Below are 62,304 nucleotides of genomic sequence, written 5' to 3'. Positions count from 1 at the left end.
CAATGGAAAGATAATTTAATCAAGAATGTAATGTAATGAAGTTTGTTCAATTATCTGTACTGTATTTTATGAAAAGTTATACCCAAAGAACCAGAAGAAGAAAGCACAACTTGCTTAGGTTGATATCATGCAGCTTTCCTTCATCTGATTGTAGCCAATGAGCATGAGTGTTTAGAGAGCCAATCAGGTGTCATCTTGTTTTGGCAATGAGCCAATAAAATCACAATAGGCTGTGCGGCCCCCCAAAGAAATACCACCCCACACCATTACTGACCCACTGCCAAACTGGTCATGCTGGAGGATGTTGCAGGCAGCAGAACGTTCTCCACGGCGTCTCCAGACCCTGTCACGTCTGTCACATGTGCTCAGTGTGAACCTGCTTTCATCTGTGAACAGCACAGGGCGCCAGTGGCGAATTTGCCAATCTTGGTGTTCTCTGGCAAATGCCAAACGTCCTGCAGGGTGTTGGGCTGTAAGCACAACCCCCACCTGTGGATGTCAGGCCCTCATACCACCCTCATGGAGTCTGTTTGTGACCATTTGAGCAGACACATGCACATTTGTGGCCCGCTGGAGGTCATTTTGCAGGGCTCTGGCAGTGCTCCTCCTTGCACAAAGGCGGAGGTAGCGGCCCTGATGCTGGGTTGTTGCCCTCCTACGGCCTCCTCCACGTCTCCTGATATGCTGGCCTGTCTCCTGGTAGTGCCTCCATGTTCTGGACACTACGCTGACAGACACAGCAAACCTTCTTGCCACATCCTGGATGTGCCATCCTGGATGAGCTGCAATACCTGAGCCACTTGTGTGGGTTATAGACTCCGTCTCATGCTACCACTAGAGTGAAAGCACCACCAGCATTCAAAAGTGACCAAACCATCAGCCAGAAAGCATAGGAACTGAGAAGTGGTCTGTGGTCACCACCTGCAGAACCACTCCTTTATTGGGGATGTCTTGCTCATTGCCTATAATTTCCACCTGTTGTCTCTTCTATTTGCACAACAGCATATGACATTGATTGTCAGTGTTGCTACCTAAGTGGACAGTTTGATTCCACAGAAATATGATTGATGTGGAGCTACATTGTGTTGTTTAAGTGTTCCCTTTATTTTTTTTGAGCAGTATAGTTCCCCATGTGATTTATTTTAAATTTACTGGGGTGCGGGAGCTTAAATCAACCTCGATCCCCCTAAACATTTCGTGCTTACGATGTGCCGGCATACAGACCCGTATCTTGAACCCATTCCAAGGCCGATTCCCAGAAATGAGAAATGGGCATAATTTACATGTTCTTTTTAAAAATCCAATTGGGTTCCTTAAGAACTATTATACTCTAGTGCAGACATGTCAAACACAAGGCCCGGGGGACCGGATCCAACCCACGAAGTGGTTTCATGCGGCCTGCGAAGCCATCCTGGAAACAGGGAGGGAACGGCCCCCACTGCCTTGGCCCTGGCCCAGAGACCCTCCTCCTGCCAGAGACCCCCAGATCTGTCCCACTCCTGCCCAGGCCCCCATAGGCAGCCTTGATGCCAACGATGTAGAGCTTGCCACACCCACCCAGTAGGCCATACGTACTCTAGCCACGCCTACCCAGTAGGCCACACCCACCCAGGCCACACCCACCCGGCCCCCTTGAGGGCAACCGCAATGCTGATGCGGCCCTCAATGAAATTTGAGTTCGACGCCCCCTGCTCTACTGGCAAAGTACCATTTCAACACGAGGGAGAAGCTGGCGACCCAACGGCAGGCTAAACATCGAAGCAGGGTTGCCTTTTCCTTTGTCTTCCCGCAAACCACACCGGGAGACCGCGATCGAATTGCACACGATCGCAGGGGAGACTCGGGTCCTCTTCCCCCTAGTGCCCGGGAAGCCAGGAGCGTCCGCCTCGCCGCTCTTCTCCGTAGGGCCGCCAGGGGTCTCCGGCTGCTGCGCTAGCCCGGCGAAGGCCGCCTCTTGCGCCGGAGAAGTCTTTCCGTGGCGCAGCTTCCTGGGCTTGACTCAGCTCTCCACCAGGCGAGGATTGGCTGAGCCGGCCGGGAGCTCAGCCTTGCCTTGGGAAGCCCAGCCTCGGCGGCCAGGCGGTAACCTCTTGTACGGCCGCCGCCACTGCCGCCTCCGCCTCCTCCTCCCCCCGATTGTGCCCGATCTGGTGCTGCAGCGTCCAGGTTTGCTCTGGCGCCGGTGCTTCCCTTTCGCCGGGCGCGCGGGTTTTCCGGGCGGCGCTCTCTGCTGGCGATCCGTCCTGCAAGCAGCCCGACCCTGGTGAGTAACCGGAACGTGGGAAACTGAGCTGGGCCTCTCTCGCGCGCGGTGATCGGGCTGAAAGGCTGCTCGGCAGTCGGTCTCTGTCCCACTTGATTCCTTCCTGGGATCGCCGGAGGGAAAGCGGGACAAGAGTGTCGCAAGATCCTCCGCTCCGCGCTTTCCCCTATGCTCCCGACTGGGCTGGTGGCTGCTGTCTGCTGATCGTAGGCCGCTATTGTTTTCTTGTGGGCTGATTTGTTGCCCGCGGGATTAAAACATCTCGGCACAAAGGAGATCCTGCTGTTTCTCTTCCGGATCAGTGGATTTCTCTCCCTCCCCGACAGGTCAGTGCAAAGCGTTTTATCTTGACCGATGCAAGGAAAAAAATAACTTTTGCGCTTTCCTTGTTAGCAACAGCCCCATAAGGTAGGCCTGCCCTCCCCATCCGGGCTGTAAAAATCCTGATGTCTACTATATGGTAGCAAAGAACTTGTTTTTCTTTCTGCAGCCCTTTTATTGCCGATCTAGGTAACGTTGTAGCTATAAACGATTTAAGAACCAAACAAAATTTTTTAAAAAGGAGAGAACAAATCTGGAGCACATTCTTCCTTATTGCAATCAGAATCTAGAGAAGTGAGAACCAGCACAATAGGGAGGAATCATTTTAATCATTTTTGATCATTTGTCAAACGTGGCAACTTGAAAATGTGTGGGCTTCAGCTCCCAGAATTCCCCTGCCAGTATATTGAAAAACACTGTTTTAGATGGAAAAAATGCAGCCAACCAGGCCAGGCAGTTAGGAAACTCCACTCCACTCCACTCACTTGTGTCAATTTTCAAAGATAGGTAATGAAACATTTGTAGAAAGAAAACAAAGCTCAGCAAACGCTGACCCCCAATATTTTAACCCTGAGTTACCCTTTGCAGCTAAAAGTCACTTCTTGTATATTCTCTATTATCTATCATTTGCAGCTTTCCAGAGATAGATATATACGTAGATAGGTAGATATAGGAAGGCAGATGGGTAGGTAGATAGATAAGGTGATAGACGCACAAACATATACATATGCACGCTCTGTGTATCTATATCTTTATTCATGTATCTATTTACGCACACGCACACACTGTATATATATTTATATCTATCTATTAAATTTCAGTAATGAGCCTCGAAAACTCCTGCTTACCACAAAGTAGCCAAACACCTTTAGCCTGATGCAGTGCTTCTTAAACATTTTTTTCTTTCTGGACACCTTCCCCCTTTTAAAAATTATGGAGGACCCCTAAAGAGTTTTGCGTGTCTTGTGTTATATGTATCAGTATAAAAGAGCACGGTGGCTTGCATGGTTAGGACACTGGGTTAGAGGTTAGCAAACCACGTTCAAGAACCACATGGGGCAGAGTGAGCTCCCATCCTTCATTCCAGCTCCTGCTGGGAACATGAAAGGAGCCCCCAATTGAACGTCTCCTGGGCAACGGTGATGTCATCAGCTAATCCTTTCACCCGGAAGTGCCTCTGGGCTTCTGACACAAGTGCAATGCGATGTATCAATATTTATCATATTAAAAATTGATGCATTCGCTGCCACTATCATTTCTGATAATTGTTGGATGGAATTTTAATATAGTATTATTTTTTTGTAATTATGATTTTGTATTGGGGACACCCCAGGGACCCTACTTTAAGAAACACTTGGCCTATTATTTTTGCAAGCCCAGCCCAGCTTTGGTGATTATTTTATAATTCAGCATATCACACAAATTTACAAATTTGGACAACTTGAATAAACCATAGTTATGCCAGTGGGTTTCTTAAGGCCCACACCCAAACTCTAAACTTTAAATCATGGCTTAAGTAGGAGCTACAGTAGTTCCTAAGGAGCATGAGAAGGATATTGACACACTCCTGTAATTAAAGATAATATTTTTTAAATAAAAAGTTCCCAATCTGCATAGTGGGTGAGGAAAAATACCAGTTTCCAACAAGTCAACGAGGGAAGCCAGATTTGCTTAGTGATTGCATGATTCACTTAACTGCAGTGATCCACTTAGCAAACATAAGAAAAAAGGATAAAATTGGCCATGACTTATTTAACAACCACCTTGCTTAGCAACAGAAATTCTGGTCCCAGTTGTGTCATAGGTTGAGGATAACTTGTATCACCATATCTCCAGTTTATCTCTGCTGCTAAGCCTGTGAAAAATTAGCCCCATTTGCTTGAAAGGGGGGTTTGCCTCTATGTGAAGCTAGTCAGACGTCTCCTAAACTGGTCACTGGTGGCCCTTAGAGCCACTTTCTCCTTCTTCATGTTTTCCCCAGTCTCTTTGATATGAAACCTAGTAAAGCATGGTAATCTTCAAAGCCACATAGTGCCAATAATGTTTTTCCAACAACTGGCTGGTTAGGAATGTTATTAAAGCTGCCTCTACAAATATTGATAATTCCCCGCCCCCCCCCCCAATATTCTAACCAGTTTTTGTATAGCGCAACCTCCAAGAGGCCAAGTGGAAGTCAAGAAGTTCCTGGTTTGAATTTCTTCTTGTGCCATTCAAATGCCTTTTAGCAATCTACAAGTTTCCCCTCGCCCCGGCGCCATTAGCAAAATAAAAATCTTTCCCTGTCATATCAGAAAGGGTTAGGGTTGGCTCACCAGTGATATGCAGATGAGTACAGTGAAGAATCTTACTGCAGATAGTCCTTGACTTATGACCATAAAAGTAGCCCAGAATTACAGTTGTGTGTTGTGACGGCCATTGAATGGGGTCATTATGTGACCATGCTCAATTTCATGACCTTTTTACGGTGATGAACGTCACAGCCATTAAATGAACAAAGCAGTTGTTAAATGAACCCATCATATGCAAAAGGCATTTCTGGCTGGAAACCAGAAGTAAACATCAGTTTCTGGCAAAATCCACTGGAAATGACATATGAACCTGCAAGCGGCCGTTAAGTGTGGGCCAGTTGCCAAGTGCTCAAAATGCGATCATGTGACCTGGGGGTAGGTTTTGGGGCTTCAAAACTGGGTTGTAAGTAGGTCTGGGGTGATCTGTCATAAGTTCAAAAAGTCGCGAAGCAACTGGTGGTAAGGTGGGGACTCCCTGTAGTATTGCTAATTTTAATGTGGATTCTATTTCCGTCCAGTCTTTGAAAAGATGGTGAATGAGGAAGAGGAGAATACCCCCAAGCAGGTTGGCCCTAAGCCAGCAGAGCCACATGGGATACTGTCTGAAAGTTTCCAGAGTCATGTGTCTCCAGAGGTTGAGTCGGAAGGAGGCGAAAGCCACGAGATGGAACCGAGAAGCTTGAAGCGTGACCTGGAGAGCAATTCTCTTGCCATCAATGGCGATGTTTCTGACGCCGAGAGGGTTTGTCCGTCACAGACACAGTATATTTGCCCTGTTTGCGGGGAATGTTTTAATGGGAGTTCCTGCCTTGTGGAGCATCAGAGGCTTCACAAAGAGGAGAAGCCGTACCCCTGCCCGGTCTGTGGAAAAGGTTACAACCAGGAAGCTGACTTGGTGGCTCACATGCAGAGTCACACTGATGAGAAGCCATTTTCTTGCCTTGAGTGTGGGAGGAGCTTCCTTTTCAGCTCAGACCTGGTGGCCCATCAAAAGGTCCATACTGGGGAGAAACCTTACATCTGCCTGGAGTGTGGGAAAGGTTTCTCCCAGAGTTCCCAGCTGATGTCCCACCGCAGAGTCCATACCGGGGAGAAGCCCTATGAGTGCATTATCTGCGAGAAGAGCTTCCGGTCCAACTACGACCTGGTCAACCATCAGAGGAGTCACACCGGAGAGAAACCTTACATATGCTCTGATTGCGGGAAAAGCTTTACCCGCAGCTCCCACCTCATTTCCCATCAGAGAGTCCACACTGGCGAAAGACCCTACCCTTGCGGGATCTGCGGGAAGCGTTTCCGGGACTGCTCCCATCTCATTCGGCACCAGAGGGTCCACACGGGTGAGAAACCATACGAGTGCTCCATTTGTGGGAAGAGCTTCCGGGTCAATTATGACTTAGTCACCCATCAGAGGAACCACACTGGAGAAAAACCTTACGAGTGCCCTGATTGTGGGAAAGGCTTTAAGCGGAGCTCGCACCTGATCTGCCACCAGAGAGTCCACACTGGAGAAAGGCCGTATCCCTGCGGCATCTGCGGAAAAAGCTTCAGCTACAGCTCAGATCTTATTAAGCACCAGAGAATCCACACAGGGGAGAAGCCTTACGAATGTCACATCTGCGGGAAGAGCTTTCGGATCAATGCTGACTTGGTCACTCACCAGAGGATTCACACTGGAGAGAAACCTTACACCTGCTCTGATTGTGGAAAATGTTTTGCCCGGAGCTCGCGTCTTGTGTCCCATCAGAGAGTCCATGTGAAGGATGGGACTCTGGGAATGTCTCTTTCTGAAACTGAGTCATCTCAGCCAGGAGTAGCTACCGTGTCCCCAGCTTCTGAGCATCCTTGGGCCAAAGAAGAAAAGCTGGGCCCAAGTGAGCCTCTGGCTCTGACCAGCCTGGGAACTTCTACTCAGTTTGTCCTTGGTGATACTCCTCAGGCTGCCCACGTGAGTGAAATAAAGATGGAGTGCAGGAGCTGAGAGGCAAGCAGAGTAGAAGGGAAATACTTTCCAATAACAAAGTAGTGTAGAGAATCCGGAGTCTCTACATTTTAATTAGCCTTCATGGAAAGTTTGCTTGATCAAACAAATCAACACTGTCCATGATCTTTCTCTCTCCCCCCACCCCCCAGTGTGCATCTTGAAGGATGAATGGGTTGATCCAAGGAAGAACGAAGTGTCTGCACCCGGAGCATGATCTCACCAGCCATATTTAAATTAAAAGCCATTTTGACATGGGCTGGCTTTGCTTCCCCAAAGAAATTCTTGGAAATACACTTTGTTGTGAATTCTTGATTAAAAATATACAGCGTAGAGGTGGGAGGGGAACTATATAAAAATGGATGTAATGTGGGAACCCCTTCAAAAACATATTTATTGGTGTAAGTTAAAACAAGCAAAAGTGGCACTGCTACGTATGGGTTGCCTTGAAAGGACAAATGGAGCAGGAAAAATATAACTGAAATTAGTGTTTATTGTAGGAAAGTGTTTTCTTTAAAATAACGCAAAGTAATCATCTTTTATCCATCATGCTTGTTTCTAAAAAAAAAAAATTCCATACAACTTGGGGTTTATTTCCTCTGTTCCTCGCTGGAAAGCCATGACTTTTTAAGAATATAATGAATATAAATACACACACAGATTTTTTGTTCGTTTGTTTTAAACACGGTCTTCTGCTTGACAGAAACAATGTTCTGTTGTTTATTGTCTTTTAACAATTTCTCTCCTACATTTGTGTGTGCAAACGTTTAATAAAAATGCTATCGCTATAATAAAAATACTTTAGTTGGGTAGAATAAAGCTTTAAGTCATTAATAACATTATTTAATTTAATTTATAAGCCATGATCTTTTTGTACAGGTTGACCACTCATACAAAAAGAGGGATGCCCATAGGATATAAGGACAGTTTCGCTTATTTCTCCTTCTTATTTCTCATGACGTTCCCCCTCAGTTTTTCAACTAGACATATCGCTGTATCCAGTGCTTTTTTTGTAAAAGAAAAAGGTGCCGGAACTCACACATGTCATACAATCCGCCTTGCCTACCCTACAAGGTTCCATCCAAAAAAGGTGCCGGAACTCCGTTCTGAGCGTTCTATGACAAAAAAAAACCTGGCTGTATCTGTCAAGGGGAGGGAATTCTGGCGGGTTTTCTGTAGTAGAGCAGTGAAGGCACCTCTTTGGTTCTTATCTCTAGGTGCATTTAAATAAAAGTTGAGGAATTTCAATCTAGCTAACCAAAACATAAAGTATGACGCAAGAGTTTTGTTGCGTCTGTATGTCCAAAATGTTTATGCTCTTCCCTGGTGGTTCACTGATCACTCCTTGTTTACTGTACTCCTGTTATGCATTAATCATCTTTTTTTTTTGCCTGAAATCTCACAACATTCACTGACAGTTCTTCTTGAAGGGAAGATGGGGTGCTAGTAACAGATTTAGTCAACTTTGGTGCAGTCATATCTGGGCTTGATTGTGAGTAAATGTGCTTGGGACTATACTTATAAATTATGCATATATTTTGATAGCAGTTAACAAATTGATTGTGCAAACTGTCAGGTGTTCCAGCCGTAGGTCCCACCCCATAGCCATAGGCCGTGAGAAATTGCACGCAGATCAGCAAGCAAGGCTGATAAATGGAGTTCTTTATTTATGCCTACAAGTTTTTTTTTTAAGTCAGAAAAAGAGACTCTGAACATTGTCCTTGTCTATGGTGCACACTTCTCTCTAAATTATTAAACTGTATTTAAATTTTATTTAATTGTTGATTAAGCCATAGCACACAGGGTTCACACATTGTGCAGTATTAAGCTGTGGTTCACAAACCACAATAAAATAAGTGGTTAGAATACAGTGTTGCAGGCTACTTCTGCTGACTCCCGACTGGTTGACTCAGCCTTCTATCCTTCCAAGGTCAGTAAAATGAAGACCCAGATTGTTGGGGGCAATAGGCTAACTCTGTAAATCACTTAGAGAGGGCTGTAAAGCACTGTGCAGCGGTATATAAGTTTAAGCGCTATTGCTAATAGACGGTTTCACACAACTTACTAAAATAACACCATCTCTATTACCGGTTAAATAAAAACTCAGCAAGTCAGGGCTCTTCTTTGTTGTGCAAATACCCAATTTCATAGCTAGTGGTTTTTGTAGTCTTGCTTATAGAGGGACGCGGTGGCTCAGTGGGTTAGGACGCTGAGCTTGTTGATCAGAAGGTTGGCAGTTTGACGGGTTGAATCCCGAGTGCCGCGTAACAGAGTGAGCGCCTGTTACTCGTCCCAGCTTCTGCCCACCTAGCAGTTCGAAAGCACATAAAAATGCAAGTAGAAAAATAGGGACCACTACGGTGGGAAGGTAACAGCATTCCGTGCGCCTTTGGCGTCTAGTCATGCTGGCCACATGACCACGGAGACGTCCTCGGACAAGCGCTGGCTCTTCGGCTTTGAAACGGAGATGAGCACCGGCCCCTAGAGTCGGAAACGACTAGCACGCATGTGCGGGGGAACCTTTACCGTTACCTTTATAGAGGGAGCCCTCAACGTATGACCATAATGAAGCCTGGAATTTCTGTTGTATGTCATGACAGTTATAAGTTGAGGCAACCATGTGGCTGACACGATTTTACAACTTTTTTTAACGGCAGTCATTAAGTGAACACCTTAGTTGCTAAGTGAACCCACTGTCCACTGTGGACATTTTTTTCCAAAAATCTGAAGTAAATGTCAGTTTCCACCCCAAAAATATTCTAAATTACTATCCTATAAGCAAGGGATGCTGCAAATGACCATAAATGCAGCCGGTTGCAGAGTGCCAAAATGTGATCGCATGACTGGAGGTCATGTGGCCATTGGAACTTTGAATCCGATCTTAAACATGCTTTGGAGGGTCCATGATAACTTTGAATGGTTGCTAAGCAACTACAGTAGTCATGTCAAGGACTACCTGAATGTAACAAAAAAAAACCCCCACTAACGATCAAGGGCAGAGTTGAGGATTTGAAATATACATTTTGCCAATGTATACATCTTGGCAAAATCTGAGAAAGCTGGTGATAATAAGTTTGTTTTTTATATTTGATGAATTGCATCTTCCAGAATTTCCTGCCAGTAAAGATAATTGTGACTGGGGATTCTGAGAGGCAATTCAAAGCATCTGAAGAGAACCTTGTTGGAGAATGCTGCCCCATTGCACTAGAACAGCACCAACTTAGTCTCAATGTTTTCAGCTGCTGCTGCCCAAAGTACTAGACTGCCAATGATGGATTTGCCCATATCAGATTGAAGAAACAACTAATTTGAAAATGTGTAAGTCTCTTTCAGCGAATATAAAAAATTTGATCTTAACCACTGTAATAGAAGATATTCTGGGTTAAAGTTTGGCCATGTTATACAGAAAACGTACAGTTGATAAAAATGTTTTCCTTTTGCTGGATGATACATCTTTCATATAGCTTTAAATCTTGGATTTAGATGACCATCTGCACAGTTGACTACATATCCCAAAGGTGCTTTTTCCAAAAGGCAACTGGACTTTCTTGGTTTTTCCTTGAAGATGTTTCACTTCTCATCAGGAAATTTCTTCAGTTCTAACAGAAGCACCTTTGGAAGCACTTAACATAAGCTGGCTTGTGTTCCCCATATTTTTCTTTAAAAATAAAGATTAAGTTCAATTGGCAATAGCTAAATTTAAAAGTGCAACATGAGAATCATGTGTAGCTTAAAATAATGGACAATCTACTGTTTATTTGTATTGATTTATATGTAGGAATGGAGTAGAACTGATTTTTGCTAACATTACAGACACTGGCTGGATTTACACATTAATGTTTACCTAAAAATGGGGAATTTGAAGCCTTCCAATTAATGATGGTTTCCACATAGTCAGTCCCAACCAGCAGGACCAGTGGTAAGTAATGCTGGGATTATACTTCAGCAACATCTGAAAGTCAAGTTTCTTCACTCCTGCACTGAGACATCATACAATTTTGCTTGGGCTTGGAATTAGATGCAAACTAGGCAACTACAGAATATTGACAGAGCTTAGTTAAAACTGTGGTTCAGCACAATGTATGAACCCAACCTTTACTAGTTTAAATATAAAAAATAGGCTTGCTGCTAGCCATAACAATGAAACTGTCTTCACAAAGAGTAGAGATTTTCCCTCTGAAAATGTACTATTGTATAGAAGAATCTGAGCTTAATCAGAATTTTCTGTAATTTGGCCAGCTGTACTGAATGGAAGAAGCATTGGGATGGGTAGGGAAAATCTTAACTTTTGTCTACATAAGCTTTTTCTTAAGCTTTCTTTTTAATATGTTTTATTGATCAGGTTTGTTTATATCTCATGTTTACTGTTCTTTTGTCTGTATTCCTATAGACTTGTTTTTTTTCACTTTAAATTTACTATATTCCAGTTTCTTATGGTAGCCAATAAAGTTTGTTTGAAATTTATTTTGAGTGCTTGTCTTTTATCTGGAAACTACAAGCTAAATGGGAAAAGGTTTTCCCAACATAGATTAAACTGGTTTACAGTGGCATTCCTCAAGACTCTCTTTCTATAGAAGACTGTTCCTTCATTGGTTGAGTGCTCATGAATGGGTCCACATCAACCTGGATGGAAATATTGAACCGATGGACACACACTTCTGTCCTGGGGCTTGTGCTATTCGACATTTTTATTAATATGAATGAGGACATTGGGGAGAGATTAACAAAGTTTGCACATGATACACAGTATCATTTTTAGATCAGAGTTGTCTAACCCTGGCAACTTTAAGACTTGTGGAATTGAAGAATTGAAGTCCACAGGTCGTAAAGTTGCCAAGATTGGACAACCCTGATTTAGATGAAAGAAGATTCAAAAAGCTAGATAGACATGAACAATGGACTGAAATAGATACTTGAGAATTCAGGAGGGGAATTCTGCAAACTGAACAGGAGAAATGCAAGGCCCATGTATAGGATGGGAGATAGGTGGCTTGGAAAGAGTCCATGTGAAAGGAATCCAGGTGACCTTAATGGCCACAAATTCAACATGAACCTGCAATGCAACTCTTAAAATGGGCAGATGTTTTTCTGGGATGCGTTAACAGGAACACAGGTCCAGATCACAGTCATTCTACCCGGCCCCACCCAGACTCCATTTTGTATATAATGTCTAGTTCTGGGCACTACACGAGAGAGAGAAATTAGAGGAAGTTCAGAAAAGATTTACCTAGGTGACATATAGTCTGGCTATGTGGAACTCTAAAGCAGTGTTTCTTAACCTTGGCGGCTTAAAGAAGTCCACAGTTCTTTAAGTTGCCAAGGTTGAGAAACACTGCTCTACAGCACAGGTCTTCAAACTTAGCCCTTTTATGACTTGTGGACTTCATATCCCAGAAATCCTCAGCCAGCATGCCTAGCTGAGGAATTCTGGGAGTTGAAGTCCACAAGTCATAAAAGAGCCAAATTTTAAGGGCCCTGCCCTACAGTATCTCAGTATGTTTAGCTGCAGAAATAGTGACTGTGGTGGGAGGAGTCTGTGCCTACTACAGATACAGGTACTCCTGAACTTACAACTATTTGTTTAGCAATTGTTCACAGTTACAATGTCACGTAATCAAAACTTGGGTGCTTGGTAACTGGCAAGTATTTATGACAGTTGGAGCATCCTGGGGTCATGTGATCAGCATTTCCGATCTTCCCAGCTGGCTTCCAACAAGCAAACTCAAGGAAAGCTGGATTTCACAACATGAGTCATTTAACAACCATGGCAAAAAAAGACTGTAAAATCAGGCACAACTCATTTAACCACCACCTTAATTAGCAACAGAAATCCTGGTCCCACCTGTGGTTTAAGTTGAGGAGTACCTGCACATCAAAGTTCAGAATAAATTTTTAAGCATATTTTGTCAGTGGAGACTGAGAGATGATTGATAGATTATGTGCCATCAACTTCATGTCTTCTCTTAAGGACTACTTTGATAGATTTTATATGGGCAATCTGTCTCCAGTCTGGGCCTTCAGATTGTCTAAATATGCACACATTGCCATTGTAAGAGAAAAAAAACCTCTCCCTTTTTTATAACTCTGCAATCCTTTAATTAAGGGTAGAGTTGGCACGACTGGATGGAGCTGAGCATTTAGCAGCCAGACCCCCTGCCTGATGCTTATATGCAGATATTTTTCCCTTTGTGTCCAAAGAGAGAGAAACATCTGCCGCTATCTAGGATTGAACTCTCAACCTTCTGAGTAGGAGATGAATGTCTTCACCACTAGGCCACCACACTGGTCTGCTACATTAGCAAATCTATTTGGAGTAATATTACTGATAATTATGTCCACACAGCGCACAGGTAGCAATTCATTCTCAGATTAGGATTAATTAGAGTTTACAGCTCTGTCCTGAAAATGAAAATGCACTATGCCTATAATCTTGAGTTGGAGTAGGAGAAGTAGATTAACTTTGCCTCTCCTCCAAGTAACTTGCCCCCTTGTGTGTTCTGTGGACGACCTGATCTTGATTCAAAGCCAGGATCATCTTCTAACACTGGAATTTGGAAATAATATAAGTCTAAACTGTTGAATGGGGGAAAGAAGTAGACAATTTACAAGGTCACTATATACAAAAGTTTGAACGACTGTTGTTGTGAAAACAGTAAAAAGAAACTCATGAAAAGTCTTGAAAATATTTGACTTTAAGGCTAAGCGTGGATGAAGGACACGAGGAGGAGGAGGAGAAGGAGATGTCCTTTTGCCAGACCTCTGGTAACCCTAGGCCTGGTTCATTCTTTGGTGCAAAAGGATGTTGTTACATTTTTCAGAAATCTGGTAACACCTTTTCTGATTACCAAATGTTATTAAAAGAAAACAGCTTTCACGATTCACATCTGTTGAAGTGTCACCTCAAAAAAGCTTCTGCCTTTTAGAAAAAGTTGTTGCTTGGAAAAGGGTTTACCAGGCTCCTGGCTTTTTACCATTGCACAAAAACACAGCTGTCCTCCTATACTGCAACAGAAGATCTTTCAGCAGTACTAGGAGCAAAGAGTCTTCATGGAACAGAGATTATGTTTACTAAAGTTTCCCACACTTATTGTCTGTACAAGAAATAAAAAAGGGAGAAAACTCCAAGTACAAGTAGCCCCTGACTTATGACTAAAATTGAACCCAAAAGGTGTTGCTAAATGAGACAGTTGTTAAGTGGGTTTTGCTCCATTTTACAACCTTTCTTGCCACAGTTGTTAAGTGAATCACTTGCAGTTGTTAATAAAACAGTGAATCTGTTATGTGATTCTGGCTTCCCCATTGACTTTGCTTGTCAGAGGTTCGCAAAAGGTGATCACATCATCTCAGGATACTGCCACCGTCATAAATATGAGTCAGTTCCAAGCAACTGAATTTTGATCATGTGACTATGGAAATGCTGCAACAGTTGTGTGAACAACGGTCATAAGTCGCTTTTTTCAGTGCTGTTGTAACTTCAAATGGTTATTAAATGAACTGTTGTAAGTTGAGGATCACCTGTACTGTGCTAATGTAGGTTCTTTGGTTATACACAGGGCTTTTTTTCTCATAGAACGCTCAGAACGGAGTTCCGGCACCTTTTTTGGATGGAACCTTGTAGGGTAGGCAAGGCGGGTTGTATGACATGTGTGAGTTCCGGCACCTTTTTCTTTTACAAAAAAAGCACTGGTTATACAATACAATCGTTAAAATTTGTATGGCTCAATGCAATTTGTGTCTATACTGCTTAGCCACAAATGTAGTGCTTTTTTCAGGTATTGACATACTTTCCTGTAGGTTTAACAAGAAACAAATCCTCTTTTAATTTTTCCATTTATTGCTGCAGGAAAATGAAAAGAAGAAAGAAAAAAGCAACGAATCCCCTTTTAAACAAGGCAGAGTATAATCCTAACATACAGATTAAATATGTTTGGCAAACATGCAACTTTTTGTAGACGTTCTTAGAAGTATCAAAGCTTCCTTTCATGGAGTTGCGCTAGGCTTCCCCACCAGTTCTTCTGAGGGTAACTTTAGTCAGTTTGACACACAACTTCAACATTTCCTTAATAATTACACTGATTATGGCTACAGTCTGGATTTCCTTAATGCTTTTTGCCATGGGAATAACATGCAAGCTTTTCTGAACATTCAAATATGCATTATCTTGATGGGGCATTTTAGTTTTATACCTAACAAAAACAAAACATTTCTGAACATGTGTCTTCCACATACATTTTATAAAAGAAAAAAGATTGCTGTAGTGTGTGTGTGTGTGTGTGGGTGTGGGTGTGGAAAGTCACCCTAACTGATCGTATCATTCTAAGCCACCACATTATTTAAAGAGTTTAACAATGCTCAGGGTTAAAGAGGGCATTGAAAGATAATTTCAGCAGACCAATGCAAGCCACGATTTGTTTTCTTTTGGGAAGCCCTTTTTCTTTCTTTCGCACTGCAGGCAAGAACTTGAGAAGCTGCTTCTGAAAAGGGAGATTGCTGTAAATTAGATTCATTTGCAATAGCCGCCCAAATGTCCAAATGTTCTGATCAAATTCCTGCCTGGAGGCATGTATTCATTTTACAGTTGGGAGGAACAGACTCCCAAACCTGCAGAATCCAGCACATCTTCACAAGTTATTTCCTCACACTTCTGTTTGGCTCCTCTGCTGAAAAAGACGTAAAGAGTTTCAGAATTATATAGTGCTGTCATATCTTTTTAAAAAAGTTTTTATTGAACTCTTTATTTATTTATTTATTTTATTTATTTAATTAGGTTTCTATACCGCCCTATTCCCGAAGGACTCGGGGCGGTTTACAGGGCAATATTTAAAAGACAATATAAATTAAGATACAAATAGAATTAAAAAGAATTAAATTAATAATAGCCCAACAATAAAACAATGTTAAAACTTAAAACTAAAAACCCCCTCAGTCCAGGCCAGATAGATCGAAAAGCCAGGTTTTCAGGTCCCACCTTCATTGTTTTTAGAAATGACTCGAGGTGCTGAACATATCTAACACACCTTCCCCCTCCTATTTTCCCCCACAACGGTTCTGTGAGGTGGGCTGGGCTGAGAGTATACGGCTCGCCCAAAGTTACCCGTCTGGCTTTCATGGCAAAGGTGGGACGAACTCACAGTCTCCGGCTTTCTAGCACGGAGCCTTAACCATTAGACCAAATTTGCTGTGTCTCTAAGACAGGAAACTAGATGGTGGGGGTTTACCTATCTGAAAGCCACATTGGGCTCTACCACTTGAGCCTTTTCTTAGATTCTTTTAATTTTTTAAAAAAATAAAAATAAAATAAAATTTCAGAAATTCTGTTCCTGTTTATTCAAGGAATCATCTGGGTGCACAGGATAAAAACAGCAGCTGGATATTGCCTCTGTTCTAACTTTCCCACTCCATCTTTTTAGATGTAGACATTTTAAGGACAGCTCACTTCGTGTTTTCAGTATGTACCATTCAGATATGTACCATTTTAATAGGACTTGATGAGTCCTACAGTTATGCCTAAATAATATACTGCATGAGAATAACACGTAAAAGAGCATTGTAAGTAGTCAAGTCACCATTTAACTATTCAAAAGGAGGCTTCTAAGATAGGACAATTTCTTCCCAGGCAGCCCCATTCTGCTTTAACCTTGTATTTGCCAACATAGGTCACTTTTGAAGGCAATTAGGCAAATTTTCTAGAGAATAATGCTATTAGCAGCTCTGTGTATATTGCCTTTAATATTATAGGCAGTATGTCCCTATATATGAGATCTTGTAAAATACAAGCAAAAGAATGCATCTGTTGGTATATCAAACTGATATTTTGGAAATAAAAACTGGTTAGGTGAGTCTTCAGCTTGAGCTAGCATACTATTTATTGTAATAACACAGCAGAGATAAATCACTGCATCCCTAAGTGTAACCTAAGACTTTCCTTCTCTTTTCCCCTGTGCATAATTTAAAGGGACTTATCTAACTATTCTGGATTCTGCAAAATGGCCCCACATTTGCGTTTGAAGTATATTGGTGTGAAAGTGTGTAAACACTTCCTATTTCCCGTTATTGGTGACAACATCGTTAGAAAATTCTATACCAAGCAACATTGCCACACAGGAGAGCATCCAAAGAAGGAAGGACAAGAAATACACAGGTGTCTCCAGCCAGTCAGAATCCCCAAATTATTAATCTGCATATGCATGCAGGAAAAAGAGTTTGGTTAGCTAATGAAAATTAGCAACAAGGATAGGACAACATTTTTTAAAGCAGAGCTGGTTTTTGTTAAAGACTGCTAGTGAGGATATATTCTGTGTTTAATACTTAACATTCTTAGCATCTCAGTTGCCACTCAAGTCAAAATTACAAGAAGATATAGATTTGACACCAATTTTTCTTTAGTAATGTCCAAAGAGTCCTGGGGAATATAGTGCGTGTTGGAAATTCTCTTTAAAATTCCTTACCATATTCCTTGAGTTGCATTTCTCAAGGTAAGTTCCTCCCCCCCCCAGGTTAAGATATAAAGTTACCTGATAGAACAGTTAGGGTATGGAGCTCAGTCTAGCAAAGCCGGTTTGTTCCTTTGTCTCCCTTTTTTCTCAAGTGAGATCTCCAAGCTTTGTGAAGTTGCTGGTGTCTAAGGAGACTTGGATAGTGGCAAAAGCTTTTCCCACACGTAGTGCAAATGTGGGATGCCTGCTTGGCGTGGGACCTCAGATGCTGAGCGAGCTTAGAACTGGAAATGAACATCTTCCCACACTCAGCACAGCCAAAGGGCTTTTCGCCTGTGTGAATTCTCTCGTGCATATTCCGGCTGGACAAATGGCTGAAGCATTCACCACACTGGCGGCAAGCATGGGGTTTTTCCCCCGTGTGGGTTCGTTTGTGCCGGTTGAGATTGGAGACGTAACGAAAGGCCTTCCCGCAGTAGAGGCAAGTGTAGGGCATCTCCCCCGTGTGGACTCTCAGATGTTTCACCAGGTCCGAATTCTGTGTGAAGTTTTTCCCACACTCGGGGCAATTATACCCACTGGACCCGTTCCCTTTGTGACATCTCTGGTGGCTAAGGAGACTGCGGTGCTGCCGGAAAGTTTGCCCACATTCGGAACACAGGAAGGGCTTCTCCCCTGTATGAATCCGTTGGTGGGTGAGCAGGTTGGAACGCTGAGCGAAGCATTTACCACATTCTGAGCACAAGTGAGGCCTCACCCCTTCGTGGAGCTGCTTGTGTTTAAGGAGGTTTGAGCTCTGGCGGAAACACCTTCCACACTGAGGACAGGGGTAAGGAGTCTCCCCCGTGTGGATCCTCAGGTGGATGGTCAGGCTGGACTGTTGAGCAAAGCTCCTCCCACACTTGGGGCACTGGAAAGGTCTCTCGCCCGTGTGGATCCTCTGGTGGGTTAACAAGTTTGGGCTCCGTCGGAAGTTTTTACCACATTCGGGGCACTGGTAGTTGCTGGGGGCTGGCTGAACCATGGGAAGAACACCAGCTTTAGTCACAGCATCACACTTTCCTGGTTCCCTTGCTTCGTTGCTTGGGGCCTCCATGTTGGGCTGAAAATCAATAAAAGACAAAGTGTAGAAGCAGTTCAGGTACCAACCTGCAGCAAAAAAAAGTTATCTAGAGCTAGTTTCTGTAGGTTTTTTTATTTTTTTAGGAATGTTCTTAAATTGGATTGAAGATTTGTAATGTTATTGTCTAGTCATGCCGGCCACATGACCACGGAGACGTCCTCGGACAAGCGCTGGCTCTTCGGCTTTGAAATGGAGATGAGTACCAGCCCCTAGAGTTGGAAACGACTAGCACACATGTGCGGGGGAACCTTTACCTTTACCTTTAATGTTATTGTTCCTCTCTACATGGCATCGTGAGACTACATATGACTACTGTGTACAATTCTGGGCACGTTTGCAGAATGCTGACAAGTTAAATGGTGTTCAGAGGGGGGTAAAATGAAGATAGTACAGAATCTCGAGGACATTATATAGAACTTAAGAGTGTTCAGTCTGAAAATAAACACTGAGCAGAGATGTGATAACCATGTTCCCATGCATAAAAGGAAGCTATAGCAACAGTGGTCAAGAATCATTTTCCATGGCCACAGAAACTGGGGCTAGAAATAAGGGCTATAAGTTGCACCTCCCTAGACTTATTTTAAATATAAGGGGAAAAAATTATCTGCCTAAGGCAGTTGTGTGTTCTGCATCTCTATAGGCTTTCAAGAAGAGCCACCTCTAAAAGATTATTTAGTTGGCTTCTTGCATATTGCAGATATTGGTCTAGAAATGATCCTTGGTGTACCCTTCCAATTCTTCAATTGTGTGATTTTATGAAAATGCAAAATTAATTTTATCCACTAATGTAGGTGGCTGGTATAGGCACACTTTTCTATAAACTGTCTTCAACCTGCACTGAAGAGAAAAAAAATCTAGACCGTGTGATTGCATTACAAAATACTGCAAAAATTAATTCTGATTAAAAGTGCTACACTCATATCTGAAAGCTAGAAATTCCACAGTGTAACCATCTACTGCAGACATGTCAAACACAAGGCCCGGGGGCCGGATCCGGCCCGCAAAGTGGTTTCATGCGGCCCGCGAAGCCATCCTGGGAACGGTGAGGGAACAGCCCCCACTGCCTTGGCCCTGGCCCAGAGACCCTCCTTCTGCCAGAGACCCCCAGATCTGTCCCACTCCTGCCCAGGCCCCCATAGGCACCCTTGATGCCAACGATGTAGAGCTGGCCATGCCCACCCAGTAGGCCATAGGCACTCTAGCCACGCCCACCCAGTAGGCCACGCCCACCCTGGCCACACCCCCCCCCAAGGGCAACCACAATGCTGATGCGGCCCTCAATGAAATTGAGTTTGACACCCCTGATCTACTGTTTTGAGTCTTCAGCTTTTACTTTCAGTAAGCGATCCCAAGTTCTAACATTCTGAGAGAAATTCTGCATCCAAATTGGCTATAGCCTACAATAATTTACATAATGTAAATATTGACTGATCCGTCAAGTGCCTATGACTGCCTGTCCATCCAAAGTCTATTCCCTTGGATCAGGGGTCTTCAGCCTTGGCCCTTTTATGACTTGTGGACTTCAACTGCCAGAATTCCTTAGCCAGGCACAAGTCCACAAGTCATAAAAGGGCCAAGTTTGAAGACCCCTGCCTTGGATTGTTTCAAGCTTCAAAGCCTCAATTGCTGCTGTCTTCTTTTACAGAGGAGCCTAGTCCCATCTTCATTTTGGTTTCTTTGGTTTGCCTTCTTTCCAGCTCTGCAATATGTTTCTAAGATAGAAACCAGAACTGTACACAGAATTGACAGAAGCACATAGGTCAGGGGTCTTCAAACCTGGCCCTTTTTTGACTTGTGGACTTCAACCCCCAGAATTCCTCAGCTAGCGTGCCTGGCTGAGGAATTCTGGGAGTTGAAGTCCACAAGTCATAAAAGGCCCAAGCTTGAAGACCCCTGACATAGGTGATCATATAATGTGAAAGTACTTTTTACTAGGGAAAGGAACTCTCTTTACAGATATCAGAGAACTAGGGCCAGCTGCCTCCTTTCACTAAATTTATTTTCTACTCTAGTTTCAAGTCAAAAAATTCCAGACTATCTACTAAGACTATCTACTCCTGGCAAAGCACCTGTTCCCTTCCCCAGCTCAGTATAGAATCTGCAGCTTGGGCGTCGCCAGCATACCAATAATTAAGATGAAATTGCACCTGCTTTGGGTTGCAAGCACAAAGCCCTCTTAAAATAGCATTTCCCCATAGTGTGATAGTCCCCAGATGTTTAGGCTACAGTCCCATTTACCTGTGGGCTAACGAAGATACAAACTGTTCCACCAACACATTCTCAGGTCCATAGAAAACATTCCTTAAAAGAGAAGTGAACAACAAGAGATGGTGCCTTCCTGAAGAAGAGGGAGACTCAGAGTCGTTGCAACAAACCTCAATTCATCAGGAATGCTAATTGATTAAACCTAGTTACGCAGGAAAACAGACAAAGCCAGACAGCCCCCCCCCCAACACACACATATAGCTCTTCTAAAAAAGCCACCATCCCTAATTCCCAGTTTCACATCACTGTCATATACTAGCTCAGGCACCTCACAAAACACCTGAACTGCTTTAATCCAGCATGGCTGCTTCTTGCTTGGAGTGTCCACCTAGGGCTCTTCTGAATGAGGCCCCTCCCTTTGGAGAGGTCAGTTATATAGGTGTCCTGCTTTGGGTGGGTCTCATTGGCTGTGGGGAATTTCTTGAGAAACCTTTTCTAGGAACTCTATTACTTAAAGGAAAAACTCTTAAAGAAAAGTTACAGAAATGTAAGATTCTAAAGCATGGGTCTTCAAACTTGGCCCTTTTATAACTTGTGGACTTCAACTCTCAGAATTCCTCAGCCAGCGTGCCTGGCTGAGGAATTCTGGGAGTTGAAGTCCACAAGTCATAAAAGGGCCAAGTTTGAAGACCCCTGTTCTAAAAGAAATATCCTGAATAATCTGTTGTTGTTGTTGTTGTTGTTTTTTAAAGTCTTGGTTCTCTCTGGAGGCTTTAAGCAGTGCAGTATTGTGGGAGGATGATTAGAATGGGGAATGCAATTTAATTTGGCAAATTGTCTAGGTGTGAGCACCATGAAGCTTGCTAAGAGGTACAAGTTCTTCTACTCAGGAGGAAGCATTTTGTATTATTTCATTGCTGGTGCTTTATAACCAGCAGGGTAAAAAAACATAATAAAGGGGCAGATCAGTCATAGCAGGCAATCAACACAGAAGCTGCAGATACTAAGGCTAGTAATTTATTAGTAGCTCCAAAAAGTTTCTGGTTTTCTTAATAGGCCTTGGGATTAGAAGGCCAAAAGGGACTTCAGAACATTGAGGTGGGACTGGAAAGAGGTGTCTGCAACTTCTTTAAGCAGCTGTGCCTTTTCCTGGCGTTGGGTCCTAATCTTTGATTTCTTTGGAGCTTCTTTAATGGGAGATAATGAGGCATAGGCCACAATGGGTAAAAAGTGACAAATGATCTGATTAACCTTCCAGTTCAGACACAGAACTTTTTTTTTTACAGCTCTGCCTGCACTTCTTTCCTTTCCTGAATTTCCTGAATTGTTTTTGTTTTTAGATTTTTAGCCTGCCTTTTTTTCACATGCAACTCAAGGAGGCAAACATGCCAATATTCCTCCCTCCTATTTTCCCCACAACATCAAAGTCTGTGAGGCAACTTGGGCTGAGAAAGAACAACTGGCAAAGTCACCCAGCCAGTTTTTCATGCCTAAGGCATGAAAACTAGAACTCCCTGTCTCCTGATTTCTAGACCAACACCTGAACAACTATACCAAACTTGTTCTCCAAAAAAAAAAAGTCTTGTCACTCAATGAAGTCTGGCTGAAGCTTTCTCTATGTTCCTGGCACTTGTGAAGTATCTTGCTTGTTTATACCTTTGTGGAAGCTTTTTCTCTGGTCTTGACAGGTATAATTTTTCACCTAGGTGAATTTCTTGAATGTCAAAGGCAGACCTTCCACAGTTGGTTTTTCCCATGGACAATGCAGAAGGGAAGCTTCAGTCCAACCAGGTTGGAATTCAAAGAGAAGCATTATTACACTCATGAAAAATAGATGGTTTCTCCACCATATGGATAGTGCAACCCCATTTAGGACCAAAGATGATAAACTCCTGGATACAGAGGGGCCCAGACACAGCCACTCTTTCTTACCATGGTTCAGTTGAAGTCTATTGTTCCCCCATTCAGACACCCACAGCCTCCAGGCACTGTGAAAGGATGTCCACTGCATCCCTCACTTCATCTCAGACACAGATATATAGTTGGGTATCATCAGCATGTTGTTGATACCTTGACCCGTAATGATGGATGATCTTGTCCAATGGTTTCATGTAGATCAGAGGCGTCAAACTGGCGGGCCATTGGCCGGATGTGTCACGCTCAGGCCATGCCCACCCCAGCTCTGCAAAGGCAAAAAACGTTACGATACATCACATGATGCGATCAGGTTTGACAAATGTGATGTAGATGTTAAAAAGTTTCAAAGAGAGCACTGTGACACCTCGTGCAGAAGAGCTGGGCCTCTCACTTCTCAATTCTTAGCCAACATACCCAACAGGACAAGGTTGAGGAAAACTTCTTTCAAACCACTCAATGGGTGAACATAATACACTGCTTGTGTTTTTTTAAGAGTGGCTTAGAAGTATTTGCATTACTATTTTAGCTCCTCTCCTGGAACTCAGTTAAAAGTCCATTAAGGAAATTGATTTCCCCCTACAATTTATCTTCCTGCAAAAGGAAGTTTCATCTTTATTTGCATGGAAACCCTCAGGCCTATGGAAGTTAAATAATTGTAAATAGGAGCCAAACTCTGTATTTGTCCCACCTTGAAAGAGATGGCAAGAGCCAGTTTGGTTTAGCAATTAAGGCACCACACTAGAAACTAGGAACTTGTGACTTCTAGTAGACACAAAGGCAGCTGGGTGACCTTGCGCCAATCCAATATTTTAGAAGAATTTGATTAGCCTACTTGGATTCATCCATGTTTTAAGTTGAACCATAGTCAGGGCATACAGATGAATCTGCATATTTTTAAAAATAATGATTAATAATAATAATAATAATAATAATAATAATAATAATAATAATAATAATAATAATAATAATAATATGGAAGGGACCTTGGAGGTCATCTAGTCCAACCCCCTGCTCAGGCAGGCAACCCTATACCATTTCAGGCAAATGGCTGTCCAGTCTCTTCTTAAAAACTTCCAGTGTTGGAGCATTCACCCCTTCTGGAGGAAGGTTGTTCCACTGGTTAATTGTTCTAACTGTCAGGAAGTTTCTCCTTAGTTCTAGGTTGCTTCTCTCCTTGACTATCCTGCTTTCAGGTGCTTTGGAGAATAGCTTGACTCCCTCTTCTTTGTGGCAGCCCCTGAGATATTGGAACACTGCTATCATGTCACCCCTCACCCTTCTCTTTAACTGCACATACCCAATTCCAGCAACCGTTCCCTATATGTCTTAGCCTCCAGTCCCCCAATCATCTTTGTTGCTCTTCTCTGTATCCTTTCGAGTGTCTCAACATCTTTTTCACATCGTGGTGACCAAAACTGGATGCAGTATTCCAGGTGTGGCCTTTTCAAACTTTCCTTCATTTGCCAAGAGACTGTAAGAGGTTAAGGAAAGTGACAAAATTTTTGAAAAAAGATTTTCCCCATGTCTTCCATTGTCAAGTAATCAAATACAATGCATCTGATAGCCTGAACCTGATTTTCTTGATATCCATGTTTGACTCCTGAGTGGGCATACATGGGCTTAAAAATAATTTTAGTTCCTTTATAGCCACAAATGAAAATGACAACCCCCCCCAACTGGTGGATATAATTCAAATAAAGCAAGATTTAAATATCTAAACAAAACAATTGTGCTAGGAAAAGGGAGAAAAGACCAAATGGAGTAGCTTCCAGAGTTGTTGAATATGCTACTTGTGTTCCCATAAGGCATATTTCTCCCACTGATGTTACAAAATGTAGACAAAACCTTAGGCTCTTGAATTTGGGTCATTATGGAAAACCTATTAAACACTTGTTCATTACATAGCTGTATTGTCAGTAGTTATTCTATTAGTGATTAAGTAATGCAAGACCTCCCCTATAAATTAAATTACCAATCATGCCACTGCTGATTTCACCCCTAATTCTCCAGTCTGTTATAAATAAAGTTAGATACTGTATCACCATCCCCTCAAGCAGGCCGTAGGCATGACTCTGATATGGAAGATATTTGTGGGTTGTTTGTCTCAAGTCAATCTTGACTCCTGGAGACTGTCTCGACCAGGGGTAGGCAACCTTGGCTCTTTTATGACTCGTGGACTTCAACTCCCAGAATTCTGTAACTTGAAGTCCACGAGTCATAAAACAGCCAAGGTTGCCTATCCATGGTCTTGACTATTCCCTGTGGTTTTCTTGGCAAGATTTTTGCAAGTGCTTTGCTATTATCTCCTCCTTCTTTAGCTGAGAAAGGGAGGGACTAGCCCAAGGTCATCCGGATGGCTTTGTGCCTAAAGTAGGACTAGAACTCACAGTCCCCCAGTTTGTAATCTGGTACCTTAACCACTACACTGAAATGGCTCTCTGAAATGGAGGGGTGGAGTAAAATTAAGGTGATTTGTAACCGGCCCTTAAGGAATTGGGTTCAGATGTCACATCACCATAATCTGAAATGCTTAGTTTTTGAGAAATTATCCTTCTGTGAAATTAGCTATTATGACTGATAAGCCATTGTTTATGGCTGAATTTAAGGGACGCGGTGGCTCAGTGGGTTAGGATGCTGAGCTTGTCAATCGGAAGGTCGGCAGTTTGGGGGGTCGAATCCTGAGTGCCGCATAACAGAGTGAGCGCCTGTTACTCGTCCCAGCTTCTGCCAACCTAGCAGTTCGAAAGCACGTAAAAATGCAAGTAGAAAAATAGGGACCACTACGGTGGGAAGGTAACAGCGTTCCGTGAGCCTTTGGTGTCTAGTCATGCCGGGCACATGACCACGGAGACGTCCTCGGACAAGCGCTGGCTCTTCGACTTTGAAATGGAGATGAGCACCGGCCCCTAGAGTCGGAAATGACTAGCACGCATGTGCAGGGGAACCTTTACCTTTACCTATGGCTGAATTTGTGTAAACCTGACCTTTATTGCTGATCCAATAAACAGTATTCAAATGAGCCATAGCTTAATGTGATAAGTGAAACCAGATTGCATTTGATCTGATCCCCAAAGTAGAATTCCAAAACCTTTTGAACTAGCTATGCTGACTCAGGAATTCTGGGAGTTGAAGTCCATGAGTCATAAAAGAGCTGAGGTTGCCTACCCCTGAACTAGATCCTCTCCAAGAATCAGGACTCTCAATGTCCCACGAAATGCAGTGTATGCTCTCAAGCACAGGCAATAAACCAGAGGGAGAATGACAGAGCTGATTACATGTTTTTCCTCTGAGGCTCTCCTTGACAAAAACAATAGCTCAGAGGAAGGGCAAGAATGTAGTAGGGTAACTTGGCAGGCAAACGCTGTCCAAGGTTCTGAAAAACTTGTTTCTTCTTCAAGAATCTTCCATTTGGATCATACACTGTTCTCATATACTAAGATTATGATCAGAGATAGATGGTCACGCTGCCAAGGATGGTGTGGACAATTCAACAACATCAAATATTCAATCAATCAATAGTATTGTGGAAGTATATAAAACTTCTGATTTTGTGAGTCAGTGTGCTCACAGTAAAAAATGACAATAAATGTTATCTCTCATTTGATAGAATATTAGGTTATAATTATTCATAGAAAAACATTCTGCTTATTGGAAATGAGTATGTCAAGTTGCATAGCACAAATGGAGACAGTAAGAAATAGCTGAAGATATGATAAATTAACAACAGAAATTAAATTTTAAAAAAGGATGATTAAAGTAAATAATTATAATGAAATATGGGATGATTTTATAAAAACAGTTTTGGTGGAAGGCAAAGGAATAAACCTGCTCAAGAATATATGCTGTTTTGGAGGGGATAAGGACACAATTGAAATATATTGTATATTGTTAGTTGTTATATGACAAGAAATATAGGTAATAAAAATGGTCTCCAGGGGTGTGGGTGGACTGTAGTATTTGTATTTTTTATATTGTTTTTTATTTAGATTTATATGTGTTATGTTTGTATTATTTGTATTTGAATAAAATAAAATGAAAAAAAGAGAAATAGCTGAAGATATCTATGACCGTGTGAGGAAGTGAATATGAATAGTAAAAAGGACCCAGAGAACATTGTCAATGAGAAAGCCATGCCATAGGCATCCACATATGGGCAAATTATGAAATGTGCATCACAAGTCATATGACATCTATTTATGAGCAATGCTGGAACTCAAATATAAAAGGCAGTTTGCTTGGGACCTGATACCTGTGGGATAACTTGCTCCAAGTAGGATCTGCCTATCCAAAGTCATACTAGAAGAGAAGCCATGATCAAAGTCTCTGTCCCTGTGAGGTATGATAGCAAGGGACTCCATAGCCAGCATTGTCTTCTGGAACTCTCCTGTAATGGAACAAATTCTCCCTAGAAATAAGATCAGCAACTGTTTCAAAAATTAGTGAAAACATCTTTATTCAAGGAGGCATTTAGATATAGAGAAACTGGATGTGACTAATATAAATCTGAGTGCTGATTACTATGTTCTTTTTATTGGGATGTAGATTAATATTATATATATTTGCATGTTTCTTACTGCATAGTGCTTTTGCAGACTTTTAATTTTTAATTACCGGTAATTAATTTTGCACAAAGTGACCTAAAAACACTTGCAAATAAATAAGTAAATAGCTACTCTGTTCCTCTTCTCAAATGTATAACTTAATTCAGTTCATCAGAGTAGAACAAAAATCTGTCATTTCCAACATTGTATCTACTACTATATTATTTTTTGAATGCACAATTATTACAGGAAAACACACTGAAATTAGATATTATCTAGATCAGGGTTTCCCAATCTTGACAACTTTAATTAATTCTGGGAACTGAAACCCACACATCTTAAAAGTTGCCAAGGTTGAGAAACACTGATCTAGATTGTCGATGAGCAAAGATATAAGAAAGCAATTGATATTATTATCCAAGGATTGAAGGCTTAGTTATCATCACAGAAAAGATACACATGCTGATATGCACATCATGAGTTAGCATGTACTTATAAGAATGAAGATTTTAAAAATATAGATCAAAATAATCCACTGTGTTTTTTAAAAAGTAAATCCTGCTAAGTTAGGACTGTCCCCGACCTTCGATCATTTCGCCGAGACCTGAAGACCTGGCTCTTCGAGCTTTCCGGCCCAGGCTGAGTTTTAATTGGGGTTTTAACTGGGGTTTTATATGTTTTATATTTTTTCAGGGATTTAGTTTAATCTTTTTAATTGTTCTTAATTTTTGTATTGATGTTTTTTATGCCCTGTAAACCGCCCTGAGTCTTACGGGAAAGGGCGGTATATAAATTCAATAAAATAAATAAATAAATAAATAAATAAATAAATAAATAAATAAATAAATAAATAAATATGAAGCTTACTTCCAAAACCACTGCAAAGTTCTGCAGCTTACATTATTTAGCCAACATTAGGTACTGGAAAACCTGTTTAGCAAGTTTTAAAACTTAAACAATAACAGCAATACTCTACACTATGCAAGCCCTTATTTACCTTGGGATAAATCAAAACTAAATCAAATTTGTCTAACAAAGAAATTATCTTTTTGTTTATTATATTGCATATTCTGTATAAAGTGTTTGCAAATACAAAAAAAGCATGCAATTATTCTATGTTAATAAAAAGTAACACAAAATATTGCATAAGCTTTCAGAGTCTGTAGAATTTATCTTCACAATTAGTTATATAAAATTGGGAAGGAGGTAGAAAATTGGTGATGAAACAAAACACTTAATTGGAAAATATGTAAATATACTTTATTTGATTGGATGTTACATGCAAAAGAGATTTTTGGTTGCCCTGAACATTGGGTTAAAGAAACAGTAATAGTTGTCACTTTCCTGAACTCAGATTACAATTTACAAAACTAAATTCAATTTTTTAAATTTTTCGAATGACATAGTTTCCCATAATATATTTTCCCAAAATTAATACATAGTATAGTCAGTCTAAGGAACGCGGTGGCTCAGTGGGTTAGGACACTGAGCTTGTGGATCAGAAGGTTGGCAGTTTGGCGGGTCGAATCCCGAGTGCCGCGTAACAGAGTGAGCGCCTGTTACTCGTCCCAGCTTCTGCCAACCTAGCAGTTCGAAAGCACGTAAAAATGCAAGTAGAAAAATAGGGACCACTACGGTGGGAAGGTAACAGCGTTCCGTGTGCCTTTGGCGTCTAGTCATGCCGGCCACATGACCACGGAGACGTCCTCGGACAAGCGCTGGCTCTTCGGCTTTGAAACAGAGATGAGCACCGGCCCCTAGAGTTGGAAACGACTAGCACGCATGTGCGGGGGAACCTTTACCTTTACCTTTTATAGTCAGTCTAAGTGATTTTTAAGACCAAACTAGATAAAATTGTAGATAAAATTGCAGTTTTTAAATGAAAAATGCACGAGCAAAACTTTGAAACCACCTAGAATTCAATGCAGGACAGACATAATATATAAACAACTTAAACAAATGAGCGGAACAGAAGAATCTTAATATGTTTTGGGCAGAAAAGATACTTCTGACAGTGCTGTTTTCAAAAGACAGCTAAAAGAAATTAGAGTTTATGACAGAAGTCCAGTATTTGCCACTCTGTTGATCATAAGACTGAATTAACTCTTTAGACCTTACATTTTTATAATGCATTGTTTTAAGTTATTTTCCTTTCCAAACAATATATTTTTAGACCAAGGATTACGTGAAGAGAATTAAAATTTTTTTTTAAAAATTCTAGTTGAACTCAAATCTGCAGATTGCCTAGGTCAGGGGTAGGCAACCTTGGCTCTTTTATGACTCGTGGACTTCAACTCCCATAAAAGAGCCAAGGTTGCCTACCCCTGGCCTAGGTGATGAAAGTGATTTGCTGCTGCCTTCTTACAAAAATATTTAAAACCTCTCAAACTACTTGTCCAGTCCTTTGCCCTAAAATACATTATAGTCAAGAATGATAGCAATCCTTATTCAGTACTGTATTAAGCTTTACCTTACAAACATTGTACCATTTGCAAGCCCCAAAGATGTGTGTTTCCTAATAAAACAGGAAGCAGTACAAATAGGCTTTTTCCAAGGTTCTCTGTTTTAAATTAAGACACTATTGTAAAGAAATTGTTTTGCATTTTAGCTCCCGTTGTCATGTTCATTTATTTGCACATTCCATAGCCAATCATGACTGCTGAGTCTTTTAGGAGAGTGTTTCTCAAACTTTGCAACTTAAGATGGGTGGACTTCAGTTCTCGGAATTCACCAACCATTGAAATCCACACGTTATAGATGCCAAGCTTGAGAAATATTGTTTTAGACATCGATAGAGATTCTCAATCATACAGGTCATGGTTGTCCCAAAAGTGCTTTTTCCAAAAAGCAACTGGACTTCCTCGGTTTTTTTTTCTTTGAAAACGTTCCGCTTTTCATCCTAGAAGCTTCTTCAGTTCGGAACAATCTAACCCATGACTTACATGGAATGTAGCCTCCCAGGAATTAAAAAATATCTGCAGCTTCATTCAAAGCCGCCAAAGCCAGCGGGCAAACTGGCTGTGATCTTTGAGCGTTTGTCTATGCACAGCACTCGACTGTTCCGTAACGCAACATGGCGTTTCCCTTTGCAAAGCACCATTTTTTTTTATAGAAGATTGAAAAGTCAGAGAAGAAACCCAAACTAGCAAACTGTGGTGAAGGGAAGAGGAGCACATATATATTGTAACCCAAAGATCCCTTGTATTTTCTCCTGGATGTTCGGGGGAAAAAAATGCCTAAGATGTAAAAAATCACTACACCTGCCGGCCAGACCAAAGATAGCCGCCATGCTGTACGTTAAAAGATTCGGGAAATGGAAGGGTGGCTTCTCTGGGACGCAGGACTTCCGTTTCCGCTTAGGCCAGGTTGGAGCGGGTGCAATTGAAGCTGAAGGTAAATAAAACATCCTGCTCCTTCCCCCGCCCCGCGCGCGTTTGGTTGGGGCCACTTTGGGTGGGAAAGCCGCGCAGAATTGGGAATGCCGCCGAAATCGGTGCAAAAAGCCCAGACCGGGAAAAAGTGAGAGTTTTCCAGATGCGACCCTCGGAAATAAGTCTTTGCTTATATTGGAAAGCTCTCGGGGCAAACCTGGGCGACCCCTTTGAGGATCCACATAGAGAGGGGTGTAAATAAAAAGGGCGGTGTTGTGGCCAGGTGCGTATTGTGGCCCTTTAAACCGTAGCGAATTTGGGACTGGCACAAGCCAGCTGTTCCCACTTCGGTCCTCTCCAAATTTCCCTAATTCACTGCCTGGCATAATACAGAAAACAGGGAGTCGGGGCAGGCTGATGAGCTTTTATATATTAGAAACCACTTCATTAGATTTTTTAAAAATGTTAGTTTAGATTGACAGGCAGAATATAGCCTTGCATGCATACTCTGGGTGTAGGTCAGTCCATCCATGTATTTCTAAATGGGAAGACTATGGGGAAAAAAGTATATTGGCTTTCAGGGTAGTGGCTCTTTGGGCCAGTCACTTGCTTGTTTCAGCCCAACCCACTTTACAAGTTTGTGGTTGTGGGAAAAATAGTAGGAGGAAGGTGTGTTCACTGCCTTGAGTTATTTATAACAATAATAAAGGTGGGATAAAAATTAATTAATTAGAGGTTGCATAGAAAAGCATGAGCATGCTTGGGATAAAATCAACTTTGGCTATGTTTGTGTTAGTACTATCTTAAGCATTAGCAAGTAATATAACATGTAGTATGGGATGCAGCTGAGGTGGCAACCAACTCTGCTCCTTTGTTACTATAACATTTATGAAAGCCTCAATTGTTCAAAGCTGAGATGGGGGTCAGAATCCAATCTTTCTGGGCACTCTGGTGAAGACCATAGGATATGGAGGAACATTGTGAGCAGAAATCTAAATGAAGTAAATGGCAAAGAGTAGGAAATGAAGGGGCAAAAATATGTGTGTTCATGAAATTAAGAGGAAAAATGTCATTCATTCTAAATGAAAGTAGTGAATAATGTAGAGAGGGAAAGCACATTGTTATGAACGAATTGGCTAAACTGCAGATCCAACAATATGAATTGGTGTCATCAGTGCTTTTTTTGTAAAAGAAAAAGGTGCCGGAACTCACACATGTCATACAACCCGCCTTGCCTACCCTACATGGTTCCATCCAAAAAAGGTGCCGGAACTCCGTTCTGAGCGTTCTATGAGAAAAAAAGCCCTGCGTGTCATCGTTGTGGGTGATCTTGTCTGGGTTAAGAAACTAAGCAGGATTAAATTTGGTTAGTACACTGAAGGAAAATCTCCAGGGAATAGTAGGCTAGATGGGAAGTTAAAGAAACATCCTAGAACGGGGGTCTTCAAACTTGTCCCATTTATGACTTGTGGACTTCAACTCCCAGAATTCTTCAGCCAGGCTGAGGAATTCTGGGAGTTGAAGTCCACAAGTCATAAAAGGGACAAGTTTGAAGACCCCTGTCCTAGAAGAAAGCAAATGTCTACTGTTGCCAAGAAAAGTGCATGGATCCAACCATGAAATCACTAGTAGTCAAGATATCACTTCTCTGAAAGTAGAGAATCCTTAGATTAGTGATAGTTGGATGTTCTGCTCCAATAAATGATAATAACCACTTTTCCAAATTTAGGAAAAATTATACAACATTCTGAAGAAATGTGATGGAAGGAATTATTTAGTAGGTGACAGTAATTGATGAGTCAGAATGAGAAAAATGATTGGGTCGTTTAGACACTAAGGATGAGTAAGAATTGTAATTGGTGAATATCTGTTTGGAAAAATATCAAATGCATGATTTAAGCAGAAGTCTGTTGAGATCTACACCTAGCAATGAATAGATAAAGCATGACTGATTTGATTGTTTATGTTGGAAAGCTGAGAGAATCAGTGAAGGATACAAGATATTTTTTTTAATAAGGGACAGATCATTTTTAGTATGAGTGAAAAAAAAGTAACCAGGGAAGGACAGAAATTAAAGAAAAAAATATTATAACCAGAATGACCACAGGAAAATATAAAATATGTATGAAAAAAGCATTAGAAGATATAATAATCGCCCAGCAGAATAAATGGAAAGATGATGTAAGGAAACAGGAAACTTCTTGGAACGGGGTGAAAAGAATGATGTAATACGAAGTATCGAGTTAAGTTAATGGAAAAATACATTTAATAGCATGATGTAAAAGGGGTTATAGATGAGAAATAATGCATGTAAGAGATAGACTGCTGCAAAAATGCAGAAGAGGGAAACACTGTGTAACTTGTAGAGAAAGAAGATAGCTGCAAGGAATGTTTTAAAAACAAAAAATGGTTAAAATTAAAAGGGGCAGAGAAATTCAGAGTAAACGTTGGAAATTAAAAAATATATAATTTGGTAGTGGGTGATGAAGACTAAACAAGGAGCTTCAACTAGATTGGAATTAAAATGATAAATGGATTTATGATGAAACTGGAAGGAGGGGTATGCTGGAAGGAGTATTTTGGAGATTTATATGAGAATAATAGTGTTATGTTAAAGATCTGAATTGAAACAAATGTATGGATATTAGTGTCCAAATGATTAGCTGTCAATCACAAAAGCTGTAAAAATGATATGGCTGCAGAGGTTTTAAAACATGGTTTGCAAATGGAGTGGGTGCAATTTGTTCAGGGATATGTGAAGACTGATCATTGGAACAATACATTTTCCCCACACAAAATTAAAGGTAATAAGAATGAATGCAAAAAGTACAGGAGGATTAGAAGGTGGTTGGCAAAATTCTGACTGGAAGTGGACAAGTGGTAGCAATGAGCAACAGTAATACCGGTAGTAGCAGAGTTGGAAGGGACCTTATAGATCATCTAGTCCAGGTCTTTTCAACCTTTTCACCCATTGTACCACTTTTAGGATATGGCAACATCTGAGTACCACCAGTCGCCTAGCAAGGTGTCAAAAACTTGATGACCAAAAAAAAAAAGGAAAAAAGTGATGAAGTACAGGTAGTCCTCAACTTACAACAGTTCGCTTGGTGACTTTGAAGTTACAATGGCACTGAAAAAATGCCCCCCAAGCCACAGCCGAGCAAGACAGCCTACCCGGCGGTGCTCTTCCTCCTGTCGGAGGTTTTCATTGTTGTGAGCATTTCTGTTGAGGATTGGCAGCGGGGGTGGGGTGGTTTGGTTTTTATTCCCCCCTGGGGGTGGTTGCAGCAGGTTTTGGTCACTTCACATGACCCTGGGACACTGTGACCGTCATAACTATGAATCAGTTGCCAAGCATCTGAATGTAAATCACAGGACCCTGGAGATGCTGCAACATTCCAGCTGATCGGCGCTTCTTCTGGGCTCAGAAGCATCAGGATTAGTGCCGAGCTCTTGGCGCTTCCACTGAGCCCTGGCAGCCCCGAAAAAGCGCTGATCCAGGTGCTTCCACTGAGCCCTGGCAGCCCATGCAGCTCCAGCCGTCTCTCGTTCAGGCTTGTGCGGTGCTGCCACCGGTTCAGCTCATTCCCCTCCCCCGTTACCACTTTTCTAGGATGGTCGCGTACCACCTGCCAGGCGCCAATGTACCCACAGGTGGTACCCGTACCACTGGTTGAAAAGCCCTGATCTAGTCCACTGCTCTCACGGAGACCTATACTATTTCTGATAAACGGCTGTCCAGTCTCACACATTTGGGAAGGGTGTTGCAACTGTAGCAGCAAATGGGTAGCAAATCCGATTTTTGCTTCTCAGCAAATCACTGAAAAATGTGTGAGTTCGAGAAAGTTTGTTATGCTTATTAATTTAGAGAAAGCATGTGATAAATGGAGTAGTCTTGAATTATAGAACGTTTTGCATGAATATATAATGGAAGGTTGGTTGCTGAATGGGACCAGTGAAATAAGACAGAGATAGGACGGAAGAAAAGCACGTGTGAAATTAAAGGCAGGCAACGAGTGTGGTGCTTTCTCAGAGGGCGGGTTGAGGAGGCTGGGGGTCACTGGCACAGGCCCAGTGTGAATTGAGGGAAGGCTTGGGAGGCCTACTGCAGGTTGTGTGTCAGCAAAGGAAGATTGGTGGAGGGGACTTATCAGAGTAACTTACAACTTTCCCTGCTGGCTTCACCATTGACTTTGCTTGTGGGAAGCCATTTGGGGAGGTGGCAAATGGGGAATCATGTGACTGCAGGGTGCTAGAACCATTGTAAATGTGAGCCAGTTGTCAAACACCCGAATTGTAATGATGTGGCCACAAGGGGTTCAGCGAGGGCTAAAACTTCATTGTAAGTACTACTCATTCAGCACCATTCCAACTCTGAACTATCTGGAAAATGAAAATATAAATATACCTAAGTAAATAAGGGCAATATGTGAAATGGTATACGGATGGGGTAGAACTAAGGTGGTTTGCAAGGACAGAGAGAGGTAGTACTGCAGTGTTGGTATAAACCAAGGGTCTTCAAACCTGGCCCTTTTATGACTTGTGGACTTCAACTCCCAGAATTCCTCAGCCAGGCACGCTGGCAGAGGAATTCTGGGACTTGAAGTCCACAAGTCATAAAAGGGCCTAGTTTGAAGACCCCTGGTATAATAAACTAAATTTAGCCATGTTCCTTCGTTCCTTGTTCTTGTCTCATGCCCTGATTTATTTGGTGGATTAGTTCTGATATTGTGCATAATGTTGCTGATATCCCACCCACCACCCACCCCTCAGGAAATAGCATGATGGGTGTATGTATTTATGTATGTATGCATAGATTTGTACACACGGCTTTGGGGGCAGGATGGGAACTGGAAGCATTACAATAGTTAGAAGCAGAATGCAAAGCATTGTCTGGTGCAGGTTGAACAGCTGCAAAATCAGTACCAGTGTGCATTGGTAGGAAAAGAGACAGGTCATCCCTGGGAAAGCTGTGTATCCAATGAAAATGCTGCTGATCATAAATGTTGTATCACCCAGTGAGGCTGTTGGTCTCCAAGGTGCTTCTTTATAGCTTTACTAGAAGAGAAGACAGTAAGTTGCCTTTCTAAAATTTGAAGGCACAGTAGAAGACAGGAAAAGACTTGAGAGGTCTTCCTGGAGAAGAACTACAACTTTGGTTTGCAGCTCATGAAGCAGAGCTGTAGTTGTCTGTTGCCTCTTACTAAAATAGCTAGTTTTTAACGTAATTCTCTTTCTTTCCCCCCCCCCTCTTGCCTCCTGTTGGCTGTTTCAGTTCATGAGGTTGTGATGCTGGAGCTTACCATCAAGGGAGGACCTTAAGAGAATGCAGTAGAGGTGGGGAGGGGGTGGAGGATACGCCTGACAGGGAACTTTCTCCACCCCCTCTGCAAGGGACCATCTTTGGGGACCTCCCTGCCTGTGCCTCTCTCTCTCTGCGGAGAAGCTCTTCCGGCGATTTTATTTTCCCAAAGGATTCCAACTAAGCTGACGTCACTGGAGGTGGCCTATTGCTTCCCAGATCGCTGCCGTAACTTTTGCCTCTTCTCCTTTGCTGCGCCTGCCAACGGCATCTGTATGAACTCAGAAAGCCCATGCCAATTCCCTGTGGGTGGGCCTGGCCTGCACATGGTGCCTGGGTTTTTGTGACTTGGGCAGCCTGCCTGCTGAGGGAGAGCAGAGGCCGCAGAGGGGCACAGGGAGGCAGGCATGGAGGACTCTGACCAGCGTATGGTGCTGGGCATGAACCTGGGAGATGGACGGCAGACACCTCCGGGGCAGCTGCAGATTCCCTCCGAAGGCAGCGAGGAGCAGCGGGTGCCTGGGCCGGAGGCCATGTGTGATGGTGGTGGCGATGCCAAGAAGAAAGAAAATGAGGAGGAAGAAGAAGAGGAGGAGGAGGAGGAGGAAGAGCTTGACCCTCGCATTCAGGTGAGGGGTTGTTAAATTCCTTCTCTTTTGGCCACCTCTCCTCTCTGAAACTTAGGTAGTTTGGGTCCTAAGGTCTGGTTGCAAAAATCTAGGCAGCCACTAGGTGGCAGCAAAGGGCTACAGAAAAGTCTTTGCTGCCATTTAGTGACTGTGTGGCTGTTTGTAACCCATGTCGGTGGCCTTCAAAAACCTGCGCCATGCCAGAGGGAGCTGAAATTTGGCCTTCCTGCCTCCTGAAGGGCTACACTCTGATTTTGATCCGCAATCTGATTTTGGATTATTTTTCAGGCATTCAGGAAGAAAATGGGAACAGTCTGTCTCTGGGAGACAAAAAGGGTGAAAGGAATTGTACTGTCTCATCATCGATACTTCTTATGTTCCGAAATCTTGTCAATCCCCTTCATCCAAATAGAAAATTTTATTTTGAAAGCCATATTTCCTGGTTTAACAGAATAATATCTGACAACATGGTGTAGCAATAGCACTTATATACTGCTCCATAGTGCTTTACAGCCCTCTCTAAGCGCTTTACAGAGTCAGCATACTGTCCCCAACAATCTGGCTCCTCATTTTACCAGCCTCAGTACTGAACTCCAGGCTATGGGCAGAGTTAGCCTGCAATACTGCATTCTAACCACTGCGCCACCACGGCTCTTAACTTTCCATTGTTTATTTTGTATTAAATAAAGGATTTTTTTTCTGCCTCTTCTGAATGCTTGAACGAATACATGCCTATGCACGAGTGCCTATGTTCCCTCCCTGTTCGGAAGTCAAGTAGGAACTACTAGACCAGGGGTCTTCAAACTTGGCCCTTTTATGACTTGTGGACTTCAACTCCCAGAACTCTTCAGCCAGCGTGCCACAAATCATAAAAGGGCCAAGTTTGAAGACCCCTGTACTAGACCAAGCTGAAAAGTGAATTCCAGCCCTGTGGTTGTGCTGGGATTTTACAAGTCCTGGAATTCGCAGCTGGTGGCCATGCTGGTTCAGAATTATGGGTGGTGTGCTTAGTTCGGTGCCTTCTCTTAAGCCTCGGTCTCTTGATTTTCTGCCCACAGGAAGAGTTGGAGCATCTCAATCAAGCTAACGAAGAGATCAATCAAGTGGAATTGCAGTTGGATGTACGGCAACAGAGTCAACATTCCTTGAAGGGGAGGGGGAGGTGGCTGTGGGCCCGAGATTTTCCTTCATGTTCAAGGGAAGGGAAAGATTAATAATAATAATAATAATAATAATAATAATAATAATAATAATAATAATGATAAAGTTGGAAGGGACCTTGGAGGTCATCTAGTCCAACCCCCTGCTCAGGCAGGAAACCCTATACCATTTTAGACAAATGTCTGTCTGGTCTCTTCTTAAAAACTTCCAGTGTTAGAGCATTCACCGCTTCTGGAGGCAGGTTGTCCCACTGGTTAATTGTTCCCTCGGTCAGGCAAGGAAGTGGAACAGGTTGAAACCAGACATACGGATATATTCCTTGTCTTTACAGCATAGCTGACTCAGGAATTCTGGGAGTTGAAGTCCATGAGTCATAAAAGAGCCGAGGTTGCCTACCCCTGCCCTATACCATTTCAGGCAAATGGCTGTCCAGTCTCTTCTTAAAAACCTCCAGTGATGAAACACCTACAACTTCTGAAGGCAAAGCTGTTCCACTGGTTGATTGTTCTCACTGTTAGGAAGTTTCTCCTTAATTTCAGGTTGCTTTTCTCCTTGATTAGTTTCCATCCATTGTTTCTTGACTTGGCTTCTGGTGCTTTGGAAAATAAGTTGACCCCCTCTTGTTTGTGGCAGCCCCTCAGATATTGGAATACTGCTATCATGTCACGCCTGTTTCTTCTTTTCTTTAGACTAGCCAAATCCAATTCCTGCAACTGTTCTTCATATATTTTTGTCCGCAGGCCCTTAATCATCTTAGTTGCTCTTCTTTGTACTTTTTCCAAAGTCTCAACATCTTTTTTTGTAATGTGGTAACCAAAACTGAGGGACGCGGTGGCTCAGTGGGTTAGGACGCTGAGTTTGTCGATCAGAAGGTCAGCAGTTTGGCGGGTCAAATCCCGAGTGCTGCGTAACAGTGAGCGCCTGTTAACTCGTCCCAGCTTCCGCCAACCTAGCAGTTCGAAAGCACGTAAAAATGCAAGTAGAAAAATAGGGACCACTCCGGTGGGAAGGTAACAGCGTTCCGTGCGCCTTTGGCATCTAGTCATGCCGGCCACATGACCACGGAGACGTCCTCGGACAAGCGCTGGCTCTTCGGCTTTGAAACGGAGATGAGCTCCGGCCCCTAGAGTTGGAAACGACTAGCATGCATGTGCAGGGGAACCTTTACCTTTACCTAACCAAAACTGGATGCAGTATTCCAGATGTGGCCTTACTAAGGCTTTATAAAGCACTACTAATACTTCACATGATTTTGATTCTATGCCTTTGTTTATACAACCAAAGATTGTATTAGCTTTTTTGATTGCTGCCGCACACTGCCGTCTACTAGGACTCCAGGTTCCCTCTCACAGTTATTATTTCTGAGCCAGGTTTTTGTTAATCTGTACTTGTACTTTTTGGTTTTTCCTGCCTAGGCATAAAACCTTTCTTTTTTCCACATTAAATCCCATGTTGTTGGATAGGGCCCATTGCTCAAGTCTGTCAAGATTTTTTGGGATTTTGAGCTTGTCTTCTGGGGTGTTGGCTATTGCTGCCAGCTTAGTGCCATCTGCAAATTTGACGAGCTCCCCTTCTATTCCCTCAACTAAGCCACTTATGAAGATATTGAAGAGTCCTGGGCCTAAGAGGGAACCCTGTGGCACCCCACTACTTACTTACACCCTTCCTGTAGATGTGGTACCATTAAGGATGACTCATTGAGTACAGTTTGTCAGCCGGTTGCCAATCCATCTGGTGGTGATGTTGTCTATCCCCCCATTTTTCTAGTTTACCATGGAATAGGTTGTGGTCTGCTTTGTCAAACTGATTGGAGGTTCTGGTTGAACCCAGTGCTTTGCAGTTGCTCTTGCCCTATCACCTTTGGGACTTCCCTACTGCTGCTCAGACGCATTGAACATTTGGGATAGATTGGCACCCTCGGGGCTTCTGTGGCTGATCCAGACGGTGGCCGTGCGGTACGGACACTCTGCCTGAACATCCAATTTGCACAGCATTGAAATCAGTTTGCAGGGAAAGAATCGCGGGAAGGGCACGGTCAGGCTAGAGAGACAAAGTCTGAATAAGAGTAATAAATATGGCAAGAATTGTGGGGGGGGATGTTTATTTTTTTATTTTTTTAAAGGGTAACCATTGCCACATTTATTGAACTATAGAAGGCACTTACAATACTGGAAGAGAAAGAAAAAAGGGTACAGAGAACATAGATGATTGGGGGACTGGAGGCTAAAACATATAGGGAACGGTTGCTGGAATTGGGTATGTGTAGTTTAACGAAGAGAAGGGTGAGGGGGGACATGATAGCAGCGTTCCAATATCTCAGGGGCTGCCACAAAGAAGAGGGAGCCCAGCTATTCTCCAAAGCACCTGAAAGCAGGACAAGAAGCAACGGATGGAAACTACTCAAGGAGAGAAGCATCCTAGAACTAAGGAGAAACTTCCTGACAGTTAGAACAACTAACCAGTGGAACAACCTGCCTCCAGAAGCGGTGAATGCTCCAACACTGGAAGTTTTTAAGAAGAGACTGGACAGCCATTTGCCTGAAATGGTATAGGTTTTCGTGCCTGAGCAGGGGGTTGGACTAGATGACCTCCAAGGTCCCTTCCAACTTCTTATTATTATTATTATTATTATTATTATTATTATTATTATTATTATTATTATTATTATTATTATTATTATGAAAAGAAAAGAAAGAAAAAGAAAGAAAGAAAAGAAAGAAAGAAGGGGAATGTTTATTAAAGATGCTGAGACAGTTTGTGCCTTTGGTCTTAACAGGAGGCCCGCACCACGTACCGGAGGATCTTGTCTGAATCGGCTAGGAAGCTGAACACTCAGGGCTCCCAGCTGGGAAACTGCATTGAGAAAGCACGGCCTTATTACGAAGCCAGGCGCTTGGCCAGGGAGGTACGCAGGCCGTGGCTTTTCTTCTTTTTTCACATGTTTTTATCTTATTCAAAACAAAGTTAAAATACGAAACTCAAAATAAGTCCGAGGAGACCAAAAAAAAAACCCAACAACCACAAAACACAAAACAATCAAAGCATTAAAAAGGTGTATAAAAACCCCCCACATTATAAACACATTATCCCCTCTAGTTGAATATTGGTTAATGTATTACTACAACATTAGTAATATAGTGAAACAAGCCCTCCAAAAAATTTTAAACTACTAAATCCGTTTGAAACTTCTTGACCTGTCTTCTGTCTGTTATATTGATGACAAAGTAGTTAACAGGAAGAACAATAATAGTGACCTTGGCTGTGGCCTTTCATGAATATATAATTTATGCTCTACAGTTTTAACACCAGAAATTTTTTATTTTTTAATTTAATTTAATTTATTATTTTATTTGCTTATTTAATTTTTGAGAGAGGATTCATAAAATGTTGAAAAAGATGGATCAGCATGAAAGAATAGAAAATAAAATAATAAGAATAAGAATAAGAATAAGAATAAGAATAGAATAGAATAGAATAGAATAGAATAGAATAGAATAGAATAGAATAGAATAGAATAGAATAGAATAGAATAGAATAGAATTCATTATTGGCCACACAAGGAATTTGTCTCCAGTGCATAAGCTCTCAGTGTACATACAAGCAACAAGTGATAAATCATGATCGTAATCATAAAATACATTCATCATAAATCATAAGATACAAGACTCAGTGATAGTCATAGGATACTAAATAAGCAATCAACATAAATCGTACCAGGATACTAAATAAAACAATTTATATAAATTGTAAGATACAAGTAACAAAGTTATAGTCATAAGAAGATAAGGAATAGGTAATAGAAAAAATGGGAAGAATAATAGTAATATAGCCCTACTACAGACATGTCAAACTCGCAACGTCACGTGACGTATCGGAGCTTTTTCTCCATTGCCAGCAATGGGGTGGGCGTGGTTTTGGGATAACGTGTCTGGCCCGCAGGCTGGCAGCTTGACACCCCTGCCCTACTAAGTAGTTTGATAGTGTTGTGGGAATTAGTTGTTTAGCAGAGTGATGGCATGGGTGAAAAACTGCCCTTGTGTCAGTCAGTAGTCAGTTGTGTCCTTTTCTCGGTTGTATTTAGGCAATGTTCAGAGTGATAGTGGTTGTTTTAATTAATATTCCTGATTCCACTTTTCCTGCTTTCTGGCAGGCCCAGCAAGAGACTCAGAAGGCTGCGCTGCGGTACGAACGAGCTGTTAGCATGCACAACGCAGCCCGGGAAATGGTTTTTGTGGCCGAGCAAGGAGTCATGGCAGACAAGAACAGGCTGGATCCCACCTGGCAGGAGATGCTGAACCATGCCACCTCCAAGGTGAAGTTCTTCTTCTAGGGGTGGAATTGGACTGACCTTTCCAACCTGATGGGCTCCAGAAGAGTCTAGATGATCCAGGAAGGTTCCAGACAGGGGAATGTTTCTCTGGAGCACCCCATGGATGTAGCTTCTCTAGTGTCGGAAAGCAGCAGTCACCATAAAGATGGAGAGAAGAGGCTAGCAAGACTGGTTCGGTATCAGTTCAGTAACTCTGATTCCTCTGCCCTTCAGGTGAACGAGGCTGAGGAAGAACGCCTGCACAGCGAACGGGAGCACCAACGGGTCACCCAGCTCTGCCAGCAGGCCGAGGCAAAGGTGCAGTCACTCCAGAAGTCCCTGAAGCGAGTGATTCTGAAGAGCAAGCCCTATTTCGAGCTGAAGGCTCAGTTCAACCAAATTCTGGAGGTGAGGCCAACCTTTGACCCTGCCCTAAGTCCCTTGGCTACGCTAAACAGGCAGGAGGGGGAGCAGATGTTGGTCTCTGCAAAACGAGGCCTATTGTTTCCCATCTATCCTGAGACCAAGCGAGAGAGCTAGCTTCATCTTTTCCTGATGAGATTATTATTATTATTATTATTAATTTTATTTGTATACCGCCCTTCTCCTGAAGGACTCAGGGCGGTGAACAGGGCAGTACATGTTAAAAGGCAAAATACAAAAATTAAAAGAAATTAAACAAAATGCCCACAACTCTTACAATAAGTTAAAACACATTAAAAAAGTAGGTTAAAACACATTAATAAAACCCAACCCCATCCCATCAGGCCAGGCCAGCTTGTTCGAAGAGGTAAGATTTTAGATCGCGTCCACTCCTAGAACATGAAATTGTGAAACTCTAGGCACAGATTTGAGGTTCAAGGATGTTGTCTGTCATGACTCTTCCAGCTCAAGTTAAACATCTGGATTATCTTGGAGGAAAAAATAAACCCTCCAAGTCAAGTTCAACTTTTGTTGCTTACATGGAGATGCCCATGTAAGAGAGAGCAGAGAGAAACTACGTCTCTAGCTCCCTCTTATGGCCATTGGGAGGCAAACACACCCTTGGCCAAACATCACATTTAAAGTGATATCATACATCATGGCTTATATATTTCCAACCCAACCAGGTAGGCTTAATCATATGCCTAACAGTTTCCTTGGTAGATAGTATGGAAGTGATTTGCTATTGGTCTGTTGTCATGTAGACCCATCTGTACTCGCTTAGAATTCAGATTTTCAAATGGGATGGGAGAGAATTTGGAATTCTGGGTGGAAATTGGGAAATGACTTTGGAATAGTGGATTCCCAGCTGGTTATACACAGCCTAAGTGCACAACCTTTGGGCTGAGCGCTGCAAACTCCCTTCCTCTTTTTAATTTTGATTTTGTCTCTCCCATCCATCTTTTCTACCTAATGCAATCATAAACCACGAAGTTTAACTACTCACTCAGTATTGAAGGTGGCCGAGGAGTGTGCTTCTACGGATGTCTATATCTGCCTCCAATCTTGCTCAGTTTTAGAAGAGTGTTCCTAAGGCAGAGATCTTGTCCTCGGTGTAATACAATAATGTATCGACAGGCGTGATGATGTTAACCTTCATGGTAGATTTTTCTTGCCTGGTATTCCTTGCGGTTTAGGAGCACAAGACCAGGGTGACGTCCCTGGAGCAGCAGGTTGCCCAGGCCAAGATGCGCTATTCCGTAGCCCTGCGCAACCTGGAGCAGATCAGCGAGCAGATCCATGCCCGGAGGCTCCAGCGCTTGGTAGGACGTCGCGCTTCCCCAGTTGGTGCTGAAGCCAGCCCGGCACTGCTGTACGGCGGGATGGTGCTACCTCCTGAGCCTGTTGCCTCATCCGACACGCTTTCGGTCCTCAGCTTCCAGACCATTGCCTCCGACCTGCAGAAGTTTGACTCAGTTGAGCACCTGCTGGGCCTGTCTGATGCTGCCAGTCTCAACAGCGATGAGCTGGAGGAAAGGCAACAGCGGCGGATGGCTCAGCCCCACTCCTTCAAGCATCACCGCAGCATCAGTCTCTGACCTGTCCCTTCTCCCACCGCCCCTTTTAAGTCCTGGCCTTCAGAAGATTGGGGAGGTGCTGGTTCCCAGGCACCGGGGAGAAGTGGCAAGGAGAGGCGTGGATTGCATAGTGATTTTGGCCTCATCCATCTGCAGTGTTGGTTTCTCCCTTCCCCCCCTCCCCCAGTCTACATAGGTGCAATCCCAAATTTTCTGCCCTTTTAATCTCCCCGCTCAGGGGTTCATCCAAATCCCAGGTGTTTTTTTTGGAGATTTTTAGCGTTCTGAATCCCACCTTACCTGCTCCATCAGGCTGCCGTCTCCCCAAGCATGCCCCTCTTTCCTGGGAGCATTGCATGCCAGAAGTCATTCTGCAACTTTGCACTTTTATCCTGGCTGGTTGGATCCTTGGTGATGTAGTTATTCTTGGCTGCTGGAAGGCTGTCTAGAAGCTGAGAGAGGTGTGGGAGGGAACCAGCTTTGCTCCTTTTAATCTTTCTTTGGTGGGGGTGGGGGGGAAGATGAATATAAGTGGGCTGTAGAGCTACTAGTATAGAGATGCTCCCCCGCTCCTCTCAGCGCGTTTGAGAGAACTTCCTACACTGCTTTCCCAGAGTTGCCGTGCAAGGCTGTACGTGACAATATGGCTCTTTTAAAGAAGAACTTTGGTGCCCCACAGGGCTTCTCTGACTCACTATCACCCATAACTGACAAGGCATGCCATTTGTCTCTCCTTTGCAACAGAGGGCATGCGCACACACCCACACACCCAGACGTGCAAGATGGCAGCCACCCACCTCTTTCTAGCTTCTCCTAAGCAGAGACACGCTGTCTCGCCTCACTGCAAAATCCAGTGGAGAAAATGGTACCACGGTGGTACCGTCCAGCGCTCGCAGGAGGAAAGATGTGGGGCAGGGGGCTCCTTCCACCCGGAAGGCCCCCACCTACCCAATACCCTCAGCACAACCCTTTCTGCCGTGTGTTCTAATCTTCCAATCGTTTGCACTAGCAGGTGGCGAAAGAGGGGACTGGATTCTGTTGTCCAGCAGTCCCCCGTCTTTCCATGCCTTTTGGCGGGCGGGTGGGAGCGGGCAGGTGGGGAGCAGTTTCTGCCACTCAAAACAAATTTGCTGGACTTTGGCTGTGATGAGAACTTGCTGGTTTGAGGCAGCCATACATCAACTCTGTACATGTTTCTCTCTGTGTGTGTGTGTGTGCGCGCACGCGTGTGTGGAGGTTTGTATGACCGGCTTATGCTGTGTATTTTATTTAAAGTAAAGTTTATGCCCTGTCAAGTGGCTACTTTCTTTTTATTTTGCTAAGTGCAGCCAGGTACAATGTGTGGGTGGGTGTGTCTCCACCCCACCCCACCCCCTCCAGCTGTGGTATTGAAAAATCATGGGAGGTGGGAGAGATCTTCTAATGTACTGTATTTTCTGGCGTATAAGACGACTGGGCGTATAAGACGACCCCCCAACTTTTAAGAAGATTTTCATGGGTTAAAAAGTTGTCTTATGCGCCGGAAAATACGGTAGGAAAATAGAGAATTGCACAAGTTTCAACACTTCTTCCCAAATGTTTTTGCTGCACGAACAAACTGGAGTGTGAGGCAAGCTTCCCCATCCTTGGTAAGAGCGTGAAAGCTTTTTGTAGTTCACACAACTACAGTATATGCCATGCCAATGAGAGCAAGAAATACAGACCTTTTCTCTGTACTGTATGCAAAATGTGTCTTTTGAATGTACCTTTTTAACATATCTAGTCCTATCCACAGGAAAAAAGAGAAAACAATCAGATATAATAATAAATACCACTAAAACCAAAATAAACTGGAATGTAACTTGAACATAGAGGATGAAAGAAAAAAAAAGGAAAGGACAAAAAAAAGTAAATAATTTTTGAACAAATACAGAACGTACCAAAAAATCAGGTCCCCAGGAGCCAATTACAATAGATTTTATTAATATTTTTTTGTTTTTCAGAGAAAATGTTGCCATGCTTAGTAATGTTTAAAGGTCCAGTTTAAACATTTAATGTAATTTATATAATAAATTGTCTTTGGGGCGTGAATTTTGGTACATCCTATATGACCACATCAAGTCTCAAACAACAAAGGCTGGCTGTATGAAACTATTCATCAGTTTCCTATGGCATCAGCAGAAAGCCAGTTCTTGTGTAAAATGTAGCCGCCTATCCAGGGTTTTAAGTTGCGTGCACCAAAATAAAACCATCTTCCTCGTTGTAGATGTAGATGCAGCATTCTTTGTACTTCAACATAACGCAACATGTTTTCTTTTGTGAGCACCCTATGAATCATTGAAGATTAAATCAAAATTATGTCAGCCTAGAGCAGGCCTACAATCTGGGCCAGAAACCAATATACTTCACTTCCAACACATAGAAGGTGATCTCCAACCCTAATGCTATATCCTTGAAGAGATCCAGTATACCCAGAAAAGAATATTTTGTTGAATTAATCTCATTCAGGGGTCATATGCTATCATTCCAATTAAATATTCTTTACCCTAACTTAATTGAACTTGTTAAAACAACATTCCTACTCAGTGTTCCAAATAACTTGCAGCCCGTTTCTAGCTTAACATAAATTTAAAACTGAATGAAAAAAAAGTAAATTTAGGACCTTTGAAATGTTTTTTTTTCTAATGTCAATCATCATTGAAGATTAGTTAGATGTAGTTCATGCACCAGGTTCAAATTATACAGTCAAGAGCTCTTTTAATTACAAGTACTGGTGCTGGGCAGTCAAATTGTTGCGAAACATCAGATGTCTTGAAAAACTGATTGGTAATAAGGTCATCTAAACCAAGTATTAATGCTTTTTTGTCTGTGAACTATAGAAAATTGGTTGGCAAGCCTCCTAAGGAAGAGGGTTACCCATAACAACGTCTTATGAGAGTTTTGGATCACATTTAAATCTGCCTGATGTATTCCAAATACTGTACATCTTGTAGCTTTTGACGGGGAAGAATCAAGCTGAAACCAAGACTGCTAAAATATGAAAGGGGCAAGGTGACATCTTTCTAGTTTTCGCCATGGCGATTTTTCAAATAAAAACAACTGGCAAATGAAGGCAAGAAAGCAACTGGATCTCAGGAAACAATATAGGTCAACATATAGAGATGCATTAGGCCTGCAAGTCCCCAAATCAAATTCTGAATGGTAATGTCCCAACAAAACTCTTCTGTTTTTCTATATATGATATCTTTGTTTTCTGAAAAAAACTGGCTAGGTCACAGTCTTTATGACAGATGGGTACAGTGGTGATGGCTACAAGCAATTGAGTATAATTGTTTATGAATGGATTACCATCACCATCTTGAACTGAACATGGAAGCATTTTGAAACATCCATTAATCTGGTAGGATTTAATGTTTAATGCTATCCAGATTGACTTCTTAGTAATATTTGCATTCTTTGTTCTTAAGACCAATCCATCAGTCTGGTCACACTCATGAGTTTTTTAAGGGAAAACATCTTAATGGGCTTCTTAGGAAGGATTAGATGATGCTGAAAACCGGAGCTAATTGTTCATGACCAAAACAATTATTTCTTCTGTACGTGGATTATCATCATTTTTTTCCAGTGCAAACTCTTCATCTGAGAGCATACTCATTAGAATCCATATGACTCAGCCACGACAAGCTATAATTGTTGGAAGCCAAGAAATTTGAAACTTTCTCCAAAAAGGAAATTTTTGACATGGCTGCTGAAATCCCACCAACGTATCATTTATTTTAGAAGGCATGAATGTTTGCTTAGGCACTAGCAGGTATAGAAAAGAAAAAGGAATATGAACAAGATCATCTGGGGAAAAAAAGAAATACAACTGAATTTTAATTCATTGTGGTTTAGTCAAGGAATCAAGCAATAAAATAACTCCAGGAGTACAAATAATGGTTGCAAATGCAAAGCACATACAGGAAAATAACCGCCCCCCCCCAAAAAAAAACAACATTGCTGTAATAAGCTGTCTTTCTGACACTGAATCGTGAAATCCTGTACTTCAGCAGCCCTCTGCAACTTTCAACAGACTCAGTTTGAGTGTAACCTGTTAACCATAAAGTAGTTTTGGCTTAGCTGATGAACCCAGTAACTGTGGTTGTAAATCATGCTTTGCAGGTCAGTGTATTGCATAAATAGGATACTGTAGCTTATTCATCAAGCCGTAGTTAAAAATCATGACTTAATGAATGTATAAGCCTAGCCAGAAACTTGCCCATAAAGCATAAAGTAGTTCTGATTGTTACGCCTGATTTAAGTTCCTTTGGAAAGGCAGTTTCCTCTAGGGAGAAATAATATATCAAATTTGTCCACAAATCATGCTAAATCATAGTCAGGGTTTAGAATGCTAGGTGAACTCAGCTACTGTGGGTTGTAAACCATGCTGTATGGATTAGTCCAAATGTGAGTCCAACAAATTGCAGTTTCCTCAATAAACCACTATTAAACAAACCATGGCGTAGCCTGATATATAAATCCACTGCATCAATATTTTCAAAACAAATAGCAATAGAAATATTTACCTATTTGGATTGTCCTGAAAATATCTTGCAATAATCTAAATTACATAATTCATTTCCATAATAGAGAAACACATTCTTACATGATATTGTTCACTCATCTTTCCTTTATTTGTGGAATGCATATTCATCTGCTTGCATTCTCAGAGTGAAAATGAACAGAGTTTTCTCAGTCTTCCTGAGGAATGTTGCCTTTGAACAAAATCGCTCAGAGAATATAGCTGTATTCTTTGGTAACATCCAACATATAACTTAAATGGACTCCAGAAGATGGTAGAGGACAGGAAGGCCTGGAGGAACGTTGTCTATAGGGTTGCGATGGGTCGGACACGACTTCGCAGCTAACAACAACAACAACAACAACAACATATAACAGTAAATGGGGTTTTGTGATGAACTTGCGAGAGGATATTTTCACAAGAGGAATATGGTGTTTTGGTAAAATCCCAAGACAAGATGCTAGCTGGAAACAGAAGAGCAATCTCATCCCTTTCCAGGCATCTCCTTCAACTTTTGTTCACTCAGTCCCAAAGTGGAGGTGAGAAGGATTGCTGCTTCACTGGTGGCTGAGTCCGTTTCCTTGCTTGCTAAGCTGGGCTCCATCTACGGGAATCTCTCTACAGTTATTCAGCCTGAAGCAGGATATACATCTTATAAATAAATCTACAGGTGAACGAAGGGCACAAGTGAGGTCATGCCCATCACGACATCATCACACTAATGGCACATGTTCATACCATGCTTCATGTCTGCAGTAACATTATGACCCACATGGCACTGTGGTTTCTACCAGTTGGCTTTTCCTCCAACTATTTTCAGCCTGCTGATGGGAAGGCAGCGCAATCCTAGTCTGGTCTGCTTGGTTCTAGGCGTGCCATCCAGAGATCAAAGGGAAGAGATCTCCAGCCAAGGCATCAGTGAGATGCTGCCCTAACTTGTTCCCAGAGCAACAGTTAGGTCTGGTTCCTAACATTTAAAGAGGAATTGTGAAGAACAGCAGCTAATTGCCTAGCAACCATCAAGCCTGTATCCAATTTCCTTTCCCTTCTCCCACTGTGCATTTTATTTTTCTTGCCTTCTTCCTGATGCATTGTCTTTCATAGAAGAACAAATCTTATGTGCTTTCTGCAGTTCAGCCTGACACCTTGATAGGCGGACTGCTGTTTTCCTTTACCCTCTTCAGATCGACATTTTGGATTCCCTTCCTCTTCAGAGTCTTGACTCACCCTTTCCATGCTGGCTTGGCTGTTGAAAGGGTTGTTATGTGTTGCACGCACTAAGGCAGGCATGTCAAACTCGCTGGCTGAGGAATTCTGGGAGTTGAAGTCCACAAGTCTTAAAGTTGCCAAGTTTGGAGACCCCTGGTCAAAACAGTCAAAATGCAGCTGCCCCATATGTGTATTACAACACATGTTAAAAAGAGGGGGGGGGGTTTCAATTGTCCTTGACATTTCTACCACCCTCCCCCAGGCAGTCCTGCAGAGTTCTAGAGCAGAGGCATCCAACCTTGGCAACTTTAAGACTTGTGTACTTCAACTCCCAGAATTCCTCAACCAGCATTCTGGAAGATAAAGTTCACAAGTCTTAAAGTTGCTAAGATTGGACACCCCAACCCCCGGGCCTTGAGCCATTCGGAACTGGGCCGTGGAAGTGATGGGCAAGCATGTATGTATGCATCCATACTTGTGTGAGCAGCGGGCAAGCATGTTCCTGTGTGTGCTGCCACTCACACAAATGGAGCTGTGTGCTTCCCTGCTGCTCACCCAGAACCATCCCCTCCCCCGGAAGCAAAACCAGAAAGGTTGGGAAACTCCGCTCTAGAGGATCATGGCAGAGAAGGAACAATAACATCCTTCCTTCATCAAGGCCCCCTGAAGAAGCCTTTTCTGAAGTCCTCCAAGATCTTTTGTTTCCGTACTGCTTGCACTTCCTCTGCAGAGAGCTTGGAAATGTGGGCTATTGGCTCTGTAAAAGGCTGGTAAATAATAGAGGTCAATTTTGTGGGCTTATTGATTACCCAGGCTCGTCGCTGAAGGTCTGGAGCAGGGGTCTCCAAACTTGGCAAATTTAAGCCTTGTGGACTTCAACTCCCAGAATTCCTCCGCCATCCATACTGGCTGGAGAATTCTGGGAGTTGAAGTCCACAAGGCTTAAAGTTGCCAAGTTTGGAGACTTTTGGTCTGGAGCTTCAAGGGGAAGATTAAGAAGGCTCTCAGTGTTGCTTATGGGGAACTCCTGGGTTCAAAAACTCTCTCTCAAAAACTCTCTCACATTGTCAAGGGAAGCATCAGGCATGCTCTTTAGACCAGTTGTGAAACATCCGCATGGATAAGACTATCTGCCAATAACCTGACACTCAAAGCTTTTAATTTTTACAATCAGCTTATCTGTGGGTGGCAAAATTTTCATGGTATTTTGGTTAAAAATGTGAGGGTCAATTTATCCAGAGATAGGCTTTGTTGTTGTTAGTTGCGAAGTCGTATCCGACCCATCGCGATCCTATGGACAACGTTCCTCCAGGCCTTCCTGTCCTACCATCTTCTGGAGTCCATTTAAGCTCACGCCTACTGCTTCAGTGACTCCATCCAGCCACCTCATTCTCTGTCATCCCCTTCTTCTATTGCCCTCGATCTTTCCCAGCATTAGGCTCTTCTCCAGTGAGTCCTTCCTTCTCATTAGGTGGCCAAAGTATTTGAGTTTCACCTTCAGGATCTGGCCTTCTAAAGAGCAGTCAGGGTTGATCTCCTCTAGGACTGATCTAGAGATAGGCTTATCCATCAGTATTTATAAAGGTAGTTAAAAAAAGTATTACCATATATATATTTGTGGAAAAGCCCATCCACAGATAATCTGAACCCAATTTGGGGTTGTATTTTGGAACATAGAATTCTCAGCTTATCCACAAATTTATACAGTGTGTGTGTGTGTTTTAAAAATTCCTGAAATTCCTAATCAAGAGGCAAATCTGTAATGACAGAAAATTGGCTGCATGAAGTCAGCACGACTGGAAAGTGCCAAATTAAGCACAACCATCCAAGAGAGAGAAGAACAAGAGCTTTAAAACATCTGGAGTTTCCTTCACTGCACTTGCAGACTTATCGGGTATTAAAATGCTTCTCTGATGAGACTCAGCAAAAAACTCTCATCCTGGGCCAGCTGATTGCTATTTCCTCTGCTGGAGAGTTGGGGAGGGGTGGAAAAAGAGAATTACAGAAGAAGTCCAGAGAAAATGCTTTACTTTTCCTTAGTTAACACTGGGGATGTCCACAGTGTGTGTGGATGCATGCCTGTCAAAAAAGTCAGGAAAGCATCCATGACCATATGATTGAACCTCTGGGCCTTTGTGATGTGTATTGTGCAAGAACTACTGTGGTTAAAAAGAAAGCTATGATTTATGAAATCATTGTGTGAACCCAGAGAACTGTGGCTTATTCAGAAAGTTCCAGTTAAATAAAATTTAGTGTGAAAAGCGAAGGTTTGTAATAATATTTTTTTTAAAAAAAAATGATCACAAGGTTTATTGGTGGGAGAACTAAGCCAGAAAAAAGAGGATCTGAATGTAAATCAACTTTCTCCCAATTGGGTGGTCTCCAAATGGGTTGGATACAGAGCCATGTTTCCTAGCTCACATGACCAAATCCGTTCATCAACAAACAAGTAGCCATGTGATTAGAAAGACCTAGAACTGAGTGGTAGAACATGGGTCTTACAAGGAGAAGGTCTTTAGTTAAACCTTACCGTAATGTTCTTGATTAATGGGACTCTGAGATAGCTGGGCAGGGAAATACTTTTCCAGGCTGAAGGAAGCCTCAGACCTTGGACAGCTGCTTCTCAATCAGGACCAGGGCTAGTATCAAATTCCAAATGAGGACAACCCAGCCTGCCTCAACTGGTGCCAACTTCCAGGCGGGTTACACTACGCTAGAATGGTCCTCATGTCGGCCACCTCGCCCATCCTGGCCGCAGATGTCAGACCCCCCCAGGAGAAGGTCTGAGGCATCGGCGGAATTCTGATTTGAACCACGCTCATAATTTATGGATCGATTACAGTTCTGCTCTGGGTTTGGTTGAAAGGGAAACCACGACGTGCACTGGAAGGGAAGGCAGCTGGTTTCCCCTTCATTTTCCTCGTATTCCAAACTGGTGGAGCCGTACCGAGTCCCAACATTTCTCTCCTCATCCGTCTGTCTATCTCAAGTCAGGTCTGTTGCCTTGCTTACCCCCCCCCCCCATTTCTTTCGGCTGGCTGGACTTTTTACACACCAGGCGCCGCAAGGTTGTGTCTTTTGCTGCTGAACCCCTGCTCACCCTAGGGAAGGGAAGCCTAACCCCCCAGGGCTGGCCAGCCCAACACCGGCCGGACTCCCGCGCTTTCCCCCCCCCCCCGCGGCTCCGCCACTTCTGCCCAACGCTTTCTCCTCCGCTTGGCCCTCCTTCGCCCCCTCGAGCACCTGAGGCTGCCGGGAGGGGTGGGTGGGTGGGAAGCCCTTGTAAAACAAGGGGCTCCCCCCCATGCGCTCAATGCATTGTTAGTGGCGACTCTCAGCCAACTCCCCCTCCGCCCCAACCCCCCCCACCCACGCGGGCACACACCCACACACACACACCCCTACGATTTCAAGAGGTTTCAGACCGGCTTGCTATTGCGAGGACACAGGAAGGGGCTGGAGCAAGCCGATGGTGGTGCTTGGATTTGATGCTGAGGGGGAGAGGAGGGGGAGGCAGGAAGGCGGGGAGGCGGAGGACCATAAAGAAAAGCGAGCGAAGAGCCGGACTGGCGCTGGAGGGACTGGTGGGACTGGTGGGACGGGGCTGCCTCCTCCCTTGCCCACGGACTCGGGCTGCCTCTCTCGCAGACGGCAAGCGGGGTGGGGGGAGAGGGGGCGGTCGCCCTCCGCATCCCCCAAAGGCCGGGAGCAGCGCCAAGACCGCGGAGCGGGAGGCGAGAGACTTCCTCATTGTTTGAACGGCTGGGGTCGAGATCCTCGAGGGACCTGCAGCCGGCTGGGGACCCCGAGCCGAAGAGGGCAGGTAGGAGAACGCCTCGAGGAGGGGGAGGAGGAGGGGGAGGAGGAGGAGGAGGAGGAGGAAGAGGAGGAGGAGGAGGAGGAGGGGAGAGGCGAGGGAAACGACCCTCTCCCCAAGGAGCAACCTTCGCTCTTGGCCCTCTCCCCGCCCCCTTCCACAATTCTTTCCCCCCCCCCTCCACCGGAATGGGCGCGGGGTGGGTGGGTGGGTGGGGGGGCTGCCGATCAGCGCTTCAAAGAAAGGGGCGGTGGGAACAGCCAGGATCGGGACGGGAAGACCCCGGGAAACTCCAGGAGGAGCCCCCTTCACGTCCCTTCTTCCCGAACCGAACAATGGTCCAGGGGAATTCGATCCCGTTAAAAAAAGTTTCTCCTGGGAGATCTGGGAAACCAGATCTCTAGAAGCCCCTCCGCTCACGGGGGGCCAATAAGCTTCCTTTGTGCAATTCCCAGCAATTCTGCCACACGCGCGCGCGCCTCATAGCTGGATCTGTAAAGGTGCTTGGAAAATGCAGCTTTTGCCAAAACACCCCAAGGTCTTATTGCTCTGAAATGCTCTGAAATGTCGACTCTTGCATTAAAGAGGGAGAACGAATGTCGCTTGATGGGATCTTGGTATGTACAGAAGTTTCTCTGGGTAGCTTCGGATCCCAATCTCTCTGCCTTAGCTTCTCTCTTTTACGAAATGGGAATAAGATGTGATCCACCTCACCACAGGGAAGGACACAGGGATGACTTAAGAACTAAACTGATTGAGGATTTAGCCCAGTTTTTAACAGAGGTAGGTAATTACTGCCATGTATTTTCCCTTATTAATGAAGCTCAGTACAGTGAGGTGAATATAAAAAAATATCTGCATATCTGCAAATCTCTCTTGGATCAAGAGACTTTTACCTTTTTTTCATACCCACAATAGCTAAGATTGCTTTGTGTGTTCCTCTGAATTTTTTGTTTCAACATGCAGATCTGATTCACATACTATGATTAATCAAATGTGATTTGTTTGGCTTTGGTGTAGGATGTTGGTTTTTTAAAAATAAATATTGATCAAATAAATCATGATTTAGAATATTTGGAAGCCAGCCACCTGTTTCTGGAGGAAGCAATTCTTAAAGAGGGCTGATATCTCCTTTTCTTTCAGGCACATCTGTTCATTAAAAAAAATTCCATAATTGTCAATGACTGCTTGCTTGGCATTTTGAAAATTATTCGGGGCCAAATACCTTTTAGAAAATATGGTAATCTTGGATTAGCCAGGGGTAGGCAACCTTGGCTCCTTTATGACTTGTGGACTTCAACTCCCAGAATTCCTGAGCCAGCATAACTGGCTCAGGAATTCTGGGAGTTGAAGTCCACGAGTCATAAAAGAGCCAAGGTTGCCTACCCCTGGATTAGGCCTTTGGAAATAAGGGATTCATTATATAGGGTTGATATAGATACTTACACAAATGCATGCACAAACAAACCACGATTCAATTGTCTAATACTCTGCTTTTTAAATTCCCTTGTATGAGAATCAATAGAGGGAAAAAGGAATTTGGGCATTAGTTGGTCATCTCTTACTCCCTTGTATCAGGTGAAGAATGGAAAGTCTTGAACATGATGTGCCAGCCTGCATTGCACAGACCCTGGTAATCTCCATCACTACTGAAGACAGTCCAGTATAAAACCTTGATAGACTTCTTGCTATGGTGTTCATTACCTAGGCATTTCCTTGTAGGCTGTTTTATTGCTTAGCAAGCTGCTTTCTTCAAACCTGGGTAATCCTTAATTAAAAGAGCAGTAGCCAGGTTTTCAAATCTAGGAAAGATGTAGACAGGTGTGTTCATAAACATATAGACATCTTGATTTCTCACGGGCCAATTTTCCTGAAGTCTGAATGGAATCACATGTGCATGTTGTCACCTGAGCTGATAAAGAGTTTTCATCTGCAATGATTTTTGTGCAGTTTGTGGGAACGGCCAGAATTTGGCCTCCCAAGAATTTGGCCTCTCAGCCTTCAGCTTTCCCAAACCCCCTTATTGGCCTCCACGTGAGCTGCAGTGAAGAGCATACTCTCCTGGCTCACACAGGCTGGCATGTGGGAGGTTTGGGAAACGCTATGATAGAGCTTTCACATATATCTTTTAGTACAGGGGTCTTCAAACGTGGCCCTTTTATGACTTGTGGACTTCAACTCCCAGAATTCCTCAGCCAGGCACCTGGCTGAGGAATTCTGGGAATTGAAGTCCACAAGTCATAAAAGGGACAAGTTTGAAGACCCCTGTTTTAGTATCTTGTTTTTGTAATGATCTCATAGGCACCTGAGAAGTTCTCACTATGTATCCAATTATCTCTATGTATCCTATTTTGTATGAGATTGATGGAGTTTTTGTCATGTTGGTATTCAGAAGAGGGAGGTGAATAAAAGTTCAGCGGGCAGTTGCTCAGGAGGTTTTTTGGTGAGACGAGGCTGCCTGCCTGGTTCAGAGCATCTCTATCGACCAGGGTCTGAATTCTTTTCTCTACTCAGTTGTCATCACTTGAGGGGCTGGCATTCATAGCTTAAGGACTGATTAAGGAAACTTGCTGCTTCCTTTGATGTGTTGGTCTGCTATTCCTCTCCTTCAGGCTGGCTGGGTATTAAAGGAGTTGTTGTCCAAGACATCTGGAAAGTGCTAGATTGGAAGAGCTGCTGCAACTCTCGGAAGATTTTCCATATTGCAGGTCAATTCCTCAAAGTGGAATGTGACACCATTGGAAGCTTGAGCCTGAGCTAGGAAAGAGCCAGATCTATCACTCAAAAAGAGCAACTTCCTCTTGCAGGGACTTGAGTATATCTCAGCCCAGGAGTCTTCAAACCTGGCCCTTTTATGACTTGTGGACTTCAACTCCCAGAATTCCTCAGCCAGGCACACTGGCTGTGGAATTCTGGGAGTTGAAGTCCGCAAGTCATAAAAAAGGCCAAGTTTGAAGACCCTTGTCTTAGCCCTTCCAGAACTTTACAGCTTTTAGGAACCAGGTCAGGATTTCCATAGCATCCTCAGTTCAGTCTGGGATGGCAATGAAAAAGGGACTGGCATTAACTAGACAACCCTTACACTTTGGGTCGTTGTTTCAGGTTTGCCCTTACCAGATTCCTCAAAATGCTGATTCCGCAACCCTAACAACAGCAGAACTTCTAAAGAACTTGAAAATTTCTTAAAAACTATGGAGATACTACAGATATATCTGTCTTGAAAGCAGCCCAAGTTGAACTATATAGCACAGTCAAACATCAGGAAAATGTTTTACGGCATTTCCTGTGATGTCATAAAATGCTTCATGATGATTTTTATACTGTAAAATGTTTTATAAAATTTGCCAAATTTCAATTCTAGGTCCTGGATTTTGGATACATTCTGTAAGTTGGCCCGTTTGAGCTACCTCGGTTGAAAAAGTGGTGCCCTGTGATGTATTGTTGCACCCAGTTAAAGGTTACAGACATGAAAATTTTAGTAGTATATCCTGTAGGTTTACTGACGGCTATCACTGATGATGTTTATTTATTTATTTTATTTATTTTATTGAATTTATATACCGCCCTTTCCCGAAGGACTCAGGGCGGTTTACAGGGTACTTAAAACATTGATACAAAAATTAAAAAATGATTAAAAAGATTAAATTTAATCCCTGAAAAAAATCTAAAAAACCCCAATTAAAACTCTCAGCCTGGGCCGGAAAGCTCAAAGAGCCAGGTCTTCAGGTCCCGGTGAAATGAACGAAGGTCGGGGGCAGTCCTAAGCTCCGCGGGCAGCTGGTTCCAAAGGGCAGGCGCACCCACAGAGAAGGCCCTCCCCCTGGGTGTTATCCGCCGGCAATCTTTTACCGGCGGCACCCTGAGAAGGCCCTCCCTGTGGGAGTGCACTGGACGAAGGGAACTTGATGCCGGCAGCAGGTGTTCCCTCAGATATCCCGGACCCAAGCCATTTAGGGCTTTATAGGTCATCACCAGCACCTTGAATCTCACCCGGAGGGCAACCGGAAGCCAATGCAGCTCGTGGAGTAGAGGTGTTACATGGGAGTGTCGGGAAGCCCCCATCACAGCTCGCGCGGCCGCATGTTACCTGGCTGGGTAATGAAATGTCTGCAAGAAAACAACCAAACTCACAGAACACCAAAGATTCCACGGATATATTGTTGATACCTCACCCTGAATCTTGCACCTCTCCCAGGCACTGAAGTCAGGGTGAAGGTCCAATTCGTAGGAGGCAGGACAACCTCAAAGGCATTGTCAGATTCGCCTCCTTAGACCCTGCCCAAGTGGAGTTCCACATATGTGTGAATGCAAGCAAGATAACCTGCAAAAACACTTCATAGCAGCCTCTCTTGCTAGGTAAAATGCAATATCTAGTTCAACATTAGTGGTGATTATGAACAGAGGGTGGCTTTTATTTTCAGCCTGCTCAGAATTAAAGGTAGAAGGTCTAGCATGATCTTGCCTCCATAAATAACTCCAACAGGACCAAGTGAGTTGGGCACCAAACCGATAATCCAGATGGTAATGTAAAGTTAGAAATTTTATTTTAAAAAGGCATTGTGTCCTGACTTCCAACTGAGTGCTATTGCTGTTGTAGTCATTGCATTGCCCTGATTATTAGCCATTGCCGCGATAAGAGATTGTATGTGTCAATGGTGTGAATAACATTCTTCTTGTTTTAGGAGCTGGTTAATTGTCTGGAGGTGGCTTGGGAGTGAATGATGGAGAATCAGTGGCTAGTTGTAGATCCTAAGCAGAAGCCTTACAAGGAGGCTCACCAGGAGACCTGTGAAACTTTAGTGGCGCTGAGTAAATATAATTTTATTTACTTACTCTATGTGTAATCTGATTTTCCTTCAAGAGCAGCACCCATGGTCCTTGCCTTGTGGCAGAAAGAGTGGCAAAGTGACAATACTTCTCCACTTTTATTGCATTCACAGATAGCTGCTCCACAGCTTTGTTTCTGATGACATGTGCCCTCTTGGGCAAGGGGTGGAGGTGGAATCAGAGATCCCCATACAGGGCTTTGCAAAAGAATTTATTTATTTTATTTATTTCATTTATTTATTTATCTGATTTATATACCGCCCTTCTCCTGAAGGACTCAGGGCGGTGTACAGGGCAATAAAATAAGAATACATTAGTTAAATAATTTTAAAACCCAGATCCATCAGGCCAGGCCGGCTTGTTGGAATAGATAAGTTTTTAGATCACGCCGGAAGGAGCGAAGGTCGGGGGCCATCCGGAGTTCAGCTGGTAAGCGGTTCCAAAGGATTGGCGCACCCACCGAGAATGCTCTCCCCCTGGGGGTCACCAGCCGACATTCTCTGACCGGTGGTACCCTGAGGAGGCCCTCTCTGTGGGAGCGCACAGGACGGAGGGATGTTGACGCTGGCAGTAGGTGCTCCCGTAGGTAATCCGGACCCATGCCATGTAGGGCTTTGTATGTCATCACCAGCACCTTGAATTTCACTCGGAAGGCAACTGGAAGCCAGTGCAGCTCAGCATCTGCCAACCGAAATCTCTCCAGTTTGTTCTCATTTGAATGCTGGCCTTGTTGCAGATCCTGCAAAGGGGGGGGGGAATGTCTGGAACAGCATCTTACCCTGTTATTTGAACTTGTTGGCCTGAGAAAGTGGGTGGGGTCCTTATCACTGTGATCAAAGCCACTTCTCTTTTAACTAAAGGTGGCTGGGGAGTGTGTGTGAGTTCTAGAGGTGGTGAATTCTTCCTCGGGTGAGCAGTCTGTTCCTCCTCAAGAAACCACTGATGGATCCCACCATACAGACAGTCCTCGACTTACAACCACAACTGAGCCCAAAATTTCTGTTCCTAAGTGAGACGTCTGTTAAATGAGTTCTGCCCCATCTTACGACCTTTCTCGCCACAGTTCTTAAGTGAATCACCGCAACTGATAAGTTAGTAACACAGTTGTTAAGTGAAGTTGGCTTCCCCATTGACTTTGCTTGTCAGGAGGTCGCAAAAACGGATCCCGTGACCTTGGGACACAGCAACGGTCATAAGTATGAACCACTTAACAAGCATCTGAATTTTGATCACATGATCATAGGGCTTCTACGAAGGTCAAAATGGTCTTAAAGTCACTTTTCCCAGTGCCATTGCAACTTTGAACGGTCACTATAAATGAACTATTGTAAGTTGAGGACCTACTTACAATAGTTGAGTCCTCAACTTACAATAGTTCATTTAGTGACCATTCAAAGTTACAATGGCACTGGAAAAAGTGACTTATGACCATTTTCACCTTCGCAGAAGCCCTATTTAACTTCCCCCTTTTGGGGGGAAGGTGGTGGAGAAGAAGACTGTTCAGCAGCTGCAGAGGACTCTGGAGGAAGCGGATTAATTGGAACCACTTTCAGTCAGGATTTATATTTATATTTATATATATTTATATTTTATTAAATTTGTATACCGCCCTTCTCCCGAAGGACTCAGGGCGGTGAACAGGGCATATATAAATAGCGAATACAAAAATTAAAAGAGAATTAAACAAGTGCCCAGATAAAAAACAATAACAATATAAAAAACCCATTAAAAACCCTAACGTCCCCCATCAGGCCAGACCAGCTTGTTCAAATAAATGGGTCTTCAGACCGCGTCGGAATGAGCGAAGGTCCGGTGCCATCCGGAGCTCAACCGGCAGCTGATTCCATAGAGCCAGAGCGCCCACAGAGAAGGCCCTCCCCCTGGGGGCCACCAGTCGACATTCTCTGACCAGAGGCACCCTGAGGAGGCCCTCTCTGTGGGAACGCACAGGGCGGAGGGAAGTTGACGCCGGCAGCAGGTGGATTAAGGCCAGACTATGGGATGGAAATGGAACTGGTCACACTTTTAGATGATCTTTAGCAGGAATGGGTTGTGAATTGGATGTTTGAAAGGCACCAGGATGCAGAAGGCTTTGAGAGACTATTTCTGAGATTGCACATATTAAGCCATCTCGTAATTAGTAGGTTTACGTGGTGGCTCAGTGGGTTAGGACGCTGAGCTTCTCGATCAGAAGGTCGGCAGTTTGGCGGGTCGAAACCCGAGTGCCGCGTAACAGAGTGAGCGCCTGTTACTCGTCCCAGCTTCTGCCAACCTAGCAGTTCGAAAGCACGTAAAAATGCAAGTAGAAAAATAGGGACCACTATGGTGGGAAGGTAACAGCGTTCCGTGCGCCTTTGGCGTCTAGTCATGCCAGCCACATGACCACGGAGACGTCCTCGGACAAGCGCTGGCTCCTCGGCTTTGAAACGGAGATGAGCACCGGCCCCTAGAGTTGGAAACGACTAGCACGCATGTGCGGGGGAAACTTTACCTTTATGTTGTGTAAACTGGGCCCATCATTATATCAGAGGAGTGATGCATTTTCTCTGGATGAACAAGGAAGTGGTTCCTGCACTGGGGTAGAAACTGCAGCTAAAGAGAACAAATCAAAAAGAAGGATGGAGTCAAGCAAATCAGCAAAGTTAATTAGTGTATTTTGCTTTTTTCCTCTTCAAGCAGGATCTTCAAGTTCCAAACCCGGTGAGATTTTCTTGGTGAAAGAAGAGGAGGAATCCAGCATCCTGGAGCCTGGTAATAGGGAGAACCCAAGAAGAGCCAATTTAGGTGAGGAGAGTGGGGTGGGGGGGCACAGGTAGCTGATCTCAGCTTTTCTCTTCAGAATATTTTCCTTCACCCTTTGGTGAGGTGGTGGGAACATGAACCTTACCTCCATTTATGCTCCAATCTGACGTGGGTCAAGTCAGTGGCCTTGAAGAAGATTTAGGCAAGAGTACAAAGTAGAACTTGTCTACTCTGTTGTTGTTGTTAGCTGCGAAGTCATGTCCGACCCATCACGACCCTATGGACAACGTTCCTCCAGGCCTTCCTGTCAGAATTGGGAAATGTTGCTACACGGTAAAATGATCAAATCTGGGTTGCAAAAGCCAAAAGAGAGAGGGGGACTGAGTGTGTGTGTGAGTCTCTGTGTGAGAGAGATGCAAACTACTTTTTCCAAAGCTTTCCAACACAATGCACGTACAAAAGTTCTCTCACACAAATAAGCACATACATATATTTCTGAAAAATGGTCGTGTAATGATCACTTATTGGTTTTATTTACATCCAATCTTTTGTACAGGAGTTGAAGGCAGTGTATGTAATGCTGCCTCCTCCTTCTTTCCCCTATAGCAGGGGTAGGCAACCTTGGCTCTTTTACGACTCGTGGACTTCAACTCCCAGAATTCCTGAGCCAGCCATGCTGGGGGGAAAGGGAGAGGTTTCCAAGCTTAGCCATGCTGGCTCAGGGATTCTGGGAGTTGAAGTCCACAAGTCATAAAGGAGCCAAGGTTGCCTACCCCTGCCCTATAGTAATAATTTTATGACAAGCACAGGGTCACCGGGAGCTTCTGTGGCTGAAGGTTGGCCTAGAATCCACTCTTGTAATCCACTTGTAATCCCACTCTTTCCCACTAAAACCACACAGGAATCTTGAAGAACTGGAGATTCAGACATTTAGTGGAGATGTATTTGACCTGGGAGGTACTGTAAGCCTTGAAACGTGGCAGTAATAATGGGGTGTTTTGTTTTTTTAAATAGAAAAGAGGTAGATGAATTTAGGGGGGGAAATATGCAGCTTCTGACACCTAACTACAGTAGGAAAATAACAGTTTGTTGAATGCGTTTTACATTGCAATTTTATTTAAGTTCATTCTGCATTTCTCCTAGCTAAAATTTATATTAGGATGTCACTTGACTGGAGCTGACCACAACAGGAGGCAGAAAGTTGGACAGGGAGGAGTGGACCAAAACATTGCCTTGTGAAAATGATGTCTGATCAGTGGGGCTTCTGTTACAATCAATATAAACTTGATCACCTCCTTGCAGATTACTTGCTCTGCCCATTC

General features: G+C 43.2%; 2 protein-coding genes across 3 annotated transcripts; both read left to right on the top strand.

Annotated features, from left to right (window-relative positions):
• The first annotated feature begins 1,767 nt into the window (after positions 1 to 1,767).
• Positions 1,768 to 9,168, top strand: LOC308660909 (uncharacterized protein). Of its 2 annotated transcripts, none has more exons than XM_081315541.1 (2): positions 1,768 to 2,263; positions 5,391 to 9,168. In XM_081315541.1, the coding sequence occupies exon 2, from the start codon at positions 5,402 to 5,404 to the stop codon at positions 6,851 to 6,853; it is 1,452 nt and encodes a 483-aa protein (XP_081171667.1). In that variant the 5' UTR covers positions 1,768 to 2,263; positions 5,391 to 5,401; the 3' UTR covers positions 6,854 to 9,168. The 2 variants fall into 2 exon arrangements, with proteins under 2 accessions (XP_081171667.1, XP_081171668.1); XM_081315542.1 differs by having other exon boundaries at positions 1,768 to 2,589.
• A 21,261-nt stretch (positions 9,169 to 30,429) lies between these two features.
• On the top strand, positions 30,430 to 45,142 carry SH3BP5L (SH3 binding domain protein 5 like). The gene is made up of 7 exons (XM_081321025.1): positions 30,430 to 30,468; positions 35,722 to 36,377; positions 37,436 to 37,498; positions 40,315 to 40,443; positions 41,689 to 41,850; positions 42,082 to 42,255; positions 43,467 to 45,142. The coding sequence occupies exons 2-7, from the start codon at positions 36,156 to 36,158 to the stop codon at positions 43,866 to 43,868; spliced, it is 1,152 nt and encodes a 383-aa protein (XP_081177151.1). The 5' UTR covers positions 30,430 to 30,468; positions 35,722 to 36,155; the 3' UTR covers positions 43,869 to 45,142.
• The last annotated feature ends 17,162 nt before the right edge of the window (positions 45,143 to 62,304 follow it).

Source organism: Vipera berus, assembly GCF_964194415.1.
Source record: "Vipera berus genome assembly, chromosome: 2".
Taxonomy (NCBI): Eukaryota; Metazoa; Chordata; class Lepidosauria; order Squamata; family Viperidae; genus Vipera; species Vipera berus.
Note: the sequence above shows the minus strand (reverse complement) of the source record. Positions and strands in the feature narration are given on the sequence as shown.

Bases quoted from the DNA above. Each gene is read 5' to 3' on its own strand.
- LOC308660909 (XM_081315541.1), top strand. From the start codon at position 5,402: ATGGTGAATGAGGAAGAGGAGAATACCCCCAAGCAGGTTGGCCCTAAG.
- SH3BP5L (XM_081321025.1), top strand. From the start codon at position 36,156: ATGGAGGACTCTGACCAGCGTATGGTGCTGGGCATGAACCTGGGAGAT. The intron at 36,378-37,435 runs GTGAGGGGTTGT...TTCTGCCCACAG, and splicing joins AGCTTGACCCTCGCATTCAG to GAAGAGTTGGAGCATCTCAA. The intron at 40,444-41,688 runs GTACGCAGGCCG...GCTTTCTGGCAG, and splicing joins CCAGGCGCTTGGCCAGGGAG to GCCCAGCAAGAGACTCAGAA.